The following is a 63,858-nucleotide window of genomic DNA, read 5'->3' as shown; positions in this document are numbered from 1 at the left end:
GATTTTTTGTTGTACTATTTTGTAAGATGTAGAACCGCAAACTCAAACGACAATTATATATATTTCCACCGTTTTTGAAAAACACTCATGGACACATGGATTTTATTTTATTCAATGTCACTAAATTTGACAAGAATGTAACCTGAGAGATCACCATTCTTTTACAATTACATACTCAAAACAAAAAATTTACCATTGGAAACAACATGTATCATAATTATTACATTAAATATACATACTTGTTGGTATTTTCGATCAAATTAAAAATATAAATATAAATTCTATATTTAATTCAAAACTTAGCTAATAGGATTATATCAATAAAAAAACAAGAATACATGCTATATACTTGAGATATTCGGAAAAAAAAATATATGACTTATATATTTGAGATGATGGTAGTAATACATATAAACATTCCGTAAATTAGTCGCCAAGATATAGATATGATGTACTTCACAATTTTAATGTTTCAAAAATTTAGATTAAAGTGTAGAGAGTTAGTCCAGTGGCTTGGTCCCATTCCAGAACAAGTTCAGATAATAATAATAATATGCTGCAAGTTGTTAAAAAGAAAAGGAACGAAAAAATTGTGTATTGCGTATTCTTTCTATTTTGAGAGGTAATTATTCGGTATTTAAAATTAAATGGAGAGGGATTCCTCGTTAAAGAAATAAACGATTCACCCAAAAAAAAACATTGAATTCAGTCTACTAACAACAGGAATATATAATAATATTGATTAAAATGAAATATATGTACTTCCGATTAGCATATCTTATTTATTAATTCCTCAATAAATGTTTTTTGCTCCTGGCAAATTATATATATGGTCATGTAATTTTCATATTTTCCTATTTATAGTCTGGTTATTGGTCAATTTATGGTCTTGGTACATACAATTATATACTTACCAATTTTAGTCTTATTTTACCTGAGTACTAAATGCAGGGTCGGAAAATAACGACATGCATAGAATTAGACAATGTTGGCGTGTCGGATATCATATCGACGCTCCAGTTAAAAAAATAATAAAATTGAAAAATAAGTACAAGTTAGTGAACTAAGACCATAAATTGACCGACAATTTTACTAAAAATGAAATATGTATAAGTTACATGATCAAAAATATAATTTCTCCTTTTCGCATCACTAATTTGAGATCAATTTTCTTCAACATGATCAATACAAGAAAACTGCAATTTTGGTCATAATAATTTGTTTCTTTATGATTTTTTCTCACTATGTTTTCAAATTTCAGTTTTAGTTCGAAGTTTTTCATTTTTAAATCAATTTTTAATCATGTTTCATCGGATGTCCTACTTGCACTGCACATGTCGGCATGACGTCCATGCTGCATTGGTGTCATGTATGCACCTTGTACGAAAAAACTCCAATCAATAATATAAAATATCAAAATCATAAATCTAAAAAAACAAAAATTACAACATAGGATCAGCTATTAACTCTGTTCGAAGAGAATATTCGAAAAAAAATGTCGAGCACATAGAAGTTAGAATCTTTATCTTTGGTGGCGTGTGAAGGTTTATTTTCCTGCAGGGAAAACTTTTTATGGTAGTAAATAAAAGAAAAAGGAGCTATTTATTTATTTATTGAGTGAAGGAGCTAATTAATTTGACGACAAACATGAGGGTTCCTTCGTTCTGTATGGCCAACCGAACCTTCGCTAGCTGTGATATTCCTATTTATCCTATACGTACAGGACCCACCAGCTAAATTAGCATTACAAGAAAATGTGTTGCACCAGCACTTTGTGTCGGAAAAATTATTAAAATAAATAATCTTTATACTAAAATTACTATTGTATCATAATTATAATAAATAAAATTATCTAATTAACCAAGCTAATTTTCGAAAGAAAAACCCAGTAATTCAAAGATCTCTAATATTCATAATGAAACATCAAACTTTAATAGAATTTTCTTTTAGTCTTGGAACATGCACGAAAGTATAAGATTTTAAATTTGTCAGACGATATTCTTTATGTTAATTAACCACAAGAATATGGTTATAATTAAGATCAGCATATACATGATATATTAATTCTAACTTAATAAAGATTACAATTAGGTTAAACAAGCATTAATTTTGCAGATTCCATAAGATATATATCACAATCGGAGCATAGATTGAATCATATTATTTAACTGTTGAATATTGAATTGTATAGTTAAGCAATTGTCTTAATTAGTAACAAATCATAAATATAATTTAAAAATCGAATCCAGATTACATTTTCAAGATTCAAATTTCGTACTCATGATCTTCCAAGTTATGGATATGCATGCATGGTATGTTACATAATAAAATATGAAATTCTTATACCAATTAATTAAGATAAGAAATACAAGATTCTCTATTAATTAGTTTTGTATCATATCGTCACTTCCCATGATTTTAAATGTTCTAATTGTTTTCGTGACAGAGGGGCGTTGATTTTATATATATATATATATATATATATATATATATATATATATATATATATATATATATATATATATATATATATATATATATATATATATGTCGAATTGGGATCTCGAGATATATAGTACCTAAGTATGGAATCTAATTGCGTAAAATTGTAATTTTTATTCCTTTGTTTTTTCCCTTTTTGTTTTTGTGTTTAAAACAAATATATATGAAAAACTAAATAAATATCTACACCGTCTATCTATCTAAATTTAGCGCGCGGAGTGAAAAGACATTGCCTAAACTAAAAGTTGATAGCACCAAGCATATATATTGAGGGATCTCTTTTAAGGAAATTATTAATTTCTCAAATAAAATGCCTAAACAACCCCTTTTCGCCTCTTCGGTAGGTGAACAATGAATTCAGACAATATATATGATCTGATCATAAGATTTGAAATAAACCGAAGATGTCCCCGACCATCCGATCGGTACTAAATTCCAAGTGCTTTAATTTAGGTATAATGAAGCACAAACTCCTTGAAATTGATATATACTTTCCACTTATCGAATAAGTAGTACTCTAGTTCATTCTTTTATGTTGCTGGCCGGCGGCTCATGAAGCGTAGTCCAATAGCCATAATATACGTGAGAATAAGTAAGAATCGTTTCTTTAATTTCTTTCTTCTTCTTCTCCTTTTTTTTTTTTTTTTTTTTTGGTGTTGATCAAATCAATATGTTCACGAAATTACATTTAGAAATGATTGTATGTATAGGGTCGCATACCACAAAAAAAAAAAGTTGTTGCTTAATGGGAATAGGAATGACATATTCTTGAGATTTTCAGCACACACATTTTAAGATCTTTTCTTCATAACACGACTTATAGCTTTATGGAAATAATTTTTCCTTAATTCAAAATATGTATGCTTCCATGTAACTTCACATACTACCTGTCAATACCATGAAATAGAAACCTTTATATTTAATATTACATGGTTTGGTGTCCAAATACTCTTTTATTTTGTCAAGTACTCAACTGGCTGGAGAGTTGCAATTAATAAATTCGAGAAATCGACCGAGTCATAAATGGGACCCAATTAAGGAGACTGTAGAATTTCCTACAGGACATGGCATTGAATACCAAAATGCTGAAGGATTGATGCTGATACATCAATTGAAATGTCAAATCTTGTTGAATGGTTGTGATTAAAAAATAGGGCCGATAATATCTTAATTGTCACGTCAAATTCCCTAGAAATGGAATGTCATGTTAACCTCAAATAATTCTATTTCTTTTCTGAAAATATAATGCTCATTAGATCAAATCCCATGCCCCAGGCCTCACCAAACCGAACCTTAATTACTCATTAACGTAAACAATCGTTATTAGTACTACTACATAGTTTTAATTTCTAGTTTCTTTAACGAGAAATTAAATCTTTCTCATCCAAATCAATCTTGTGATAAATTAATCCATTGAGACGATGCCGTATGTTTGGGAGATTCCATGTTTATTAAAAGAAAAAAACATATAATTTAAAATCTCTATGTATACAATTAAATTTGGTTTATTTTCATTTACACATATGCCTAGCTACTGTGGATATGTGTTTGATTATGACCTTTCATGAAGGAATATATATAGTTGATTATAAAGCCACCCCAATTGTAAAAAAGATATTGTACCTAGGATAAGGTAAGTAACCAAATTTCACGAAAATACAGAACACCACTCAATTGTAGGCGTTGCGTTTTTTTGTAAAATGATAGCAAGCCTTTTTTTCTTCACCATCATTTGTGTGAGAGAGAGAAAGAGAGAATTAATATGTAGTAGGAAAAAAAGATTATATTACAAGGAGCCATCAAAATCACAAGGCAAGAAAAAGGGTACTCGATTGCCATCCTACTTTCGCTATTCCACGTGCTTCTATTTCTTTTTACCACGATGATTAATCTAGTTGTCATAATTTATTATTATTATTATTATTATTATTATTATTATTGATGATGATGATTTCGACGTAACTTTATTTTAATTATAATAATTATGAAAATTAACATATGTTTATGTTTTTTTTTTTTTTAAAAAAATATTATTCCAGTGTAGTGGGAATGACCGCTCATATTCATCCTTGTAGCAGTCAATCAAGGCATCGTGAAACGTCAATGTATCATTATTATTTATTAAAGAATATATATATATATATATATATATATATATATATATATATATATATATATATATATATTATATATTGTAAGGATTATTTTGTCCGACAGATATCAAAAATAATGAAAATATCAGAATATGATGTAAAAAAGTAAATTCGTGTTTTATCAGAATTAGATGTTGTGTCAGATGTTACAACATCTTAATGCAGCGGAATATTAAAGTTTGTAACACAAATTCGCTTGAAATAAATGCGATGGACAAGGTTAAATATGCACAAGTATAAATACTTGTGCGGTGCCTTATGGCAAAAATTAATCACTAGAAAAACCAATTGTTTACAAAAAATCTAACACTAGTGATTGTGACAAAAATCAATTTCCTCAACAAGTTGAGGAAATAAAGCTTTCTAAAAACAACCAACAATATTAAAACATGAATAAGAAAGCAAAAACGAGATCCCTAAAAACACGAGCAGCTAAACACGATCTTCAGCCAACATCGTTACGGATGTTGTCTGTAGATGTTGGCAACATTCAGGGCAACACGTAAACCAGCACAGCAACGTCTCTTGAATAAAGTTTTCTCTGAAATTCTGAACGTGCACATGTGAGTGAATATTTGTCCGAGAGAAAAGACCACCACGAAGAACTCCCACGAAAATCTTCTCACGTGAAAACTCTTCACGAAAACTTTCCACGAAAAACTTCTCCACTAAAACTCTATGAATTTCTCTTAGTCTCTCTCTCTACAATCTTCTCTCTATTCACCCTCTATCACTTCACGTTGATCACATCATATATATAGCTTTCATATCTCCTAGAGTTTATCTTCCATAAAGAAATCTACAAGATATGGTAAACAAGAATTCTATTAGAAACAAATCAATAATACCATATCATGTAAATCATTATCATAAATATTATATCTAGAAGATATTTATCACAAAGATAATATCTAGAAAGATAAAACCCAATATTCCACATAATCTTATCAATAGGAAATTAAATTCAAGTAAGAAATCATATCACAATAAAATTTTAACATAATTATCTAGAAAGACAAAACCATAATTAAATATTATACACAATCAAATCAACAAGGAAAACATAATATTAGGGAAATATATTCAACAAAATATATCAATTAAAATCGGAAATATTATTTCCCTTCAATCTCCCCCTTTTTGCCTTTCTGGACAAAATCAAATCAAACTCAGCTTCTCAGTTAAACTCCAATTAACTCCTCCTTAATATGAGAATTTTTCTCCCCCTGAATAAAATCAAGTTAGTTAGTACGGGTGTTGTTTGTCGTGTTGCCAACACCTGAGACAACACCTGCAAAAATCATTAACAGTTCATTAAAACAGAATCACATAAGGGAAGCAGAACTTTAACAGAGCAGAATATTAAAAATGAAATCAAGTAAAGATATCAGATAGATGGTATCATGTGATCCTTTCAATTCACAGTCCCTTGAGTTTGAGTCGCATCTTCTCCCCCTTTTTGTCCAGAATGGACATCCACCTCCATAGCCGGACAATAGTCAGAAACTAAGTTCTCATAAGAGACAAAATCAGCTTTAGCGAGTAATCACTATCCAAAATTACTGAATAATTGCGTCAAGAATCATTTCAAAAAAAAAATTCCAGAATTGAAACCCACATCGATTTTAACACCACTGAACCATCAAAAATCACAAATATTAGATTTCTAGCAAAATCTGGATTTTCAACGAATTTTTTCTGTAGAAATACTCATACCCTCTTGACACAACAATATTCACAATGTTATGTTTATGCATGACCTATTTATGCCTAATAACAGAATGTAACATAAATAGAAACATGAAAACAAATATGAGATATGTTCACAAATGAAGTGTTTTCACAAATGTTGGCAACATCTTCTGACAACACGCACAATTCCAGAAAAAAATTTTGATTTTTCTGCACATAGAAGTGGTAGCTCCCACACTAGAAGAACGGTCTTCTTTAGGACTCCTCTAGGTAGTTTTTTCCATTTTCTTCTATTTCTGTGTTAATTTCAAAAGGGGTAGCTCCCACACCAAAAGCACAGTCTTCATTGGGCTCTTTTAGGTAGCTTTTTCCTTCTTTCCTTTTGACACAAACCAATTTTTTTTTTTATATAAATATTTTCAGTCTACTCAAATCACCTTTCACATGGGACAGACTCATGATATACATGATTATCCTTCATAACTTAGTGAATCGATTAGAGTATTTTTCATGTCCAAGTGTGTTAAACAAGATCGAATAAGGAATTGTAAGTGTAACAGAAGATTAAACAACATCATTCCAACACATCATATCACAGAATGCATGAAAAATGCAGTATGTCTAAATCTTAGAAATGCACATGCATGTTAGGTGTTGGCCGAGATGTTGTAACATCTGGGACAACATCTATGAATGATCAAATAGAACACATGCTGAGAGATTTTCTAAGGTTGGAGAATCTCTCAAAATCTAATGCTTTGGTGAATATGTCAGCCAATTGGTTATTTGTACCAACAAAATCAATTCGAATCAATCTTTTTTCTACTAAATCTCGAATAAAGTGATGTCTAATGTCAATGTGTTTAGTTCGAGAGTGTTGTACTGGATTTTTGAAATGTCAATTGTAGTATAATTATCACAGTACACAACTAAGGTTTCCCTAATAAAACTTATCTAAAAAAATCGAGAAAATTCATCTACACACAAAAAAGAAAATATATTTTTTTTTTGTTTTTTTTTATTATTACCTCTGAAACTTTCAACTTCCATAGGACCCATAAGGTCCATGTGAAGTAAATCCAGACAGCGTGTTGTCCCAGATGTTGGCAACACTGGGTGTGACACGCGAGTCTGTTTTCCTTTTTAACAATATCCGCACACATATGGTATACCAGAAGAGAAATTAGGCATACCTCTTGCTGCATGGTACTTACTCAGGTTCTTCAAGGTTTTAAAGTTTGCATGTCCGAGTTTTTGATGCCAAAAGTCAAGTTCAGTAATTTGTACCTGCTTGCATGACAGTTCTTCACCAATTTGGTAGCAATTGTCAGATGACTTTGTACCTGTCATGATGCAAACGTTAGTTTCATCAAAAACTTCACAATTATGTTTATTAAACTTGACAAGCAAATTATCATCACACAATTGGCTTATGCTTATCAAATTTGAAGTTAATCCTTCAACATGAAGAACATTGTGGAGTTTTGGCAATCCTTCCACATTCAAAGTTCCCTTTCCAACAATTTTTCCTTTTGCTCCCCCTCCATAGGTTACTCTGCCGCCTTTTTGATCAACATAATCGATTAGATGTTCTTTTGAACCCGTCATATGGCGAGAGCTTCCACTATCAAAGTACCAATGACCTGCAGTGTTAGTTTTTAACGATGTATTGATAACATTACAGTGAGTTTTTACCTTTGGTACCCAAATTTGTCTTACTGTAGGTCGATGGCTGGAGGTGTTGCGGGAAATGTTGTGCAACATTTGAGGCAACATCTGACTTGTCTTTCGATTCATGCGATCATCCCTAAGTTTAAAGCAATATGGCCTGATATGACCAGGCTTAAAGCAGTAATGACAAACATACCTTCTTTTTCTCTTCTTAGAAGCCGGTGCAGTGGATTGTCTTTTCGGAGTAAAGCCTTTCATTGAAGGCATAGGCTGTGATGGTGTGAGTGTTTTAGTCTTTCCCCTCACAAAAACAGTGGTTTTTGAGGATTCACCTGTTTCATACACACTGTCTTTGAAACCTAAGCCCTTTTTGTCATCTCTTCCCATCAAAAGTATAGAATCAAGCTTGGATGTGCTTGAGTTAAACTTGAACAAGGTTTCAGTTGTCTTTTGAAGTTCTTCTTTAATCTTTCCAAGTTCCAAATCTTTTTTGCTCAAAATTACTTCAAGTTTGGCAACTACGACTTTTAGTTCAACGTTCTCCTTCATGAGACTTGAGTTCAACTTGTTTCTCTTGGTCCAATCTTCAAACAGCTCTTCATATAGCTTTTCCACACTCTCAAGAGTGAGTTCTTCATAATCAGCCTCTGATCCATCATCTCCACTCAAATTTCCAGAAGTTGTGGAGTTCAAACATACTGAATTTTTGCAGATGTTGCGGTCAGGTGTGGCAACACCTAGGGCAACACCTAAAAGATTCACTTGCAACCAGCGTTTTTCTTCATTCTTTGGTCGAAACTGTTGTTGGACAGGAGGTTTAGGAGCTGGTGGTCAAAGTGCTCCGTTTGCAAGTGATGTGTCCATTAAATATTTCTGTCAAAACAAAATAAAAACCAGAATCAGCACTTAGTATATCAAGAGTTGGCTCTGATACCACTTGTAAGGATTATTTTGTCCGACAAATATCAAAAATAATGAAAATATCAGAATATGATGTAAAAGAGTAAATTCGTGTTTTATCAGAATTAGATGTTGTGTCAGATGTTACAACATCTCAGACAACATCTTAATGCAGCGGAATATTAAAGTTTGTAACACAAATTCGCTTGAAATAAATGCGATGGACAAGGTTAAATATGCACAAGTATAAATACTTGTGCGGTGCCTTATGGCAAAAATTAATCACTAGAAAAACCAATTGTTTACAAAAAATCTAACACTAGTGATTGTGACAAAAATCAATTTCCTCAACAAGTTGAGGAAATAAAGCTTTCTAAAAACAACCAACAATATTAAAACATGAATAAGAAAGCAAAAACGAGATCCCTAAAAACACGAGCAGCTAAACACGATCTTCAGCCAACATCGTTACGGATGTTGTCTGTAGATGTTGGCAACATTCAGGGCAACACGTAAACCAGCACAGCAACGTCTCTTGAATAAAGTTTTCTCTGAAATTCTGAACGTGCACATGTGAGTGAATATTTGTCCGAGAGAAAAGACCACCACGAAGAACTCCCACGAAAATCTTCTCACGTGAAAACTCTTCACGAAAACTTTCCACGAAAAACTCCTCCACTAAAACTCTATGAATTTCTCTTAGTCTCTCTCTCTACAATCTTCTCTCTATTCACCCTCTATCACTTCACGTTGATCACATCATATATATAGCTTTCATATCTCCAAGAGTTTATCTTCCATAAAGAAATCTACAAGATATGGTAAACAAGAATTCTATTAGAAACAAATCAATAATACCATATCATGTAAATCATTATCATAAATATTATATCTAGAAGATATTTATCCCAAAGATAATATCTAGAAAGATAAAACCCAATATTCCACATAATCTTATCAATAGGAAATTAAATTCAAGTAAGAAATCATATCACAATAAAATCTTAACATAATTATCTAGAAAGGCAAAACCATAATTAAATATTATACACAATCAAATCAACAAGAAAAACATAATATTAGGGAAATATATTCAACAAAATATATCAATTAAAATCAGAAATATTATTTCCCTTCATATATATATATATATATATATATATATATATATATATATATATATATATATATATATATATATATATATATATATATATATATAGAGAGAGAGAGAGAGAGAGAAAGGGGACTATATAAAATCATTGTAAAAAGAGAAGCTTGTAAGATTATTTTGGTCCATACATTGCCTATTTTACGGGCACTTAGAGGAATTAATGTTAATTTGTTCCTATTTTTCATTTTAAACCTAAAATACATATCAGAATACACAAGTTTGTGACGATTTTTTTGTTGATCAAGAAAGATGGGTCAGCATTCAGCAAGACGTCTTTTTACATAAAGTTTTTTTAGAGAGGAAAAAAACATTTATTTATAATTTCATCATTTTTAATTATAATTTTTACAATATTGATTTCATTCGGTTTTTTTACTGTGTTTGTTGAATTCTTTCTAAAAACATATTAAGCCATGTGAATTTAAATTGCTTAGTGTTAAATTGATGATCAAGAAAATTAAATAAGTTTGTCTACATATATATCTTTTTTTTTAAAATAATATTTCGGTTGTGAAATCATAAACCAAATTAATAGAACGAGTGCATAATAATTATTTACAATATATATGTTGTAAAAGCTCAAATCATGTGATAAAAGGTTTGAAATGTCACGTGTTTTATTATATACATATTATTTACAATATATATGCTGATTACTCAATATAATAATCGTGTCCATATTTAATTTGTACCTGTCGGTAAAATGTTTTAAAAGTAACGCATTCAAAATTACAGGCATAAGTTGAAGTTTATGATGGATTATAAAAATTAATAATTAGTCAACGAATTAGTTGCGTATAAATTTTTATTATTTAATTATCAATCACTGATGATTATACTAATTCATCTCGCCGCCATTTTTCCTTTAAACCCTATAACCAAATTTAAGAGTGAACATTTCAGTAGATATGTTTGCTATTAATTAAGCACTAGTTGGTTAGAAAAACTCAATTTGGTCATTTTAACGAGTTTCTAAAAATTATCCAGCATTTAAACTGGAATTTTTTATTCTTATCTAACGTTTACAAATTTGAATTTAAAGAACCAAAATAAAAGGTCGTAATAGTTTGTATTTGTTTTAATCAAATTTCTCATTGTTCTCACTTCCGACATGTTTAATTTATATTTTTATGTTATTTTTGTTGTCGAATGAAGTTTTATAGTCTTGGAGATAATTTGGGCTACAAAATTGATTTTTATTATATTTTAAGTTTGACAAGATGATGAAGCTCTGAAATAAGGACAAAAACGAAAAAAGTCCTAAACAACATGATCTGGCTTTTGTCTGTTTCGCGACTACCTTGTGACTGTATATAGAGCTCAAAAATTATGAAGAAAATGTCATATTTTAAGACTCAAGCTTGTGGTATTTAATGCATTAAAAACTTTTGGAGAGAAAAATATATTGAGTAGGTCTCTTGTGAGACGGTCTCACGAATATTTATCTGTGAGACGAGTCGATCGTACCGATATTTAAATTAAAAAGTAATTTAGCATAAAAAGTAATACTATTTCATAATTGATTACCCAAATAAGAGACTCGTCTCACAAAATACGACGCATAAGATTATCTCACATACGTTTTTGCCAAATATATTATTGAGATAAGAAACATTTGATAGAGTTTTATTTAATAAAAATTCTAGTTTTCTTATTGATAGACTCAAGCTCTTAGTATATATTATTAAGTTTATTCTAGTTTTTTTTTTAAAAAAAAATCTTTAGACTTCTATGTTTTTCTTCTTCTATCTTCAACGTAAAAAACAAAAAGGCGCGAGAATTTTTCATTTTTTTCTCAAGAACTTTAGGTTAAGTTTTATTTCTAATTCAAATGATATTTCTATTATTTTAATTTTATTACTGCGAGATTTTGCGCTTTAATTTAATATTTCTTGTTTGTTCAAGCATTTGTTGGTTTATATTTAAATATATGAAAGTTATATGTTAATTAATCTAGCAATTTAATTCGATATATAATTTTATACTGATATATTTGAATTTATTGATCTGTAATTGTCACGAACGATTGGTACATGAGTAACGATATATTAGGTGTGTTGTGCTATCATAGCATATTTAATTGAAATAAATCAACGAAACTGGATCTTTCAATTGCGTGCAACTATTTCGGTTATTAGATTTTAGGATTATCTGTTTTCACGAAATGAAAATGCTAATTTTAATTTGAAGAAACAAAGAGTGAGTGAAAATTCAAGTCACAGTATTATGAACTGAATAATAAAGAATACAAAGAATGATGTTTATATAGTTAGAGTAAACACAAAAAGAGTAAAATGACTAATCTACTTTTGAAAGCTAAATGCTAATAATAATATATTCTAACATAATTAATATGGAATGCTATCATTTCTAGTGGATTATTGATAAGTTTTGAGTGGATGATGAGTTTGGTCAATTAAATTAGGAGAACACAAGGATTTTAGCGGCTATCATATAATTCTAAGATTAATTGTTGGTAACTACTTGAATAAATAATATGTTAGCCGATGACCGTCGATAAAATTGAACAGTGGAACCCCTTTGAATTATAATTTGGTAAGAATCATTTTCTTTTTTGGTATATTCATTTTGGTTATTTGATTCTCTTTAAATTCATTATTTTTCATTGCTTGCTAATTTTAGTATTAATATTTTATTTAGTTAGTCATTATTCAAGAAATCACCCTTTAATTTGTTTTTCGTCGTATGAAATCATTTCTTGTTCTTTATGGATTCGACTTTATTCATCGTTACACATGATTTTTTTTGGAGAGTAGGAATTTAAGTTTTGTCCATATAAATTGTTAGGTATCAAAATTATTTTAAGGGTAATATATATATATATATATATATATATATATATATATATATATATATATATATATATATAAAATTCGAAATTGATGTAACCAAATCAGACCAAACACAGTTTTTATACATGCTAAAACTTTATAGGCAAAAACTTGTGTGAGACGGTTTCACAGGTCGTATTTGTGAGACGGGTCTTTTATTTGGGTCACCCATGAAAAATTATTATTTTTTATGCTAAAAGTATTACTTTTTATTGTGAATATGGGTAGGGTTGACCCGTCTCACAGATTATGATCCGTGAGACGGTCTCACATGAGACTTACTCAACTTTATATTATATATATACACAAAACGAAATAGGACTTAATTTTTATTTGTATACATTTTAGATAAGAGAAGATAATTCTTAAAGTATGGACCAGGAAAAATAATTTATATCCTTTTTTAAATGTGGTTATTAATCTTCGTACTCAATAGTAGAATAAAGAAATATTATCTTAATATTTATCATATTATACGTTAATTTTATCATTTAACTCAGTAATTGATCAGTCAAAAATTATAAAATTTAAACATGTGAATTTATTAAAAAAAATGCAAGTGTTAATGCTTTGAATATGAATAAAGATGACAGGGAAAACATATAAAGCAAAGGCCGTAATCACTTTATGTAAAGAGATTTTCATGACTTAATGTCCCATCGCTTTCCTTGCATGTAGGAATTTCTTTTGTGCATCTGTCTTTTCTCATGCAATATATCTATCAGTCGATCGGTCTTATTTAATTTTGTACAATTAAGTTGGCCCAATGCTACATGGTACACCGTATGATAAAAAGGGATTATGCGGTCGACACACACACACACACACTATATATATATATATATATATATATATATACACATGGCCAAAGCATGCTCTCTCTATGCATGTATGTGTGTTGTCAGAGAGAGGCATACAGCGTAGGGCCTAATGAAAGGAACAAAGGCTCTGTTGTATTTCATTCAATATCGACGGAATATATATAATTTCACCTCAGACAAAATTTAAATATTTATTATTAATTTCAACAATTTGTAAATAATAATAAAACCATCTTGCGTGGGTTCGACTGGATGGGTACTGGGGATTAGTAGATGTATTGAAAATAAAATGCATATGTTTAATGTAATAATCGAGGGACTGATGGATCTGATTAGGCCATGCATGACCGATATCTATCTATCTATCGACAAACTGCTACCCATTTAATAAATAAGTAATGCGTGGACACTGGGAACAAAGGCGTAAGCATAAGAAGTTGACAAGAGTGGGGGCAGGGAGGGTTTGTCTCATTTCCTCCAAATTAAAGTGAGTACGTAATAAATATATATATTACAGAGTAGAGAAAAGATTTATTAATTAATTAATTAATTATGTGAGTGGTGAATCATTTTGTAATCGATTGCTTTATGATTGAGCTATTATATATATTATAACATCGAACATGTACAAGTACGTACTGAATACGACTTTCAACAAGGAGAAAATAGCAGTAACCTTTTTGGGACCTCTCGTATATATTATTATATAATAATAATACTAATTGGGTTATATTTTTAAATACGTTAGGTAGGTAAATTTTGTTGTTATTTACAGCTCTATAATTTTTCTAGTATTAATTAAGTGTTTCTGATTGAGGAAGAGCAATCAATCATGATGAAAGGATAGAACTGCACTTGTATTTATTGTCTCTCCCACTGCCCTAGGTAATTTAAATCAAGGACCCCCAACAATAATAATCCACATATATATTTGATGTATTAATTAAGTTTGAGCTAATATATATAAATATATATATATATATATGTTCATTTAATTAATATTGGGGGTGAAAGGGGGCCTATGCGAGTAGAGACTGATGTTATCCTTCACGAAATTAAAGTCGCTGATCGTATTGTCTACCCCGCCATTCAAAGCTAGCTCGCCATTGTGCTTCCAACCCCGGCCACTATTATTATATATATTAATTAAATGCAATTTTTTCATATTAAATACTTTCGTCCTGATATAAGATTAAATTGATTGAATATTTGAATTTGTAAATTTTTTGTTAAAATATTTTAATTAGAGGGTTAATTGTGAAATGGCGACTTTTGGACATGTAATTTATGAACGTACCGTACAGCGTTGTTGATGAGAGTCATAAATAGTAACTTAAATGGACAGTAACCACACCAAATGCTACAATGGGGTTACCTCTATTTATTGATTAAAAGTAGTCTTTATTTCCAACTTTATTCTTACTAATTTTGTGGACCCAAAATTCAAATTGTAGAGATTTATTTAATTAAATGGCATTCAAAGTCACTATTATTTATTTATATGTTCATCATAAAAGAGCAAGGGATGCTTCTCTTTGTATATGTATATATTATTTTATACTTTTGGCCAAATAATTTATATATGATGGATTTTGCCGAATGAATTGCACACTCTTAAACTTTCATACATCATTGTTTGGCTGCTTCTGTTCTCCTGGTTTTGAAATGTAATCAGCCCCATATTGGAAACACATGGGTCCTAGGTAATCATTAATATTTTTCGGGCCGGTCATTCACAGTCAAGGCCCAAGCTAGCACCATTATTACCTAGCTAGGGCGTCCAAGAACGACTTTTTAAAATTATATATTTTCATAAAGTTGATAAATTTGTATAGACTTTCATAGAATCTCACGTAATGGTAAAAACATCTATTCTTGTAAAAGTTTTTACAAGATTTTTACCAATCTATGAAATTCTACAGATTTTAGAACTTGAACAATGTTGAAGATGACGACGATCAATTACAAAAAATTGAATATTATAGTATATCGACCAAAATGATATCATATATCTTTACCCTAATATGCTATGTTAAACACAAAATAGCAACATTTTTTAAAAATAAAATCATAAAAAAATTAACGTATTCATTTATTTATTTAATTTATTTCACCAACTAAATAAGCGATAAATTTTTTTTATCATTATGATCCAATATTTTAATAAATTAATTTTAATAATGTGTAAATTGTGAATTTTTTTTAAAAAAAAGTAAACATTAAAATAATTTTAAATGCGGGAATCAAAATGGTGGAGAGAACCCCGTCTCCCAACCCAAAGGGCCAAACCCCGTCTCCACTCCACCAACCGAACAAAGATTAAAAAAAAAAAGTATATATAAAAATAACTATTTTAAATTTTATGAAATTCTATTTTAATATCACTATATTTTTATAAAATATATAAAAATTTAGAGTAAATATCTCTAAACTTTTATACTTTATGAAAGTCATTGAATCTCGTAGATTTAATACATCTTTATTAGTGGAAGATGTTCTTCAGTTTGGATTTTGTTCTATTAAACAATATTGGGATATTACCCAATTGAATAGCTCGTTTATGCTACGTTTCCGATTTAGTTTTCCATTTTCCAATTGTCCCGAATCGGTCATCCATTTTTTGGCTCGATCGTGTTTCGGATTTTGTCACTCTGTCATTTTGAGGTTAAAATGGATGGAATTCCCCTTGTCATGATCATGTGCTGAAATGTTTACTCGAAGTCTCTCTTTCTTTCTTCCCCTAAAATCGATTTTTATTTGAAAGCCCTAATTAACTTTTTAGTTTTTTCAGTCAGTGTTGAACAACTCTTAATGGTCTAGTACTAAGCTTTTCTTTCTATGGCATCAAGATCCACCCACAGTTGATATATCATCATTTTGTGGAACACCCCAGTTTCTAGAAAATATAAACATCATCTACATTTAAGACATGTTTGAACTATTGGATCACATTATGTAAACTAGCTGACACTGCTGTTGGGATTATTGGTGAACCAAGAGCGAACCATATATATATATATATATATATATATATATATATATATATATATATATATATATATATATATATATATATATATATATATCACAGACTGAGGAGGAATGAAACGCAACTCTTTTCTAGTGAAAAGATTGTCATCCATCTCTTGAATAAACATGAGGTTTCTTTATAGAAATTTGGTACATGTCTATCAATTGAACAACATGAGCTGGAGATTTTGGTTATAATCCGGCATGATGACCCAATGGACCATATATATTTACCCATCTTCATTTTCATGTATATATAGACTCTCTGAAAATCAACTGTGCTTATGAGGACCATATAATTCTTACGTATGAGTACTTTGAAATTATTGTGATTATATTGTCCCCATATTCAAATTGTCCGAAACTACGAAACGCCTTGTTTTTAAATGAAACTAAATGCCATAGCCCAAAAGCGTGACAATTTGTGGCCGTTTTGATGCTATTATGATCGGGCCATAAATTTAAGAAATTTCGATTTTAAATTGTAATAAAAAATGGAAATTTCAAATATGATTGTATTTTATTGACATTGTACGTTGTCAAGAAAATGAAGCTTTAGTTCCTGTCAATATGCACGAGTTTTGACGCAGCTGGGATTTAATTTGTCGTCGTTTACTATCGGCGGCTTCTGTGTTATATATATTACCTTCGTGTTTGTGTTTCTAGAAAAATGGATGAACTTTGGTAAACACATGATAGGTACTAATTACTTGCATACACATTTTCATATCAAATTTTCTTTCTTCATACATACAATGACAGCCTACATATATGTGTTGTCCATACTAACTAACAGTATCCATGTTACTAGTCTACATTAGGGGTGTAGATGCTGGACTCAAGCTCTGTCAAAATTCGAGCATGGGTTTGAGTCGAGTTTGACCGGTCTTGAGTCGAGTTTCGATAGTTCGATAGTCAAACTCAAGTATATACATGATTAATTGTACGTCAAGTTATGTGGAATGGACTTTTAAACTGTTTATTAAACAAATTGTATGTGAACCCGTGACATATATATGAAGTACTATAGCTGAGCATACTTTTTCTAGAGCTGCTCGTTTTTACGTCTTGTTTGATTGAAATTTTGGAAGATTAATTATTGTAATTCTTTGAATAATTAATGAAATTGCATTTTTTTATTAAAAAAAATTTCGAGTTGGAAATTCAATTGATTATAACAAACTATTCCAGGAAAAAGAACCAGCATGCTCTTCCTCATTGATCACGGCATGCAAAAGAAATGTTAGAAAAAGTAAGGTTATGATCTGTCAAATATAATAATTAATTAACCATAGACCAGCTAACTGATTCATATATACAAGATAGCTCTAATATTTTATGTGATATTATTGATTCTTTTCTGTTTCCAATTTGGTGTCCTAATTATCTTTCGAAACTCCATGTCATTTCGTAGATAGAATCACTTAGCTTATAAATAACTCAACTGTAGATGTACTCCGAAATGCATGTGACTGCAGGCCAGCTCTAGACATCAACTTTTAATTTGGCCATTGGCATCCGCCGACAGAAGAAGACTTGTGAGAAACTAACTAAATTCTTCCCCGGCATCACACTGACCTCAAAAAGTTTAATTATTTATAAAATAAATCATATTACTGTACATAAAGTAAAGCTATTGGAGTTATATATATCATAACGCTTTTTATATATTTCTCAGTAGCTCTTCATCTTTTAACACCATTCATTTTATATATATATATCGACATTCATGTCAATAACCTTGGATCTCTCTTTTGATTTTTCGAAATATACACGCTGTTACTATTTTTTGATATATATATGTTTTGTCCTACACACACACACACATATCTAATTTTTATTTTAATATGTTGGTCGGTTTTCTATGTTTGAAAGATCCAATATATAGAAGAATACTAAGGATGCACGCGCTTGGATAAAATAATTTGATTCAAAAAGAAAATCGATCCATGGATTTCAAATGAAATATATCTATAACATACTATTGTTGCATCTTATAAATGGATTACATGGGATGAATTCGAAATACATTCAACAAAAATTCCTTCAAACAATCAAATAAGTTTAAATCCATTTCATTCAATTACAACCTCGATATTATAATTAAATTACTTTCATAATTTATCCGGATGAATAGGGTTGTACTCTTAGTCAAAAAAATCTCTTGCTCTGCTCTGTGGCTACAAAATTCAAGAGGGATACATTTTTATTTTTATATTATATTATATTATTTTTGAAAATCAAGAAAGCCTAGGTCTACGAAATAGGCAAATATATATAATTATATCAAAAGATGTACTAAAGTGGGTCCCTTTCTTAATAAAGATGATAGGGTGGCGTCCGCCGACGGAAGAGGACAAGACAGGGTCAAGGTCTTGACTTTATATCTCCACAGGGGTGACGTTTAATTTATTATTTTTATTAAATAAAATATGAGGTTATAATATTTTAAAAACACATTAGGTTAAACATCTATTAATATTTCATGGGGTTTTACACAACGTTTGATTTCCCCAGTTCTCACACTAACTAAAAGTAAAAGTAAAACTAAAACTAAAACTAAAAAATAAATAAAATAAAATCGATATGCTGATTTAATTTATTTAACTTAAAAATGAAAAAAATGTTGAAGACCAAATTTAACCGATCCAGGGAAAGGTTAGAGTTTGGTCCATGTTCGCCATTAAACATAAGACTTGCTAATAAATAAATGTTTGGCTCTTTCTATTAATTAATTTGCCTCCCTTCTCCTGAAAGAAGTCAAATTATTTTGTTTCCTCTTAAAATGTTACAATATAATTAATATGCCAATTTGACATTTATTCAAATAAATTTCGAAAGCTCTAGAATTTTAACTCTCTAATAAGAAACAAAATTAAGTGGGAAATTCTAATTGAAAGATTTTGTAGCAAGAATGTAAGAATACTCGACATAGATCACCTTATGAATTCAGAAGATTTGAAAAAGAATATTTTGTATCTATACTTCTTATACTTGCAATATATATATATTATTATATGTGGGACGACTCTTCCCAAAAACAGATCGATCAGCTGGCCTGAAAATATAATCTTCATAGTCTTAGTTGCAGTTTTTTTTTTTTTTTATTAATAATTACAATTCATTCCTTTGAGCGACAGACAGATAAATAGATTCGAAGGAAAAGAAATGAAATTTCTACTGCAAATGTTTGAGTTTAATTTGATGTGGCAACTATTTGTTTAGAGAAACTGTACGTTTACCGAAAATTATCAGTACCCATTCTTTCAATATAAGTGTCTTTTTTTTTCCCTGAAAATCATACGAATGTAAATGTAAAAAGCCTTGATATTTAATTTTAATTTTATAACCATCTAGAAGTTCAACATAAAATATTTACAAGTTCGCTCTTTCAAAAAAATGGAAATAGGATAACTATTTACGAATGTAGACGGCACAAATTTTTTTGGATAGAGAATAATATGTTCATTCCAAACAAGGATCGATGTGCATTATTGTCCCGCCACAAGATATAGTGGAAGATTTCTACCTTAAAAAAAACCCAATTTTGCAAAGACGGAAGCCCACAAATAATAGTTGTCTGATAGAATCTTGGATTCTTTATACTATAAATTCCAAACCCTTTGATCACTCTCGTCTCTTCCCCCACCATTCCACACCTATGTCTCTATCTTTTTGGGCCAAAAAATGGATCCTTCACCATTCAGACAAGAAGGTATCTATAAAGAGATTGAGTCGTTCAGTATTTTCAACCTACCTGAAACTTCCCCATCAGACACAGCTGAGAAATCAGAAATTAAAACTGAAAAACGATATCTCGGTGTTCGAAAACGGCCATGGGGAAGGTACGCAGCAGAGATTCGGGATTCCACTAGGAATGGAGCTAGGGTTTGGCTCGGAACATTCAGTACAGCAGAGGAAGCCGCATTGGCTTACGATCAAGCCGCGTATGCCATGCGTGGATCCACGGTCCCTCTCAACTTCCCTTTAGAACAAGTAATGGAATCACTTGAGAAGATGAATTACAGTTGCAAAGAGGGCTCGTCACCAGCTAAAACCTTGAAGGAATCACACAAAGTACTAAGCGCGACCACGAAAACACAAAGGAGTGGTAAAAAGAAACGAGTCAGTCAAGAAGAAATGGTTATTCTTGAAGACTTGGGATCTGACTTGTTGGAGGAGCTTTTATCCGAGAGTTCAACTACCAGTAAGTGAAATACGTACACAAGATTGATGGTTTCTTTCTTTGTTGTTGTTGTTTTTTTTTTTTTTTTAAAAGATGTTGAAATGACAATATTTGAAAAGGAAAAGTAATCTGACTTTGTGTCTTTGTGGGATTTGATACTGTTTAATTTCTTGGTTGAACCCTACTGGAATACAAGTTATACTATTATTTGTCCAATTCATTGGCAGATTTACGCGACACGGCAATTTATGCAGTTAACTTCTCAGGAAAATTTTTTATAAGATTTTTAATTAATAGATGTGATTATTTATTATATTATCAATACGTATATATTAGAGACACTGCATTCTCATGATTTTGCTACTATTTCCAACAGTACTAACTAATATTTTGCTTTTCAGGTTTATGACAAAAATGTGAAATTCTTATATTCTTTTCTTATTTGTGTGTGCGTACGTACATATTAGTCTCTTGAATCAGTATTATGATCACTCTTAAGCATTAGTGACCTACATGAGATTCAAGTATATCTTTTGGAACAAATGAATTTGGGTATCAAGAGAGTAAAATGTAACTAATATATCAGGTCTCTTTCTACCTTGATGCTTGAATATTTTTAGGCAATCATGACTTTGGTTTCACATGTATATGTTTACTCAATTGCATCACGCAAACACAAACTAAACGTTATCTTGTTTCTACTAATTTATTCAATATATTTTTTAGTTCATTATAGCTTAAGTTTACTAGTGAACTTTTCGATTTCGGTGAAAAAGATCTTCGATATAAACTTCTCTTTGCGCGTGAATTTTCATGAGAAACAACTCTATCATTCTTGGCAGATTAGAAATGGTCATTCTTCTGGTATGAAAATTATAAAAATGTAATAACTAATGATGACAGAATAGTAGTGATGGATATATATCTCAGTTTGTTCATAGCAAAATTGTTTTGCTGTGGCAATATTGTCAAAAATTTCATGGCCGGGTATAGCAGTTTCAGTGACTAGCCCTCAATAAATCATGGAGAAAATTAAATCTTGCATATTGGTTGATGTATGTGTTGCCATATATATGCATTGTTTTTGGTCTCTCAACTTGTCTAATTTTAGGTTTTTGTTCATTAAACTTTTCAAGTTTTATTTTGGTATATTATCGTTTATTTTAGCCTGAATATTGTTGACTTGCGTTGACATGTCATTAGACAATTGAGTAATTTCCAATGTCACGTCAGAATTTTATGATGTTATGTTAGCATTTTCGATGCTACATCAACATTTCCGATTCATCAGTATTATGACAAAATGAATTGAAAGCACAAAACATAAAAGCTAGCAAATAAAAATCAAAAATTGAAAATTTAATAAACCAAAACATAAAGTAGGAAAAGTTAGTGGATAAAAAAAATATTTGCGCATTTTTTTACCCCTACATAAGTCATCATGTTATTATTCACCCGTATTGTACGTTGTGTCTTATATGATTCCTAATTTGGGATTGTTTACCAAACGTTATTTAATGATGTGATAATTTGTTTTATTAGGATGTTTTTATAGGATAAAGATTAAAAAAATATATAACTTCGTTGGTCATGGTTTAAAAAATTCAAGATATATACTCGTAAGATATTTTCACGAAGATCTTATTAATTAAGTTTACAAAGCTTGATGTCATATATATTTGAACATAATGAGTTGTGTTGTTTGTGTGTGCCAGATAAATCTTTTGGGTTGAATATGAATGTATTAAAATTAATATAAGCACATTTTTTATTCCTAAATAATTAATGCAAATTTATAAAACTGGACCGAGTGAGAAAAACAATCACATCAACTTGTTATATATGCTTGTAGAAATAGAAACAAAGAAAAAAGAACAGCAAAAGATCAAGCTTAATTCCACCCGTTTCTTCTCAAACAAAAAATAACTTCTTTTTTTTTAAAAAAAAATCTCTCAGGGTTTTTCTGATCATGTTAAGCCTTTAAAGCTTCTCCATTTTTGTGAAGAGAGCACTTCTTGCTGGGTATAAACCACTCCATAAATTTTTGCAGAACCCTCTTCCAGGTAAGAAGTGGCAATTTAATCAACCCTGTCACGTCCCGAGCCCGGACCCGCGGCTGCGTGACTGCATAATGGGATCCTATAGCAACTACTTCGTATTCGTCCTCTGTTGCGTATTTTCACTACCGCAAGTATACGGTGTCAAGTTTTAGTACTGGTTAGAGTACGGATATCGATCCCACGAAGAGTAAATATTTAAAACTGTATATTAATTACCATAATTGACATAGCTCAACTTTATTTAAATAATCAAATAGTTGGTTTGGAATCAATTCAAATTAAAATAACAATTCCTGTAATTCTAGCACACAGCAGAAAATTCACTGAGAAAATAAATCTAGAGATATGATTTCGTCGAGTCTCCCCTATGCTAAATTAACATTGATCAACATTTAATTGAATTGCACCATGTGTATTAACCAAGAACTCACAATATTTTTTATTCCCTATATCGAGTGATAAATAGAAATGTACCACCTATTACTGATTTTAATATGTATATTAAAAATCACGTAACACGTAATAAATCTACACAAGGTTCTTTTATGGATTCGTCAGAGTTATACGTCTTTTGCACGTTATAAATATCTAACGATGTGATTTCTTCTGTCCTAATTTCAATCCCCTCTGTCGAGTGTTAGATTTCAATTATGTAATCAATCGAATTATGGTCAGTAATTCAAAAGCATTAAAAACAAGAGATCACAAATAAACACGATGAAATAATTCAATGAAAATTCAAATCGTCGTTCACATAGGTTCAACCACGACTACATCAATCTCTAGAAAATAAAATTAGTTCATGCTCGAATTTAAATCACCACAAAACTTGTTTGTAATCATTAAAAACGTAAAAACAAAGAACCGAATTAGAAACGTGTTGAAAGGAGATAAAAGTGCGTCTCCGTGTCCGGATTTAGCGTCTCCGGTCTCCGTTCTTCGCGTTCCGTCGTTGGCTCTTGTGTTTCCTTCGCACTCTCTGATGGCGGCTGCTTCTAAAATATTTCGGGATCCCCTAAAAAGAACACGCCGAAACGTATTTATGTCTGAAAGCTCGCGCCGCGCGCATATGCGCGGCTCAGACTCGCGCATATGCGCGTGGCTCCTGTGCTTTGCCTTTCGTCTTGCGCGGCGCATATGCGCTCTCGGGTTGTCGCTGTTGTCTCTCGCGCATATGCGCGGCTTGAGTGGCGCATATGCGCTGAACTCTCTGTATGGGTCGCGCATGTGCGCGTCTTTTGGGACGCAGATGCGCCAATCTTTCTGCAATTCTGCCAGTTGCGCGCACTGTGCGCGGGAATAAGTCGCGCATGTGCGCTAGACTTGCTGCATTCCACCCTTCGAGGCATTGCTCCCACTTCTTCTCCTAGGCGCCATTTTGGCTCGTTTTTACGCACGTGTTGTATCCGCACCTAGATTCCTGCAATCACACCAAAAACAACACAGACGCATAATTCTGCCCAAAAAGACTAACAATCTGTATGAATTATAAAGATAATTTAAGTGCATAAAATGCACTTATCATCATCGCTTTACGAAAATGATTAACCCAAGTTGTTATAGAAGTCCATTGTAAGCCATTATAAACTCATTTTAAATATTTGTTTTTTTCGATGTGGGACAAGGGTATCACAATCACCCCTCCTTCAAAACGCGACGTCCTCGTCGCGGCCTGACCTCTCGATCCACCAGCACCGAGAATCTAGAGGTGGCTCCTACATGTTCAAGAGGTGGCTCCCGTCATGTAGCATTTTGCCCCGCAGGTTCAAGAGGTGGCTCCCATGCACGTAGCACTTTGTCCCGCATAGCACTTATTTCCCGGTGTTTCATGCCGGTGACCGGCTCTGATACCATTCTGTCACGTCCCGAGCCCGGGCCCGCGGCTGCGTGACTGCACAATGGGATCCTATAGCAACTACTAGTATTCGTCCTCGCTTTACGAAAATGATTAACCCAAGTTGCTATAGAAGTCCATTGTAAGCCATTATAAACTCATTTTAAATCTTTGTTTTTTTCGATGTGGGACAAGGGTATCACAAACCCTCTCAATTGAAAGAGCTTCATGAATGAATATTCGAGTGCGCATACAAAAGTAGCTAAAACGGTTACCAAAGGGTGTCTGAAATCTCATCTCTTATAGAATAACAACTACAATATATTTATATTATGTAGTGAAAAGAATGATAGGGAGTTCTTTAATATATCATATTGTTTGGTTCGAGCAATGAGATCGATGATCAAACAAGTATTAAATCTATATATATAAATAATTCTAATCTCTAACCAAACGATTAAGTGAAATAATAAAGTATAATAATTTAATGTTTTATTCGCACGTAATATTGTACACAGATTATACCTCATGCCATAATATAATATATGTGGGGCGAAAGAAAATAATGTTGATCGTATACACATGACCAATAACAACAATTCTCTACTTCCATTATGGAATGGTGGTGTCATTTTGGAGTCGTGTCTAGCTCTCAAATGGAGTACACACGTGGTTGAGCATTTCAAAGCTTGTCAACCAAGAAAAGTTGAAACGCTAAAGTCTCTATTTATTGAACATTTTCTACTCCAAATCTACCCAATATTAATCCACATTCAACTTCCCTTGTCAAAATTACTCTCATGTTTTGATTAAAAAAAAAGAGGATAAAAAGAATCATATATTCCAGAACTTTTTCCGCTGGTGTGACATATTAATTCTATCTACTTAAGGCATGGATAGAAAGGAAAAAAAGCTTCGAATTTCTTCTATCCCCCTGTTAGGTTGTGTTATGGAAGCTATTTTGGTTATAATTTACGGAGGAAATGATGAAATTATGTTGAAGGACGATTGTAATGCTCCAGCAGCTTGTAATGTGGCAGCTCAAAAGCATTTTAGGCAAAGTCAGCAGGTCTGGCGTGGTTGATAATTAATTTGTTTGGTTTCTTGTAAGTCAATATATAGCTTGGTGCCAATAAATGGAAAAAAATATATCAATAAATTAGTTGAGCTGCATGTGGGATGATTTAGTATTGAAACGATAATCAATAATATGTTATGAATTTGTAAGTGATTGTGGAGCCCGACAAAGAGGATGATAATCTCTCAATCGGTTTGGTTTGTAAAATATTGCGTCAAATATAATGACTACGAATTCTAAGGTTTAAAAAAAATCTATTATTATTAAAGATCAAAGGTTTGGATAACTCTAAAATTCAAATAAGCTAATATAACTTTTTGGCTAAAACTTTGGAAAGAAGGAAATTGGAGAGAAGAACCATGGGGTTTTGAAGGAAGGAAATTGGCCCTTAAATATCTTTATTATAAACTTTTATCATCACGGGTCACACAACCAACAGGCTAGAGCTTCAGTAAAGGGCCGATTGCGATTAAACTCGACGGAATAGTTTTGTAGTCTGTGCAACCGACAATATTTGACTGAGAAGTAGCACAAATGATCAATTTGATACTTGTGAATCTTCAGTTTGGATTCCATGGCCTAGGGATTTCAAGTTTCAATCTTCCAGTCATTTTTCTTACCGTTAACTGAACGCTACGTCATGGACTCGAAGCTCCCGTTACTCTTCTTCGTCGCTCATTTCCACCACTCTTTATCAGGTTCATTTTTTTCTTTTTTGACTCGACTTTAATTCCTAAATGAGAGGGCCGTTATCAATATTTGATTTTTATTAAGGGTTTCGGTCATCCGTTGGCTCATTGTACGTTTTGACGGGAATTGTGTGCAGATTGAATGGTTGAGCTTCGATTGGGAAATTATAGAATGAAACTAAGGAGCTGTTATTATTATTTTTATCAGCAGCTGTGTGTGGAACATTAATCTGTTTTCAAATAAGAAAATTTGAATACCACTCCATTTGTTAAACCATTATAATTTAGTTCAAGTGAAATGCTTAGATCAGCTTCTACATCTGAGCTATATTGATTTTGGACAATTTTGGCATAGCCAATCTCATTCAAGTGGACAGCTTCAGAGAAATCAAATTCATTTGAGTTGTTTTCTGATAATGTAAATGCTCTGTTATTTGAAATCCCCTTCTCGGTTTTATCGCGTTTGCAATTTGTTTTGATTTAATATTAGTTTGATCTGGGTTTGAGCTTATTGACTTTGAACAGCTTCAGGGAAGACAAATTTCTTTTGAGTCAGTTCCTGCTCTTGAAAAGTCTATGTACACACAAATTGACGGATATCCATGTGTACGACTGCTCAACATTTATGGGGAAATTGGTTGTTCAAGTGGGTACTGGCTGTTATTATAAGGTTCAGTTAGTCGGACGATGAGGTATAATCAGCTAATTATTAATTTGGATTTTAGATCCTGGTCGAGGGAAAGTTGTTACTCCAATTGTACAATTCAAGAATGCAGATGTGTTGGTCAGATCAACTGCAATATTGGTTTCTGCGGATGAATTTGAAAGCTTACTTTCAAGGCATGCAGTTTTTGTTTCTAATATAGCTGCCAAAAATTAACAGTTTCATTCCTCATCGAGTTTTCTTCCTTGCACGTTTTACTAATTCGACAATTTTATTAGGTTTTTCTGATGCTTTATCCTCTATGCTTATTAATATGGTATGTTCAAATTATTGTTTTCTTTAAACATTTATCTTTTGAACTTTTTTTATAATTAATTTTGTTCTGTAACTACTGGGGTTTATGCTGTTAACTCCAATCAATTGAGGAATATTCTCTTTTATTATTTTGCACTATTTGTTGTGTGTATCTTAGAGTATCAAAAGATCCAATTTTAAGGAGTTTTGTAAGGTAAACTGCTTTTCCGAAGCTTAATATTTCAAGGACCTGATGCTGATATCCAATCAGTTTCCTGAAAGAAATCCTTCGTAAAATGAGTGGGTATTGGGTATTTGAGTTGTTATTCCCCGACTCTTTTGTGGTTTAAGTTATTCCATGCAGCTGCCCTTGTTTCATGATTAATGAATACATAAAAATAGTATTGAGAACAAAGGTTTTGTTTCATACAAAATTCGCCAATAGTGATTTGACTTAACAAAATACTATGATTTCGACATCTACAAGATTGTGAGCATTAGAGTCATCTCATGTTAGATCATGGAAATCAAATTTTGGAAAGGTCGTGTGTGCTTCATTTTTATTTGATCGAACTTATCTCTGATGCTCAATGTATATATATGCATAATTTCTTAAATAGATACGATTCCTGTATAAGTTAGACTTTATTGATGAGCTTCTACCTGTATGTTAGCAGTAGTCCGTTGCCAAGGAACCTCCTTGGCATACCTCAATTGACAGCTTTTTGTGTTGTGTTTTATATCTGTAGGATGATTACAAAATTTTGTTTTGATTACAAAGTTTTTGCTGAACCTTCTATATTTTCAAATTTAAAATTTGTTCGGCAGAACCATCAGACTTCTGGCCTTGTTTTGGAAGATTTTCACTCTGCTTTTGCCAACAAGTTCTATCACAGCCATCTCGACGACCTATGTTAGTGCATCCAAATTTCTCTATTTTTTCCACCTTGTGTAGCATTGTATAATGAGCATTGGATTTGTGAAATTTTTTTATGTTGCTTTAATGCAGCTAACGTCAACTCTTCGGCGATTGTGGCTGCTACTGCACTCGTCTCTCGAACGTTATACATAGCTGCTGGTGGCGATAATGATTCAGTTTTTAGTTCTATCAACGTCACTGCCTCTATGTTCGAAGAAGTTCTCGGTTGTCTGTTAAATTGTGAACCTGGTTTATCATGTCATCTGGTGAAGCATTATATTTCTCCCTCATCAACTTGCCCAAGCCACTACGTAGGTGGCATTTTGGGAGAACCTTCTTCTGCGCCTAATCCTGTTTATTTTGGGGATGTTTCAAGGTTTGTGTGGAATTTTTTGGCGGATAAAACTTCGACTCCGTCTAAAAATATGAGCTCTGCTTGTCCAAAAGACTGCAATGATGTTGGTGAATTGTGCATAAAAACTGAGACTGACGGAAAAAGTGTCTGTGTGTTATCAACTACCAGGTAGTTTACGGTTCTTTGACTCTGCTTGATACCACTTCTGTGACAGGTTGGCACATTGCTACGGCAAATTTGATTTATGACGTCTTGATAGATTTATTACTATTTTATGCACAACATTTTCTCTGTCTCATCATTTGCCTTTCAATGTTCTGTAGATTAAGGTCCGATTACATTAGTTGGAATTTTTTCAAATTTAAGATGAGCATTACTGCATAAGGATGGTGGCTATAGTCTCACAATTTGCTTTTTCGGACCAAGAAATTTGGATTTTCATGTTATAACAATATATATTTTACTTCATGTCTCTGCTTGTATATCAGCTCAAGTTTTTATGTGAGACAGTTTCTATGTGATAGCTTGAACGCTAGAGGGGGGAAATACCCTAGAGAATAATTATTAGATGTTAGGCATCTGTGATAATTTAAGCTTTTATACGAAGCGAGCATATGATTTGTGCATATGAACCAGAGGCCTAACTTTGCTTGGAAGCATATTCGAGGACTCTTATCACCCGTTGCTAGAATGTTAAAGTTTTTTGAAGTTCCATGTTCTAAAGCTTCGTGGTCATCCCAGGTATGTCCCTGCATATTCAACCCGATTGAAATACGAATCAGGTGGCTGGTCATTGCTACCCTACAACTCTTCAGATATCATGAGCATGGAGGATCCAGTTTGGACTGAAAGTAATTGGGATACAATTGGTATCAGACTGTATACAGTCCAAGAGGCTACTTATGACCGTCTAATTTTGGTGTTGGGCATCGTTATAACTCTCTTGACTTACCTTTTTATAGCGTTAGTCAGAACTCTAATCCGAAAGGCGTTGAAGCAAGACTGAAACGCTGCTTTTTTGCATCTTTTTTTGGACCTCTAGTTCAGTTATATTTGTCGCCAGGAAAAGCAACTGGACTTTTACAGATGTGTGGCGACTGTTGTATATATCGTTCTAAGTTTTACTAATTATAACAATTGGTTACTCTAGAACGGTACACGACATGTTTAGTATGATTATTTGTTCTATCTTGAGCCTAATTTAAGACTCTAGTCAAATAAGTTAAGCATTGATTCATTTCAGGGGTCACAAAAAGGAACTCATAAATCTTAAAAGTTTATACTCAGCTCCCTTGGAACCAACTTTCATAGCCATCCAAATCATTACATACATGGCTTGAGCCACCATTATACGCATAATTTATTCCAAATAACTTTTTAAAATGCAGACATCCGACATCTAATCTATAGTATACATATTATTTCGCGAAGAGCATTACAACACGCAAAATTCAAGTTCGAAAATTTATAAGCGGCTGATATTATTATTCCTTTGATTATTTTTTTTAGAAGAAAACCCCACATTCATATATCTATTATATACATATATATAATATGTACATGTGATTAATGTGGCTCTTAAAGTTCACTAAATAAATAATCGTTGGAGAGAATGGAAATTAAGTCGGCTTTGGCTGACATTGATGACGTCCAATATAGAGGGTTACACTCTACTATTATTGCTTCTTTCTCTGTTTGACATCTTTATTAGCGTTCTAATTTTTTGTTCACTTTGTTTTGAATGTATATTCAATGGATTTATGCTCTATATATAGCTGGTTTAATTTCCACATAATCACTCACTAAGTAATATTTTAATTGTTTTTGAATGTTGGGGTTTTGAGTTAGAAGGGTTGCCCAGAATCATGATTGAACCGACCTTGTTTAAATTTATAAATAATAAAGAAATATATCTTAAGAACAGCTGTGATTTAAAAGAGCTTTAGGATAGTTTTGTGATTTACAATAGTGAATAGGCTATTTTCCATTTCTAATATAGGTCTATATTTCTCTTAAAAAACGATAAGAAAAATATTTCATTAACTTCTCGATTTCGATTTATTAAGATTTCTTTTAAAAAATAATTCGATGTGCAATGAAATTCAAAGAAAAAATTGTGCTAACACTCGCATACAATATGCAAGAACCTGGAGACATAAACGTGTATTGGAATCTCCAGTGGTACTCCCGCAGCGCAGAGAATACACAAAATTCAAAACTCTCTGCAACTAGTCAGTTTCGGACACAAGAAGAATAGTTTTGGTTGAGTGATGTTATCAATTGAAAACGAGAATTTAATATTTGACATTTCACTTACAGCAATGGCATTGACAAGTGGTGGTTTTTCCGGCATTTTGGAGACCTACAAGCGAAATTTCCATTTCCTGTTTGAAGAACAAACTGAAAGGGAATTTTAATAAAATCCTAAGCCTGTAAGGTATGATTCTCGATTCGTCGTCAAGATTTTTCAACTAAATTCTTCGTACAAAAGTTCAAAAGCATAATGTTTCTGAAAATAACTTCGATACATGGGAGCACACATACCTATTGCAACACATGACAAAAAACGAACTTCTGTCGGTAAAAAGCCAGTAAATAAATTGCTGTCAAACATATGAAGGTAATATTTTTTGGCCTACATTAAAAATCTGCTCATGGATGCAGATTTCTATCATCCGAATTCATACTTGCTTTACTTTGAAATGGTTTTATTGCTAGGCATAGCTAAAATTTATGCTGACATTTTTTGGAGCTAAAAGATTAAAAAAATCAGAATGTCTCAAACATTGGGTAGAATACTTCGTTGACACAAATATTGAGTTCAGAAATGACTCCTAAACAGCTAAGTAACTCATACTAGACATACAAGGTTCTCGTACTCATCAACTTCTAGAGATTTCATCTTGAACACGCTGAATCTCATTTTCTATTTCTTTCCCCATTGCAATCTCACTTGCCTTGCTTTTGCTGATTAAATCGTTTAGACACTGTAAACAGGAGAGATACTCGGCTTTTACTTCAGAAGACTCCAACAATGACTTCTCATTGCCAAACTGCACGAAATTAAGAAAGGAAGCATTTGGACAAAAATAACTACGCATAAATAACATAATACACATTCACATCCACTAACTCATCAAATAAAAATATATACCTATTGTCTATACGAGAAATTCAGTGTAGAACAAAAATAATAAAACAATCGAACGTCACATTAAATACTATCAAACCACGTAGAATACAGAAAAAATTCGAACTAAATTTGCATGTACCTCCTTCAAAATAGACATGCATTGAAGAAGTGAAGCATCAGCCTCAGAGGGAATGCACTCCTGTTTTATCAAGGAAACAATGATTATCTTCTAGTATAGAAAGGTAGACTCACAATGACAGATGGTGAAATTAGACAAGATGAATGCGACACAAGCTACTGGGATAGAAATAAAATCGATGCTTCATAGACTGTCACTAAAAGTCACGAAGTTCAAAAAAGGAAAAAAATCTTGGCAAACCCCGTGCTTCTTTCGATACTCTAGAGGTTAAGATTGAAACAGATATACTTCACTCTGCATTTTCTCACAAATTTCTTTAAAATGATGTTTGTCATAGAACTCATGAGGGAGAAGAAACAGAGGAAAATAACGCTGCTCTGAATTTTCCAAATGCAATAACACATCAGCTAAAAGGCATACAAAATTATGGATATGTATAATAAGCAAGCAACAATATGTTTGGAACACGACAATTTCATCATGTAAAACAACTTATGGATGCAAACAAAAGGGTTGCAAAAATATTTCAGTCCACGGGGAATAAATTACTCAGATTTTGAAAATTATTTTGATACATTTCTGAATCATGCAATTTCAAATGGTATGATCCCAGTTCTATCATATATCGTAGACAGAATCAAGGATAGTAGAAGAAAATCAGCCTAAAAACATTTCAAGATCAATCATAATTTGACAGAATAAATTCCATTCAATTATCTCTATCAGGTTAATGCATACTGACCCTTGAATCCTGAAATTGCAGTTTTCTTATCTCCAATGATCCGAGAGCATTGAGTGATTGTAGCTACAAGAAGATTTACACAAAATGAGTTATCTTACAACACATAAAGTGGTATCAGCAAATAAAATACGAGCGAGTTTGAAAATGCAAATTACATAATCAAGTGAAATACATAATAGGTGAATGTTATATAGTTGGTCCGTTGTGCACTAGATTGCAAATTAACATAGTAAACGAACCAATATCAACATCATGGGATGCCCATCTTTTCCAGTTTTTGGGTACACCACAATGGGCTCTTTGTTCCCTCTCTCTTTCACAAATTGGAGAAGAATTTGTCGAGCTATTCTGTTGAAGATAGCCATTAAAAAATGTAAAACACAATTTATTTCAACAAAGCCAAATTTTGTTATTTAAATATAAAAAACCACTTTATACAAAGAAAGAAGACAGAGCATGTTCCAATTGGAAAAACAAAGCCAACAGATAATGGTTAAGAATATCTTCGACTATCCTGGCAGTTAATACCTCCTAAAATTACTGATATAGCAACTCTCGACATATTAATTGCTAGGGCCCGATCAATGCTGATATAAGAAAACACGAAAAATACTTTTAACTTTTTTCCAGGAATGTGTACCATTTGAAATTAAAATTAACATTTGACTAATGGAAGATATGTGTTATAAGTTGTTGTGACTTGTGAATGCACATAATTTTCCAAAAAAATGCCTTGAAAATGTATCTCAAGAATAGAAAAAAGGTGCTATTTTAGAATTTTTAAAAAATCAGGAAGCTCAATTGAAACTATCACAAGCAATACGACATTGTCAGTAAATATTCAGCCGCACTAACCTTATCGATCCCCTTAGTAGTATTTTGGCCTTATCAAGCTCAGTAATTGCTTGAGAACTATTTCTCTTCATTAGATCGTCGGAGATGAGCATTTTCACTCTAGCAATGTATAGCATGTTGGCCGCATTCTGTTCACCAAGAAATATGGTACTAAGTGTGTCACCTTAACGAAGGGACACGATAAGGGGAAAAACGCAACACAGAAAAAGAGAGCATCAAAGTTTAAATTGCAAGTATCTGAGTAGTGCTTGAAACTCGGCTGCTATCATTTAATCACATTAGCTGATTATAGTGGGACCCAAATGATAGGAAAAGGATTTTGTGAAAGATAACCCACGAGAAGGGAGCAAGTTATAGTAGTTTCAGTAAACGCATTTTAAACAATAGATCCACATGAGATGGAAAATAAGACGAGGCATAGAATCAATAAGGAGTCTGAAAACAGCAAAAATATTAAACCTGAATATGTTCTGCAGGAAGTAAGTGTGTCTGAGCTTCAAGACATCTGCTACAGAAGAACATCATGTCATTCTCGAGCAGAAACATCTGTGGTTTTGAATTCATGGGGTAGTGAAGTATGAAAGTACCTCTCCAGTAGCTCTTCAGCTTCACTAAGCTGCCCCAATGATTGGAGGGTTAAAGCAAGGCGTTCAGCTGCGACAACAGTGCCCAACGATTTCCACCCCTTTGACATGTAATAAGTATCTCATTTACGCTTACAAATGAAACCATGGAAAATCCAGAAAGATTGAAGGGTAATTAACAAATTAAGTAGGATCTCCAATTCACATTAGTTGCAATATTTTAGGGCCTATAGCAGAGTGTTCAATGGCAGGGTAATTCATAACCAACTGATGAAAACATGTTCATTTGCCTTGATAAGATCAGAGTGGTGGAGCTGGCAACATTAAAGGAAACAATACATGCCTAAGTTACTACTTCAATGCATGGTATATCTGAGGAACCGATGTCCGATGAATATAATAACTTTCCTGAGAGATATCCATAACAATAATATGAATGACACTTGATAAAAGTAAACGACTTATAAAAATGATAAACCTTTGATAATTCCAACATATGCAGAATCTTTCTCAAAAAGATCTCAGCTTCAGCAAATTGATTGGACTTGACGTACATCTATAGTTAATGGCGGAGAAAAAATCACGACACTATGATTAGATTATAAGAATAATTCAAAAACAGAAGACATACAAGCAAAAACATGCTCCAAGAAAAATATCACCCAGATAGCGTATATGATGGCTAAAGGACAATATTCATGTGATTAGGTGTGCTGATCATGTTCATAATTATTAAAGTAAATATCCTGCCAACTACAGTTCTCTCAAGTGATCTGTTCGAGTAAAAATCCATTTTGACCAAAGTTTTTGAAAGCATGGTATGAATTGAACCATTCATGGAAACTAGAAGTTGTGAACAAGAGGGGATATTATGATTTCATTGCACTTATCTTTCTTCCTCTTTTCCTCCTTGGAGGTGGGACAGCAGAGGGTACCATCAATGGAAATGGTCAACCACAAACCATCTAAGATAAGGGAGACACAACAAAAAACTTTCATTTGGCAAATGCATTATCTAACAACACCAAGCTTTATGAGATGAGATATGTACAGTGTTTTTGAATCTGCAATATGTGTGTGGATAACAGTAGAAACATAGGTAAGAGGCTGCCCATATGGGGAGATTTGAAGGTCGTCAAAATGTTTTTGCTGTGACATTCTTTTTGGGGAATTTTTTCACTATTAAGGGCATAAAATATTTTATTCAGGTTTTTGTGGTGTGTGTGCGCATAACATTGGAGTGTATGAGTGTGTTGGGACTTATTTTATCACATACTGTGGCAGTCTCAAATTGTTGTTTAATAAGGAATTACAACCTGAGCAAGATATTGCAATCTCCTAATACATATGATGGTCTCCCCTTGCCCACTTTCCTACAAGGTTAACAAGAAACAGTCAGGGAGAAAAACTTTTTATTTCATATAGAAAATCAGCACTCATCATGAAAGAATATTGGCAGACCTCCAGGATTCTAATCGAATTCAAAATTAAGTCTTCAGAATCCTTTACTTTCCCTTCGAGATACAAAACCTGTTCATTGATAACTTTTTTAGAAAATGACTCATAATTGATATTACATCTTCATGCCTTCACTGACAATTCCATAGGATCATTTTGTAGCAACCAGTTTAGTAATGACAGCAGAATAAGTAAAGGCAACAAACATCGAGGCATACTTACTTGAAGGTGAAATGGATTTCAATTCAATCCTTCCAAGATATATGACATAATTTTCTGTGCACAAAAAACCATTGAAACACAACCACCTTGGCCATAGGCTTACCATGACGACCGGTCACATCAAGTCATAACACTACCACGAAGCACGAGAAGGCTATAGGCACGAGTAGTAAGGAGGGGATAAATAAACAGGGGAGTTAGTTATATTTCAAGTTTTTACTGGGAATCTAGAAAGGGAAGAGGGAGAGTTTGCATGTGTGGGGGGACGGGATAAAAAACAGGGGAGTTAGTTTTTTTGGTAAATAATTTTTTCTGATTGAATGTTGCTAGGGTGGGAGAGGATTATATTCTGCTAAGAGCACTATTCCTCTCAAGGACCATATCTATTGGAAAGAGTGATTATTATCTTGTAAAAAACTTACCTGTTCAATGAATTTTTTTCTATTGTTATTGAGTTCCAATCCTTCTATATTCTCCCATAAATTGTTGGTTGAATTAGTGGTTGCAACAGCTTTCATATATCTTCAACCCCTTCGAAAAGATGAGTTAAACTTGACAGACTTGATTCTCACTTCTAATGTTTTTTTAGGGACACACATCAAGACTAGAGTGACAAATATACCAACATGCAGCTCCTTGCCCATAAAGTGCAATTGTCATGAACATATATTTCATATGTGTTCCATCAGATAAAAAGCAAAAGGAATTTCAAGGGTTAAAACCACAACAAAAAAACAACAAAGAACAATTGATTAGTTTTTCAAATTCCATGTCTGTAAAAATAGACAAAGAAGTGAGCTTACAGTCCCAAGATGATACATGGTATCAGCATAGTCTGTGTTTGTTTCTCCCAGAACACGTCGCTTTGTCTGATCAATAATAAAATGGTAACGAAAGTACAGAATATTTAGTTGAGAAAGAAAAAGGTTGGATGTACTGCTTGATATGTACCTTCAAAGCATGCTGCCAAAATTGTAAAAAAAAATTTAGAAAACGTTAGAAACAAAGAAAATTATGGCGAAAGTGAAGAATGATACAGCCATATCACATGCAAAAACTCAGGATAGACGAGCAATATTACACCTCTATCAACATTATCAGCAGTTAATGCTTCACGGCAAGTTGATGAAAGAATAGTATGGTACTTTTACACATCAGCCAACACAAATTACAACTTTCAAAATGCCAAAAAAAAAAAAATTAAAAATGTTCAAAAAAAAAAAAGAATTATAACAAATTGACATCTATAGTGTGAACATTACCTCATAGCAACCACGAGCCTTTTCCAATTCTCTCTGCACAAGGAAGAATTGGCCTAGATTATGAAAAGCAGCCCCAACTCTACAATATACAATAGGTAAAGGCTACATAAGATGTATTAAGGTGATTTTAAGCAATCAAGCTCCATTATAGATTCCAGAAAAGATGTGAGAATTGAGAAAGAGTAACAATGTCAAAATTTTCTAAGATGTGCCATATCTACAACTGATCATTCATTGTCTAAAACAGTTGTTGAGGTCGTTGAGGCCATTAGCCACATGCTTATGATTAAGATATGGTAGGGCTAGCCAACCCCCATCTTCTGACGGCACTTTTAACAAAAATTTCAAGCCTTCTCGCATACGAAAAAGATTATAACATAAGCAGCACATGTTGATGTACAGTTTGTTATACATTGAAAAACATTAAAACATGCAACTTTTGTACAAATACACCAAACATGAAGAAAATGTGGCTTTTATAAAGTCATTTTATTTGTTACACTGAGACTCTAACTCGAAGAAATTTTACACGAAGCAAAAGAAAACATTCAAAAAGTTAGTACATAAAAGTTAATTGAAAAGGTTCAAATTATACATGCCCACCTTACGTCATCGGGTCCAAAAGATTCTTCCAGTATATGTATGGCCTTCATGTACAATGGTTCTGCTTTGTCGAAGTCCTTTTCGATCCTATAGAGCTCTGCCTGCATATACCGTTACTGTTTCATCGACTTCAAAAGAATATCTTGTTGTCAGGAATTTTAGAAGGACAGATCACTACAAGTATCTCAAACAGGAAGAAGTTTCCACAATGGGCGTTCCTTAATAAGAGGTTTATGGTGTTCCAAGGAGATATGCCTGATGCTCTGACCCAAAATCAAAACCAGAATGAAAGTAGAAAATGAATCTAGCTCATGCCCTGATTAGAAAGTAATTTCTCATTTACCATTTGTGTTACTCCAGATAGGGATTCATCCATCATCGTGTATAGTTTATTTTGTGTTAAGAAACCGGCAGAGGCTCATAGAAGAAATGAGACATATCAAAGTTCAATTAAAAAAAACTCTAGAGCACAAGTTCATTGTGATACAACCATATTAGGCACAATAATAATTATCTTTACAGTGTTTTAAAGAGGACCCACCAGATTGTTACAAGCAGAGGCAACATGTGGATCACTTTCTCCAAAACCTTCAATAGCTTCTTGCAATGCTGATACAAAAAATTTCTCAGCTAGCTCAAACTTTCCCTAGATGATATTAAACGACAATCAGACGACTTGCTAAATTATATAGAGAAACTCAAAGATAATAATAGCTTATTTTGGAAAGCCCAAAGAAATGTAATCAAGAACGTTCACCTGCATAAAAAAACCTCTACCACTATCAGTAAAAACTCTCCATTTGGATGTATGCTCGTTCGATATCACAGAGACATCTTCAACTTTACTCAAGCCAGAAACATCAGCCAAACTTGTACCCTTTTTGGAAGTTGATTCAATAGAAATATCATCCGCCCTTGAAGGCATGGAATTCATCCCCAGAATTAATACTAAAGAGAAAATATGAACAGTTGTCATTTTTGAGACTCGGTTTCACAAAAAAAAAAAGTAATTGTTGGGAATGCAACCAAAGTCCCACATTGAAAGATCGAGAAGAAGATCATAGATTAATAAAATAAAATGATATCTCCATTGATATGATGTCTTTTAGGTAAAGTCCAAAAACAAAACCATGAGGGTTGATGTAAGGTCAAGAAAATTCGAGCTACGTCAGCTGACTGCATGCAATCTAAGGTTTTACTAAAATATGTGTTTAATTATTTTAATACATTAAATGCATGGTTTTTGTTGATTTACGTTTTTTAAGGATTGTACATGATGAGATCGAAGGCATCTAGGTTCTGAATTTGGGTTTGGAACTAGTCATGGTAGAGGACCGATCGGATTTCTTGGATGTTGGCTCGGTATGGACTAGATCGGGCTTTGGGAAGGGGACTGGCTGTAGGGGAGTCGAACCAAGCCACAGTGCAGACCCTAAGGGGTCTGAGTCATGGTTCAGGATGGCTCAACCACGGCTGGTCACGGCCTAGGAGTAGATCAAGGCGCAGGAGTCGAGTAGGGTAGGGTTTGGGATTGTTTTCGGGTTATTCACGTATGGTTGGGTTTATGGGCAGGCAGTAGGCGTGAGTAGGGCTGGTCCAGGAGGGGTTCCACGGCCTGGTCTTGGTCCTAGTAAGTGTTGGTTCGGGGCTGGTCCATGTCGGTTAGGCGTAGAGCCGAAGATTTGGCTCGGGGTGCAACTAGGGTAAGGGTTATACATACAGAATTTTTCCAGCAGGTTGCAGCCGAGATTAGGGGGCTCCAAATAGCCGGAATATGGTTGGTTAGGGGTTGGTAGGGTGTGATTAAGTTGTGATTTAAGTTGGGAAAAGTTTGACTGAGTTTCAAGTTGATTCGGGTTAAAACCGGGACCCCGGTCCAAGTTTTAAAACGAATCGTAAAAGTTATTGAACAGGCTCGAAGTTACGTCTAGGAAATGATTATAAATATGTTTTGAGGTGTTTTAAGGAGTTTGGTTGGCTTCTGGTTGAAATTTTGAGGTCCAGAGATAAAATGGTCAATTAGGGTTTTCAGGGGCAAAATGATCATTTTGCACCCGCGTCGAGTTAGCAGTTCTGGCAGCGCCCTGTGCATGTAATTACGAACATGACTTTTTATGGAAATACGAAAAATACGTTGCATGCTTGATTTTAAGGAAATTTATGTATATGCATAATTTTTATAAGTGATGAATATGATGATATGTTTTGAAGGATGAACACGAACACGAACATATAAGGCCAAGGCTCAGTGAATGGGTAATATTGTCCCTGATGTCCCCGCCGCCGGGTCCCGCGGTTATACGTAGATGGGTCCATCGACTAGAGCTGATACGAAAGTCACAACTAATAATCTGAATTCAAATAAAGAAAATGAACATGTATATGTTGATATGATTAATTATGTGATGGACACGTTATGCTTTTACATGCTATGTTTAAGTTCATACTTTTAAGATCATGAAATGTATGTTAATTACAGCACTTTTCACTGTTGCGCGTTATGTATATGTACTTGTTATAACGATTCAGGGGTGTTGAGTCTTCAGACTCACTAGGTGTGAATATTGCAGGTGGGCATGATGATGTGGAGACTGGAGGCGCCGAAAACTGAGTAGGCGGAGCTGAGTGCGTGCACGTTGACCTGAGGACCTTGCATTTTTCCGCACTTTATGTTTATGAGTCAGGGTTGATACATTATGTTTTACGTTCGTTTTCATGTGGAGGATTTGACAGGATTTTGAATATTGCATTGAAGTTCTTTTAAAACAGTAGTCTAGGGATTTGTTGATATTTAGATTTTATTTAACTGCAGTATTTTATTCAGTAGTTGAATGATTCTTTTTAAATGCGATTGTTTGAGTAATTTTCGAAAATAGCTTAAAAAAATAACAGTATTTTAGTAGTAGATGTTTCAGTTGATGCATAAAGTGGACAATATCATTCCAATATGGAGATATATAAGTTTCATTGCACTACAAGCCAAAATGTTAGCCATAGGCCAGCGAGGAAGGGACTAAACTATGGTAACATACAAGGAATGATTAACAACATCCACATGAAAGCATTTTACTGATTAAAAATATAACATTTGTACCTGAATATAATCAATTCTTTAGAAGAAAGAAATATAAGTGTAAAAGAGCAATATAAATACGAAAGACTTAAGCTGTGATGAAACACACAACTGACTCAAGTGTTGTAATCATGCAAATACACATATGCTCAGTACTTATTATTGCCTTTGAGAGAAACAGTTCCATTCAATCAAGCTCAATGGACACCAACCAGATAAGCCACATAATCTTCTGACATACCTTGAATCATTGTGAAGAGCTTGAGTTATGAGCCATTATAATATTTGTATGCTTTATTACCTTGCCTGTTTGGCGGTGATCTTTCATACCTTGATTTTCTATTTCTAGCAGAGATGGAGCCAAAAGGGGGGTGGGTGTGACCGCCTCCCCTCAATTCCTCCCATCATCTTCCTCTTACTCCTATTTCATTAAGAAATATTTATTTTTCTAAATAATTTTAGCACTCTTGCCCCCCTTTAATTTTGTCAATACCATTCATAGTCCTACTAGTTCTTAAATACAGGTTTCCAAACACAAAATTATTCGATAAAAATTCTTTTACCATTAATATTTATTTTAATAGTGTTTTGACATATAACAATAATGAAATTTCACACCACACACCCCCCCCCCCCCCCTAATGAAATTTTCTGGCTCCGTCATTTTCTAGGTTTGACAAGTCATTGAACCACCAACACTATTATTCACGTTGAAATCGACACCGGGGAAGCAAACTGAATACCGACAAATGAGTAAATGATAACCAGAGAGGACCATCGTGAATGAGTTGTATGTCTGGGGCTCTACAGCCTGACGTGGATACTTCCCAGATCTTATCAATTGTTACTACATTGAGATGTAATCAAAACATATATATTTTTGAGATGGTAACCCAAGACATCATGCATACCAGCTGACCCAGGCAAAAAAACCCATCGAAGTGCTTCCGTGTGGTGCCTCCAATCACAATAGCCAAAACCATGTTCCAAAGAAGTTTTCAGCTCTCCTGAAAATGACAACAAAAGTTGCTGATGAATACCAACATGAGATGAAAGGCACAATGAACAAAATATAATTCAGACTTTATTTATCCTGATGACTAAATTAGACATGGCAGTCTAGTCATAAATGAAAAGGCTAGGAGCATTTGTTAGCAGTTTAGTTCGACATCATTTTTATTTTCTGAAAAAGGAAAGCAGCTTATCAAAATCGCTTTGGTGCTCCAGACTTCAAATACTCATTTAAAGTTAAAAAAAGAAATAGCATCAAACAGCAAATAACTCAGAGTCTCACAGAGAATGATGGTGGTATTGTCCAGAAACTTCTTTACCAAATAGAGGAATGCTAGTATGATGGAAACTATGGTGTATATGTCAGGATTAGATTATGGTGGACATTGGTCGTACATTGCCGTATTGGATAACAAAGAAACCATACAATACTAATTCAATCCAATATAATGTGTGTGTCAACATGTGATAACATAGGCAAGATACAAAGAAAGAACCAATAGATAATAGTGATACGTATTTTTACCGAATGAATAAATGGCGCCAGTCATATTCATATGCACTCCATGCCACTTAACTCCCAACTAATTTACAAAAATAACTGATTCCAGAATAGACATTCCCTATTTCTCTGTATTGCACTTTAATTTTGCTAGCTGAATTCGAGTTTTGCTAGTACAGCCATAAATCTATTTTCTTGGTAACAAGTTACCTGTATTTTGCAGATAATTACAGGGTTTTGCCCGTAATGAATGACAAGACCGGATCCTACCACATAATTTAGCCACCGCTTGCCGATAATACATTTCTTCTTGCCTTCAAAATTTAAAACTCACTGAATTCGAAAATCACCAGCGGAATCGTTCCCCCTTTCGACTCAAAACCAACTTGGATGCCTAGCGGGCCGAATTGGTCCGGATCCGTACGAAAATTACGGGTAAAATAACCCGATCAAGTTGGCAGCTGGTTAAACATGTGCTCCGATAATTTTAAAAAAATAAAATAAGATATTTTAAAAAAACTTATATTATTTTGATCATCAAAATTTTAAAAAATAAATAAATATTTTTAAAACATCAAAACTTTGTCATTTATTAGTTTGATTTTAACGATCATGTGCTATCTTGATCTTGAATTTTTTTTGAGGTCTTCTCAAATAAATGAGACTTCTTCCATCAAGTTGGACCCTAGTCATGAGGGTCTCTTGTATGAGCCAAGAGTTTATGACAACATAGATTGATGAAGTGGGACAAAAAGTCAAAGATTAGATAGATGGATAGAGAAGAAAAAGCGAGTGCTGGCGGGTGAGAGGGGCCAGGAAAGCTTGAGCGAGCCCCTAGTCTCAGCCTCTCCTTAAGGGCGATGGTGGCATCTATGATTGTTTGAGGATGGCAAGCTCCGGAGGAGAAGTGTGTGAATCACACGAACTCGGTCTTCTGTAAATATCGAGTTTTCTCGTTTATTTGCAAATTATTACTTGTATATCTAGAGACGTCCAAGCTTTCTTTTTGTTTTTCGTTCACATATCTGACTTAGCGTTGGAGGGGTTACGTCGGACGTTCCGACCCCCTCTAACACTCTTTGCTTGGTTTCAAATCCACTTCAAACGTGAAGTTTTGGGCTCGAGTTACATTCGGATATATAATATATATATATATATATATATATATATATATATATATATATATATATATATAGTCCGACAGTGGCTATGGCTATGAAAGTGACATTGACAAGATAACGATCACATCGATAAATTTCATCACAAGAAAGAACGTTCCCCATTTATATGAAGGATTATACCATACATACAGTCGAGTCTAATTATCAAAGCACACACGAAACATCACCAAGTAGTCTAGCGTATCTCCGATTATTCATGGGTGTAATCAGACACACATTTCGAAACTCAGTTATAAAAAAAATCCTAAATTTGTCTGACACAAACAAGAGGAGCCGCATCTTCTGCGAATATCATCGAATGCGTCTGAAGCTGCTAATATTAAAACAACAAAAACAGGTGTCATTTATGATTTGAAAAACGGCTAGACTCATATAATCCGATAGCATATTTGTATATTTTAAATTAACTAATGTTTATAAATGCTTAAACAAATAGTGAACATTCGATTTTCTTTACAAATTTTTTTATATGAAACGACGTAATATTATACAAAACGTGACATATGTCCATCGAGCATTGTCGTATTTTCCAATTACATATTCAACGGGTTCTCAAATAGTTCAAAGTTTATTCCACGTTAAACTCGTTAATTTTTATATTTATTTTCTCAAGCCATAAAAATAATTAAAGGGTTCTTGGAATAGGCTGATGTTTGTTCTTGTTCGAATAAATAGTAACAATTTTTTTTATAAAATCAAAACAAATAATAGTTAATTTACTAACTTGAATTTATTAAACGCCTTTCAATGAATTCTAACACTAGCTAGTCCACATGTTTATAAGAAATTCATAAATGCACGAAATACAAATTTACGTCATAAAGATTAGAGAGTTCTAAATATATATCAAATATGGTTTTCTATCATACTCACAATGAGATCGTAATTTTCTCACTCAAATCATCAACGATAAAATTTCAACGGAGTGGATATGAATCTAACGACAAACTGTCAAAGAACTTAATACACAGAAAAAAGATAGCTAGGCTGGGAGAGCAGCAAATAAAATGGAAGCCAGCACAACCCATTACCACATATTTACTTACCACATCATCATTTTCAATATGAAATCCCATCAATCATTTTGCTGTTCTTGAGTGTTTTATGAGCCAATCGATCACGACGTCTATGTTCACCGACTCCTTGCAAGAGATCATGTAGCAGCAAACTTCCCTATCTGAAATCGAACTCAGACCCCTGGAAACATTACGAACAAGAATGAATATCGAATAGACATCTGGAAAATTCGAGTTTATGGGAGTGACACTTACAACTGATCAACGAGTGCTTGCCTTGAAAGAGCTTCAGACTTGTCAATTTTGTTTCCAAGGACAAGCAAAGGAATCCCGCCTAATGAAGGTTTCTTCAAGAGCTCATCTAATTCACTCCGAGTGATAGGGATGCTGTCTCGATCTGCAGCATCAACCACGTATCTGCCTCAAGAACACGATAATTATTTAGGACAGACAAACATGGGAGTGAACAACCATTTCCCAGACTCAGCAGGGAAGGGAGTATAATTATAGTCTCTCAAATGAATATTCCTTAATTTTCATGGGTAATATTTCTAAAATGGCCAATTTTGCCCCTCCTCGACACACTAAATTAATTCCAGTTTATTGAATTTTCCAAGTCCGTCAGGTACACTACATGAAAAGAGTCAACCAACTCTCTTCGTTTTTTTTTCCTTTTCCCCCCTGAACTAGTCAGCCAACTTCCATCTCAGTTTATAACAGAATACACTCACAATTCTTTTCACATCAGAATTAAATTAGCTTCAAGGATTTGAAGTTTGCGACTTACAGGATAGCTGAGACACCACGGCAGTAACGCTCCCACATGGAACGAAATCTCCGTTGTCCCCCCAAGTCCCACAATTTTATGGTAACGTTTCCTTTCGTAACTTTACGCATATTAAATCCAACCTGTTTTCAAACACAAGAAGAATAGTTTTGATTGAGTAACGTTATCAATTGAAAACGAGAATTTGGGGTAATTTGCATTAACAAAAAAACAAAACACGTACGGTTGGAATCATGTCTTCACTATAGCCTCCTGTCTGAAGAAAAACAGTATCGATAACGATTATAATATGAGATATTCCACAGGAATGGAGGTGAAGTTTGTGTTTTAGAATATAAAATGTGCTTTGTATGTGAGCGAGAGAAAGAAGAAATCTGCAAAAATTTGACATTTCGCTTACAGCAATGGCATTAACAAGTGATGTTTTTCCGGCATTTTGGAGACCTACAAGTGAAAGTTCCATTTCCTGTTTGAAGAACAAGCTGAAAAGGAATATAGTCGGAAACAAAGTAATTTTAGATGTATATATCAAACATATTCTCATGGTAATATTTTACAAATTTTAAGAAAATAATTCCGTAAGGTACAATACAGGTGATCCTCGATTTGTCATCAAGACTTTTCAACTAAGCTCTTCATACAAAAGTTGAATCATGCAAGTTCAAAAGCATCTCAAGACATCATTAATTGGAACAATGATTGTTTCACATTCAATGTTTTTTTTCTGACGATAACCTCAACACATGGGAACACATATAACTATTGCAACATAAGGACCATGGCAAAAAAACTAACTTATATCGATAAAAATCCAGTAAATAAGTTGCTATCAAACAAATGGATGTAATTTTTTTTGGCTTACATTAAAAATCTGCTCATGGCAAATATAAATTCGGATGATAGAAAATCTGCTCCGAATTCATACTTGCTTTGCTGTGAACTATTTTTATTGCTAGGCATAGCTAAGATTTATGCTGACATTTTTTGGAGCTAAAAGATTAAAAAAAAATCAGAATGACTCGAACATTGGGTAGAATACTTCGTTGACACAAATATTAAGTCCTGAATTGACTCCTAAACAGAAATACAACCTAAGGGGCAACTTTTCCCAAATGATAGTCGTGCAATGGGTAATTGTGGATCATAGACTCTACCGAGAAAACCATAGACGTAAAGTCCATAAAGAGTTTTTGATATAAGATGTAAAGAACTTAATTTTATTTATTTCATTCATTTTCATGATATTCAACACCATTAAAAATTACTCCTTATTTCCTTGAAGGAAAATTAATTGAAAATCTGTTCCATAAATTGATTTCGTTGTTTTTTTCCATTTCATCGAAATCCTGAATATTACGAGGGTTTCCTCAATTCAGAATTAATGCCAGAATACACAGCTACAGCCTCAACGTTCAATTTCTAAAACCAGGAAACCGGTTTCTAACTCATTTATAAACAAAATGTGATCAGGTTTGGTCGTGAATCTATTTCCATTAGCACAGCTGGGGCAGGCAGCTAAGTGGAAAGGAGAGAGCTGCACCATGTCCTTACAAACATGGATTTTGCAGGATTGCCAGTGTATTCAAATTTCAATTGAAATAACAACACAATCCGTATACGTCACATTTAAGCCTTTGTTTCTCATTACTCTCAACGCTAGTAGGCATAAAATATAATTAACTACTACCTCATACCAATTCCCTCCTTCTTAGTCACATAATAAAAACATTTTAAACAAATATTACGGCCAATGAATACTTTACCTGAACGGAACCAAACTCATAAATCAATATGCACGATGAAGAATTTTAGAATCTAAACAATAGCAAAAATAAAAACTTCATGCACAATATCTTGATCGAACAAGCACTATAAGTATGTACATCCAACTAATCGATAAGGCAAAAAGCCAATAGAAAATATGTGCTGTAAATCCATTTCAAATAAAGAGTTACATAAAGTTCACCTCCGGAGCCAGTTGAGAAAAGAATCCCACAAGCCCATAGTCACGACTCAAAAGATTAAAAAATGAGACTTTTTGGATGAAATCAGCAAAAAGAGAGGTTGGAAACTGAACCCTTTGGATATTTCGCAAGGTGAGTTCTTGAATTATCCGTGGGGAGCACAAAGGTTACAAAAGAGAGGAGGAGGTGGGTGGGACAGACAAATGGGAAACTTCACCGACTGAAACAAGAATCGCTTCTTACTATTAATTTTTTTATAATCAAAATCGCATTTCCACGACATATCATCTTTTTTCTTTTCCATGTATATGATAATTGTATTTTAAATACGTATTTTTATTATAAACTTTAAAATTAGATCATTATTACAAAATTATGTGAGATTAAAGTTAAATAATTCGTTGGGAAAAAATTAGATAATCCATAACCAACAATGGGAAATTTATTAGTTAAATAATTTATTATTATAGGTTTTTTCATGTTTTTAATTTCTACTTAATACGTAAAAAAATCAAATTTCATTATTTAACAAGAAAGTAGATACTAATAATGATTATTAAATTACAATTTATCTGACACAAAAGTCTCTAATTTGAAACTATATTTTGAATCTCAATTATATCGATATTCTCATCCAACTCAAAATAATAATAATAATAATAATAATAATAATAATAATAATGACAACAAACTATTAGTATGATGCTAAATACAAAAATAAAGTTTTCTTTGTCCTCGTTTTTAATTCGATGCATTTTAGGGTTCGAAATGAAATCATTTAATATTGTAGATTTTTGGAGATCTCTCAATAATACGCACATGGATTTGTGGCTTTGTTGAACTCATTTAAGTAATTATAGCATCGTAATTCTACCTTAACGTTTTAAAGAAATATTTCATCTAATTCACAACAACTATATATATATCAAAATAACTCGGGGGATTAAGATAATTTTAACAAATGCGCCAACCTAAAATTAATTAATTTTATATATATCTCGGTCCCAACTTTATGACTGACTAATTCTTTTGTGGTGTGTTTGAGGTTTACTTATTAATTGTAACCTAAACCAAGCAAGCTCTCAGTCAATTAAATTATTATGAAAAAGCTTTTTTAGAAAAAAAAAAAAAAACAAAAGAAAAGAAGCCATTTACATTTTGTCGTCCGTACACTAAACCCTAATCTCCTTGGTATAAATAAGGGCATTGAAACATACATACATACATACATAAACGGCGACAATCCCAGCCACTGCTTACATTTTTAGTTTTTTTTTTTAAAAAAAAGTTTCTCGTTTGAGACTGCCGCAATCGGTTTGCGTATTCGATTATCTCGTCTGTGTGGAAAAAATCACAGAAAATGGAAGCGATTGCCATAAAAACATATATTTAATGTGCTCATGGACACGCAGACTCCTGTTTTTCTCCATAGATTACTGCGTTTTCTCGTGAGTTCTACACTCTTCTTCGTAACTTTTTTCCAGATTTTTACTGCAAAAATGCTCAATGATGATGGATTTGCTTTAACCACACCGAAGAGAAGCTGATGGATCTGGAATCTCGATTAGATTTTACGCCGAAGGAAGATTTCGCCGTCTCGCTTCGGATCTGCTTAATGGTGGTTTTGTGAATCTTTTCTCCACCGAGTTAAGATGAGAGCTCTGTTAAGCTTTTCGAATGGGAATGGTGAATTTCTTATTTTGCTTTGAATCTTTGAGGGATTTGATCGATGTCAGTTTTCTGATGTGGAAGAATTTGGCCTTCTAATCTGAGAGCTCAAAAATGTATTCAAATTGTTCGCCAACTGATTTAAAATTTGCTCGGCACCGGGGCTGAAATCGCGATAAAATACCCGGGATTGCGCAGGAGCGGAATTGCAGGGACAATGAAAGATTCAAAATTAAATCCTCTCCTTATATTCTATATTTTGTTAAAATATGATGTTTATAAATTAGTTATATATAAAATTTACTACGATAGATTAATTTTTAGATAAATTAAAAATAATTTGAAGAAAAAAACAAAATGTATAAAATTTATTAATAAACTCAAACCAGTTTAATTAGCTAAAAAACAAACTATAAAAAACAGTGGAGAAGATAAATTCCGAACAAGCATCATTATAGAGCCAAAACCAAAAATCTAGCAGAACGTTAAACCTCGAATTTGTACAGCTAAAGATCTATCGGATATATAGTTTCCGTGTCTAAGTTCAGAAAAAGGTTGAAGTAAACCATCAACTCTGCATAGCTTCAGCGTGATAGTGGTCCAGCTCCTTGTCAAGTTCCTCTGCAGATTTCTCCCCAATCTTTCTCCCATGAGCTACACCACTGCCTCGGCTGCGACCACGGCCTCTTCCACCATCACCACGTCCACCTCCACGACCAAAATTTGAACCACCCAGACCCCTATGAATGTCAACATAATGAAAATAAGCTCCAGCTCTTGTAACACAAATCATTAAGAAAGTCCAAAAAATTGGGTTCAAGGGCAACTGACATGGGACCCCGGTTATTCTTATCCACCCTGGAGCCAACCTCGAAACGACCAGTTCCAGGCCTGTGTATTAGTGAAGATGTGGTTGTAATGATTAATCAATCACAAAATATTATGAAAACCTTTCCTAAAATTATAGCTACTCACACATCTATAAAACACAACGAAGCAAACAAGCCAAGAAGCCCTTCAAAGAAGGATCCAGGTGTAATAAGGCATTTTTAATCAATATGCACATACAGCAAGGGAAGATGCTAACATCTGATGTTAATAAGGATCCAAGCAGATCTCCCTTAGACAGATCAGTATTATCAGTTTCAGAAAACAGATCAAATGGACTGGATCATCGATCAGTAAACTGAATATAATCAATCCAACTAAAAAATCTTGGTATTTTCCAGGCTAATCTTGATATTAACTTGGAAAAATTTATAGACAAGTAGAACTTGCATAAAACCAATCAACACAAGAAGGCGAAAAAATACACTTCGATATGTTATTAACCTTATATTCAAATGACCATACACTGTAGGAGACAACACCCAAGTAAAAAAAAACACATTAAAAAGCTTAAAAATTAAAGCCATATACCCCATTACAACAGTTCTTTTTCCATTAGCTTTTCCAAAAATGTTCAAACGAGCAGAAACAGGGATCTCAGCATCATCACCAATTATCTCGACCTTCATGGGCTTCCCATCCAATTGGACATTGTTATATCGCTTAAGCGCTTGAAATGCATCACTCCTCCGGACAAAAATCACTTCAGCCGAACCCTGTTTAATAGGTAAAGAAATTATTAAAAGATGAAAACTAAACTAAAGCAATCAAGTATGGCAAGTACAAAATAACAGAGCATTCTTTTAGTTACATTCCTTCCCATTCAATCAAAGTAAAAACTATCAAAATCAAAAGTAAATCTGCAAGCTAGTCAAAATATACAGAGCAATCCTCCAACAGGGCAATAACATATAAATACATTTTCCATTTATTATTTTCTAAGACCAGCAGCCAAAATGTTGAAGAGGATAAAAAATTTAACTCATCATATAACGCTCCAACTTACACTTGGGCGTCCATTTTTGTCATAGTGAACTGCATAACGCATCAGCTCTCCAATATCAGAAAACAGATCCTGTCCCCACGCCCATCTTCAGAAAATATAGAAAAGTATACAAAGTCGTAAAATAGCAAAAGACACGGCTCAAAATTGGTACCCTTATATCTTCAATAGTGACTCCAAAGTCCAAGTTGGAAACGTACAACTTTGTACCATTTACTAATCCAGATAACCCAGCAGCTTTTAGACTATCCTCGAGAAGACCATTCCGCCACAGCAAATTCTTGGTTCTGCGGAAGGTCTGATGCAAGCAAACCAATTATCGAGATTGCGAAAAGCGTCAGAATTACACCACAAAAATTAATTGAGATTCTTTTATTGAAACATCAGGATATTTCCGGGACAAAGTCACATTGAAATGCTCTAAAGAGATCCATAGAAAAGAAGTGAATGCAATTAAGTCTACATGGTTGATGGTAGTTGAGATACAATCCACAGCATGCAAACTAGTGTCATGCCAGACGTGGAGCTCCAGTTCTGAAGTTCAGCGAAGGAAGCCACCTTTGCAAAACGCCATGAACTGAGATATGACAGAAAGTCTCACTCCCAGTCCCCAAGTAACTCCAGCATATACGGATGATATAGATCATAATATCATTCTTCATACATCAAACCAATCCATCATTAACTCCCAAATGACCCAGGTAACAATAAACAGAGAGCCAACGCTTAATAATTATTATCGATAAATAAGGAAACTCAGTTTCATGCTTTCAGTTCTTAATGGATGTTAATGGCAAAAGCTCTTAGCATCAGGATAATGAAGCTCCTCTAGATAGGGTGCAAAGTGTCATTAATGGGCTACGAAATCTTCCACTTTTGACATATAGCTCCATCGCAAGTTCAGAGACCAACATTTACTGAAAAACCTCCTCAAGAACAGAAAAACTGTCAGAAAACTCAGGAACTTTTGCTACAACATAACATTTTTCCAGGCTCAATACGGTCTTCCCCAAATGACGAATAATGCCGCAAATCTATCAGATTTCGATTTCAAAAGCAAGACAAGAAATCTTCATGTAACGTACTAAGGGCGTAGCAGATTTGTCTATGTAATGCATAAGACATCCACAATTTAATCTTGCCTTGGCAATCATTTGAGCTGACGGTCGAGTATTAAGTCCAAGTGGACCTCTGCGAGGAGGTCCATATGCTCTGCCGCCACCCCGGGATGATGACCCTCCTGGCCCTCGTCCCCTTCGTGAGCCTCTTGAGCTGGCTTGTCCTCTGTTACGCTCACTATTTTTGCGGCTTTTAATCATATCATCCAACGACATATCCAAGGAGGCCATTGACACCAAATACTGCAAATACCTGTTACAAGAGCACCGGTCACAGTACTAATTCAGTGCCAGCGGCAGAAAAGCGGGAATCCAGTTGCAACTTGAGAGATTAGAGCAGACGGCAAAAATGGAAATTCACATCAAAGCTACAGCATGATCCGAAGAAGAATCAAATCAGTTATTTCTTTCAAAGTAGAAAATGCAAATCAATTCACCATACCTAAAGTATTTAACCGCCAGAAAAATTCCAAAAAAGGCCCATTATTAGAACATGGTATTTGCACATCTATCAAGAATAACGAAGATAAAAAAAGAAGTAGATAAACATCTAATTAGCATCCACCAATCCATCGAACAAGATACGCAAAATCAGATTACAAAACAAAACGCGTCACAGGTCATCATTAAATTAAACGATTAAAACGGATTTTGATCCTTGATATATTAAAACGACATCGCAAAAAATCCTACAAAGACAAAAAATCGCACAATTATCACAAAAATATCACCAGAAAATTCATTCTACATAATCGCATCATTTTGTTCGTAGAAATAAATGAGAGAACTAACATATACATCGAAATACGTGCAGATAATATGAAAAACTCGTACCAGAATCAAATCCCGAACAGAGAAGACGGCGAACAACTGATTTCCGCGGATCGAAATGAATTATTAGGTAAATACGGAAAAGACGGAGAAGATTCGAGAGCTAGGGGAGGCTTAGGAGAGTCACAATTGAAATACCCCGGGTTTCTTGACGTACAAGACTATTGGAGAGGCGACGGCCCATATATAATATATTGGGTTTGTGGAGGATTTGGATCGAATTTACCCGACCCAACATCCTGGATTTGATTATTAGTTGCGATGCGGGATGGATAACCCGAAAATTAATTTAAAAAAAAAAAAAGAATTTCAAGTTTTTTAACGAGAGACCATCTCAGTTCAACCAGAAGTCATTGGACCGACAAATAACTTTTTCCATGTAAATAGCATCAAGCAAGTTTAATTTCTTGTTAATGTCAAATTGCAATAATCCATATTTCAAGATTCATTTCCGTAAATTTTTATTACCTAACTTAAAATAGACTAAAGTAATTAAATGAGAAAATGAAATAACAAATACAAGATCATCCTGAAATGGGCTTAGGGTTATATTGTGGTTTGATCCGGCCCAAAACATCTAAACATGTCTTCTGAAATTTGTTTCAAAATAAAAATAAAAATTGTGTAATATCAAAATATCTTTTAATTATGAAATAAAATGTTTTTTAAGCCTAGTTCAAATATTAAGCAAACCAAAGTTATTTGATCCAATTGGTTCGGAATTTTAATCGAGATTTAGATGACTCCTTGCAGTACCATTCGCTTCAAAATTATCATTTAGGTCCCCTACACTATATATATATATATATATATATATATATATATATATATATATATATATATATATATATATATATATATATCTTCCTTTCCAACTGTTCAAGATGAGTGCTTGCCAGAAAACAAATATGTACGTGGTTTATCACAAGAAACATAATCTTTACCTAGCTCCCATCCAAAGGGGAAGAGCTGGATATATTTCATAAATGATTTGTTTCATTTTATATCATTCTTTGCCATCCTTGCAGTTTGTACCATTCTTTTTCTTACAGAATTCGTTATTTAGTTTTCTGGATATTCCAAATATTTCCATGCCTGCCTTTAGAATTATAATAGTAATTAATAATATGCTATACCTCTAATTTTGTACAAGTATTTCAAGTGAAAATACTTCAGATGGTACTATATATGTCCCCTCCATTATTGTGGGACCCGGACGCTAATCCAGTTCTTAATCGTGCTTCAGACTAATTAATCAATTAGTATAAACAGGGTCTAAATTTTTTTTTTAAAATGCAAAGCGGAAACGTAATGTAATTAAATTCAAGTTACATATTAAACATAACATACAATTATTGTATGATCTACAATAATCCAACTAGGTTCAACTACAAGTCAGTGCTGAATCCTAAGTTGCTTCAAAGCCCGGATCTCCACGCTATCCTAGTCCAGCCTCGTTCTCTTCTTGACCTTCTTGACGCAATTTCTGATATTTCGAAAATTCTGCTATATTCAATATCGTTCTCAGCCTACTGATCACGGTCTCACAGTGCTACAATCAATCAGTATACTATCTTCAGATATCACAAACTCTGATCCCGATTCCTATCCGAACACTTCTGTATATAACAATCTCAGTTCCCAGAATATTACATACAAATATCAACTGTCCGATTCAATCAATCATACGCTGCGAATATATCAAAAGATCATAGATAAAACGAGCATAAAATCATCAGAACACTTCTGAATACAGGATTTATCAACCCATAAATGGAACTGAAGTACTTTACAGAGAAATATAATCAGATGTAACTCTAACTTTCAGGCAATAAATCTTTCAACTGATATCTCAATTCTCTCAATTCAATCAATATCAGTCTATAAGAAATTCTAAAATGAAACCAATACCTGGAATCACATCAAGGCCGAAATCATTCTCCCTGATACAGGACAAACCTGAAATCTCATCTGCAAGACTATAGCAAACTTCCTGCTATTAGTAAATCAATCCCTGATAGGCTCATCTTCAGAAATCAACTGTATATAAAGAAATAACTCCATTCCTTTCGATAATCATCGAATCATATATAATACGGATATCAAGGAATTCAAAATCAAGAATCCTTACCGTATATCATTCATTCTTTGGCCATTTCAGGTCCAAATCATACCATTTCCTGATAAGACTCTATAATAGCTCTGTACTTGCTCGATATATCAATATCAATCATGCAGTCATCATCAGAAAATACCAGTACAAGCTACTCTAATTCAATCTTATTCTCAACTTACTGCAGTATATGATATATCACAGAATATCACTGATATCAAATTCTTTCCCCAAAAGGTAAAGAATCAATACTACAGTAAATACAGATCCACCAGGTAAAACATATATCAATGCAAATCAATCAAGGATAATCATCAAGAATGCATTAGTATACATCAATACATATGCACATAATCATAACAGATCAGTACCTGTCACTGTATCATCAAGTGTGTCCTGGGTCTGTTTCTCGATCCCTCCCACCAGAGGATTCTGCTCCCTGAAATCTTCGGGCACCTTTCTGTGGACAGACTCTAGCAAAGTGTCCTTGCTGTTTACAGAAGTTGCACCGACCAGTCACTCTGTGGCATAGCTCCGGGGAATGTCTCCCACCGCAATTCCTGCAATAAACTCCAGTATAATTCGGACTAGAGCCACTGGAGCTAGATGAACCGCTCCCAAACTTCTTGAATTGCTTCTTTTGAACTTTCAACATCTCTTTCTTTCCACCACTGCTACTGCCAATCTCGATTCTGGAAGGCAGTTGTTGTGGTATCGGTGTTGAAAGAACATATGAAGCTTCATTTTGTCTCATTAGAACGGTTTCTGCTCTTCTGGCACGATTCAGAGTATCAGTAAAATTACTCGGTTGTTTCACAGTTACCAAGGTGCGTATTTCTGGATTCAAGCCCTTAATAAACTGATCAGCTACAGCTGTATCATTTCTAGCCACTTGCGGACCAAACTTTAACAAGGTGAAGAAATGGGCCAAATATTCATCAATCTTCAATGGACCCTGCCTCAAATTTGCAAATTCTGCACTTTTGTCCTCTCGATATGATAGAGGTACAAACCTTTGATAAAATTCCACTTTGAAAAGTTTCCACGTAATCGTGAAACCACGCTGTGTTATGGCTTCCCGGGTTATCAGCCACCAACTCCTAACGACTTCCCGTAGTTGATTCCCAACCAATTTAATTCTGCACTCATCTGTGAATCCCAGAAATTCAAACAGCATTTCAATCTCCTCCAGCCAAGTCTCACAATCAGCTGGTGCCTCAATACCCCTCAAAATCGGTGGTTGAAACGACTGAAACCTTATCATCTGTGTTTCCATCAGAGTTTCAGACACATCCATCTGATCATACGATGTATTACCCCTTTCTGGAATCCTTCTAGGAGGAATATCTGATAATCACAGATGTTAGTAGTAACAGGAGACAAATCCGTCTCAATCCCAATCCTGATCAGCTTACCTCTGATCAAGAATTGGTTCTGATCCAGTTTCAAATAATACATATTACCAAATCAACTCAGATATGCAGGTAACATGTAGCTTAATATCCAGTAAAAACATACTGAAATCATAGCATATACAATGTAGTTTCAATATTATATTCAATCATATTACCAAAGACTCCAGTTCTATCCACGTCGATATAGCATCGATAACCAGTAATAGAACAATCTCTGTTTCTATCCACATCAGTATAGTATCGATCACCAGTAATAGAAGGAACTCCAATTCTATCCACATCGATATAGCATCGATAACCAGTAATAGAACAATCTCTGTTTCTATCCACATCAGTATAGTATCGATCACCAGTAATAGAAGGAACTCCAATTCTATCCACATCGATATAACATCGATCAACAGTAATAGAAGAAGTTATGATTCTATCCACATCGATACAGTACTGATCACCAGTAATAGAAGGAGCTATAATTCTATCCACATCGATAGCCAATTATCCAGTGACAGACTATGACACTTCCGCCAATACAATATCTCATGACATCGTGCAATGTGTCTGTGGTGATCCCACCACTATCAGACACTTCTGTCATAAGACTATTCGTCTAATACCTGTTATCTATAATTCAAGAGAACAAGTATATCAATCAACTCAATGCAAATATCAATGCAATAAGTAAAGTATGTGATTTAGGGAAACTCGAGTCAAACCTCACTCGAGTTGTGCAATCCCAACTCAACATTAATTTATACCTTTATCTTCTCGCTCAGAAGAAGAAGAAGAATTCCCGACTCTATCTCGGTCCATTCTCAATCTGGTAATAACAATACCGAACAGATATAATATCAATAAACAACTCAATTCAATACCTGTTCTGATCAATGCTGAAATCAACACATAATCTGATCAATCTCAAGTCAAGACACAATCTAATCTATATCGACGATATCACGATATAATCGAAATCACTACTGAATCTGATCAATATCAATCAACTGATGTTTCGACGGTATAACAATACAGTCTCGATAACCCCGTCAATTCAAACATCACAGATATAATACCAGAATTCGTAATCAGTATCGATACCAGTCGTAATCTCAATAACAATACATATCTGATATAAAATCTCAGTCAAATCGACTCCAAAAATCATAACAATTACATAATCAATCTGTTCTTCAATCTGACTTCGATTCTATGATGTCTAACATGACAAGAGCATCATATATGAATCCTATTCAATTCTGACAACATCATAATTTCAAAGCATATCAAAACGTAGCAAAACTTACGTCCAGTTGTAGCCTACGTTGATAGGAACTCGGTACTGTACTCAGATTCAAAATCTGACGGACGGATTTCTCACAAAAGGCGTAAGGATTTTCTGGAGAATTTCTCGTGCTTCCTTTCTCGTTTCTCTTCTTTCTTACAATTCATGATTCACATTTGTATGTATATATGTATATATATATACATCTCACGCCTGTATACAAACGTGGCTTCTTTACGTTTTGCATGACTCGCGCTCGGGCGGTAAGAAACTACCGCTCGAGCGCGGCAGTTTCTGTCCAAGATTTTCAACTTGCACCCTTGGCGCTCGGGCGGTAATATTCTACCGCTCGGGCGCCACATCTTCTGCTCGAGACACATTTCTGTTGAACATTGGCGCTCGGGCGCCACTCTCTGCCCAACTTCCTCGAATTTCACATGTAGTCTTTGTTAGAGTAGGTGCCCGTCGAGCCAAGTGTTGGCCGAGTGTTCACAATGAAACTCTATGTATAAGCAATCTTTATTTTAATAATATTTGAAATTATTATTTTGGCGAATCTTTATCTGTATACCCATGCTAGCTGCATAGATAAAGCCCTTGAATATACAAATAGTAGAAAGAATATGATATGCTCATATGATGAGTATCATGAAACTCATATTTGTAATACTGTATATTCTAAACGGTTCCTAGTCGATTCAGCCGCCACTAAGAAGGATATAGGCCGCTCGAGTTAGAGACTAGTATCTGCGATGTGAGTACCATGTTTCATTGGTAGGGGACATTGTGATGTCCGAACATGCAGATAGGTGCTCCTGGTAGAGTGCACTGAACAACCCTCCATAAAAGGACTTTCCAAGTGGTTCTCACTTATCGAGTGGAAAAGTCCTGGTTTATGGTTGTACAGAATTAGTCCTTATGACCCGGGACAACATTGAGACTCTATGTGCTAGAATTACACTTTGACTTGTTTACCGACTCTCATGGGGTCATCAGGTGGCAAGGTTGGGTGTTCTGTCGAAACACATAGGAGTCAATGCATTGTAGTCGGGGATTCACCGCTTACCTTCGGGTATGGATATCCTATGTGTTATCATGTGTATGTAGATCGAAATCTCTGGCCAGAGTATGGTTGTAATTATGAAAGGTGTTTCATAGATTGCACCATCGATGCAACTACGACATGACACATAGTATCGATTCATTGACAACTCTCGATAAACCAATGGTTGTCGAATCGATCGGGATATATGAGTTGAAGGGACCGTACTGTACGCTAACCATAATTGAATGGTTCTTGCAGGCACTATCATGTGATACCTAGGGAATCACGTAAGCGATGCTGCTAGGCGTTTAACGTGATTGGTTGGGTACTATCAGACTTGAGTTCTGACGTTCTTACTATCAAGGAGTTGATAAGTAAGAATGGAGCAATTGGGGTATGCTCGAATAAGGACATGTTTAGTCCAAATCACATGGAGATGTGAACCCACGGCTAGTTGTATCAATGAACCATTGAGGGCCACACAAGTACTAGCTTTGTAAATCCCGATGAGAAGTAAAAATAGTTCAATGTGTTGAACGGCTTATAAAAGAGTTTATAAGCGTAGGGAAAATTAGAAGTATGACTTCTATAAAGGAGAAAATAGTTCAATGTGTTGAACGACTTATAAATGAGTTTATAAGTGCAAAGAAAAATAGAAGTATGACTTCTATGAGAGAAATGTAAATTTTGATTTATGGAAGTGTTCCTAAATTAAAATTTGGCCAAGAGAATAATGTATTTGAAAATTGTGATTTTCATAAACATTATAATGGACTAAATTAAATTAATTCAAGTGTTGAATTAATCAAACACTAGTGGGCCTTGTAGAGCCCAAATGATTAAATTAATTCAAGTGTTGGATTAATTAAATAATATTGAGTCTTGTAGAGCTCAATTAAAATAATTATTTAACTAGTGGGACTTGGGTAAATTCAAGTAATGTTTAATTAGTCTCAAATATGTTTGAGATAATTAAATTTAGTCCAAAGTTTTTAATTTGATTAAAAACTATATTGTATGCATGCATGGGAGGTGAAGGGTTGGAGATTACTTTTGAATAAAAAATTGCATGGCATGCAACTTTTTCACTTTTGCTTTTTGCAACACCAAGACATGCAATTAACTCATTCTCCTCCCTCCTCCAAGCTAGATGGCCGAAACTAGCATCCAAAATTCTCTCCATTTTCTCTTCTTTTGTGTTCTTCAATTTGTTGGAGAAAACACAACACTTCTCTTTGAAAAATCCTCAAATATTTCTAGTGCAATATTTGAGGGGATCTACCTAGTTGGTGGTGGGCCTAATTTGAAGGAAAGATTCAAGGATTTGGAGGAGGAGCTTGTAGATTCATCTTCCATTCAAGAGCTTTGTTGTTCAACAACAAAGTTGGAGCCACAATCAACTTTTTAAAGTTGATAGGTATACTTTCTTACACCCTATGAATGTCATTTTGTGTTTTTATTGTATTTGTTGCACAATGTATGGGGTGGCCGAAATTTTGAGCTAAAAATTTTAGATTTCAAACTTCCGTTGCGCTTCCGGCCACCGTAACCGGTCCGCTTTCAAGTGGTATCCGAGCTATGGTTACGTTTTTGTGTAGCAAATACAATATATATTATGTTGAGATCGATTTCTAACCGCATGAGTGTGTTTTTGCAACAAATCGAGGGCCGTTTTTGGGGAAAAATTCGGGCAGCAAGTTGCTGCCCGTGTCGGGCAGCTCGGGCTGCCCGAGGGGCTGCCCGTTTCGGGCAGCTAGGGCAGCCCGAGGGGCTGCCCGAGCAGCCCCATCATTTTAAATAAAAAAAAAAAATTTTTTTTGGTAAGTTGGCCGGAATCCGGCGACGGAGCTCCGGCGACGGCGATGACGACTAGGGTTTCCAAAAGCGTTTTGGATTATCAAAGTGTCATGGGCCTTGAGTTGTTGGGTCATTGGATGGCTAACATGTTTGTGAATTTTAAATGGGCCGAAAATGTTTTTGGTGAAAAATGATTTTTGGGCCCTTAAGTTTAAAATTACAAAAGTTGCAAATATTTTCTCATGAAATAAATAATTTAAGTTGGACTTTGATTATTTATAGTAAATTGTGATTTACAAGAAATTCGGTTATAAATAAATTAATTTGAAAGTAGACAAAGGTGTTTGTATACTTTGTTAATTTAGTTTATAATCGTGGCGGTTAGTGATTGGATCAAGATATATAATATTGGATCAATTAATTATTGTGATAATTAATTGATGGTGTATGATATGTGATATTATGCATGAAGGATGATCAAAACCCAAGCCCAATTTGCTAGGTGTATGCTAGGATATTTTGTGTTGAATGATTGTAATAATTATCAATTTATCAAGTGGGCTTGGTTTATGGCCCGTTCCCACCCCATGAGATGTATCCCTATGTGCCATGGATATTTATTTGTAAATATTAGAATAGGGGAAGATCAAGATTGGAAGATGGTGGCCTTGGTGATTATGAAGATCGAAGACATGTAATATTGGATGCTAATGTAATAATTTAGTTGCATTGCATCCCGTGCATTTACCCTAGGATTGGACCTAGGCCCGTGTTTGGCTCACACGGGCCATTAGTTTTGGGGCGATTGATCATCCTTGTATTGTTTTCTATTTATGATATATGCATGATATGTTATAAATAATGAGTATGTGCGTTATTATTATTATAATAACAAAGTTGCATGAATCCGGCAAACATACGATCAAACATGGCGAGCTTTTTAAAATAAAATTAATGATGAGACCTTTCAAAATTAAAAACCCTCATTTTGAATAAGATTCAAAATAAATATCAAGCCCGAAAAGGGGAATTATAAATTTGTTTATAATTTCCTTGTCTTCCATCGACAATGGGTGCATGATGAACGCTACCCGTACTCGGGGCTCGGCTCATATTATTGGGGAGCCTCGAGTGCCGGAAAGCTGTGACATCCATTGACATAGTGATGTGAACTACGTGGAACTCCCATGATTTCGGCTCATATTATTGAGGGAACTCATGGCGACCGTCCATTAAGGTTCAACATCGATGGGTAAGGCTTGACACGTGAAGATGAACGACGTCATATTATTGGGTCCTAATCAAACGTGAGACAAAATTTTACGTTAAGGGTTGCATTGTGATGCAATTGGAAACTACCTTTTAGGTTTTGTGATTGGCTGATATTATTCGGGATCATAATTCGCTAATTGGACCTTACGTACCTACTGAGGAAAGGAGTTTCCCGTTTTCACTAGAGGGTAGTGAAAGATGTCAAAACAGTGGGAGCAAATATTTATGAAGTATAAGTCCAAACTTCATATCTTACTAAATATTTAAAATAGTCATCAACATTTATCTGTTTTTACTTTTCAGTACAAATCGACAATGTCTTCGATGCGCAATTCGATATCTATAATACTCGACAAACACATATTAACTGGACCTAATTACCTCACTTGGCTAAGAAATTTGAAAATAGTCTTAAATTCGGAAAGGGTAACATATACACTAACTCAGTCGCCCCCTGTTGAGGCTCCGACTGACTGCAATCCTGAGGAATTGCAGGCTTACAAGGAATGGTGTGACCATGACTTGATAGCCAGGTGTTATATGCTGACTTCTATGAACGATGAGCTACAGAGGCGTTTTGAGGGTGCAAAGAGTGCTGCTGACATTCATTTGCATCTCAAACAGCTCTTTGGAGAGCAAACGCGTCCTCTTAGGCATGCTACCGTCAAGGAGCTGATCACTTTGCGCATGCGAGAGGGGACCTCGGTCCATGAGCATGGCCTAAAGGTGATCGGGCTCGTGGACAAGCTCGTTGGCATGGATCTGATCCTGCCTTCGGAGTTGACCACCGACATGTTGCTGTTATCGCTGCCTAGCTCATTTGATCCTTTTGTGGTGAACTTCAACATGAACAAGATGGAACCGACCCTTGAGGAGTTGGTGAACATGCTTGTTACGTTTGAATCCACCATCAAGAAAGAGAAGTTGGTTCTTTATGTGGGTTCTTCATCTGGTACGAAGATTGATCCACATGGGAATGGAAAGAAGCGTTCTTTCCAACGTCCCAAGAAGAACGTGCCCTTGTTGAGGCAATCTCCGAATCCCGTTGTGGCAGCCACACCAGTTAGGGCTGACAAGACTAGTGATGTTTGTCATCACTGCAAGAAGCCTGGACATTGGAAGCGTAATTGCAAAGAATATCTTGCCCAGAAGTGTTCTGGAAACGGTATGTTCTAAATTTAAGTAAACATTTTAATTAACTCTACTTCTTGGGTATTAGATACCGGTTGTGACTCACATCTCTGTAATGGGTTACAGGTGATGGGAAGAAGTAGGAAGCTTAAGGAAGGTGTGACCTTCTTGAGGATGGGCAATGGAGCAAGAGTTGCTGCCAAGGCTATTAAGGATGTTTACTTATTGTTGAACAATGTAGTGACCCGTTCCAGAATCACCTACTAATCAAAAACTAAGCATGCAATTAACCTAATTAATTATAATCAGAGATAACAGCGGAAAGCGGAAATATGGCCAACAACAATAGTTATACAACCCAATCGAAATCGAAGTCTAGACTAACTCAAAATGAAATATCCAGTACAACCATATCGAATCAAATGGAAAACACTGAAAACTAAACCAACCAGCTACTCAACGTCCTCCTCCTGCTCCTCCTGAGCCATCCAACCTGAGGCCTGCCCCGTGGGAATGGGGTGTCCAAGAATAAACAAAACCGAGGACGTGAGCGATAAGAACGCCCAGTACAAAAGTATGAGTATACAAACCTATATGAAATGCACATGCTATGATATGATACCAGGGTAGTCAAGAAACAGGAATCACAAAGGATCTCAAAATGCTCAGTCTAGAGGCGCCAAGTGGATAGTGCCGCGCGGTCCAACCTCTGGGTCACTGCATCCACTACAAGACAGACGTGGACCTAAAATGTCCCGGACCACCGAAGCCCTCCCGACCCGTCGGCCACTGTGTACTCTCGGTGTCCATGCGTCCACAAGACAGGGCTGAGCGGCCCCAAGATATAGCTTATCTCGAAAGAGATACAGCTCAACAGTAAAGGCTATCTCGAAGG

General features: G+C 34.1%; 5 protein-coding genes across 16 annotated transcripts; 2 read left to right on the top strand and 3 right to left on the bottom strand.

The window, feature by feature from the left end:
* The first annotated feature begins 20,482 nt into the window (after nucleotides 1-20,482).
* Nucleotides 20,483-21,010, top strand: LOC140822196 (ethylene-responsive transcription factor 1B-like). Its single transcript, XM_073182934.1, has one exon. It carries the CDS (start codon nucleotides 20,483-20,485, stop codon nucleotides 21,008-21,010), a length of 528 nt encoding a protein of 175 aa, XP_073039035.1.
* Nucleotides 21,011-28,422: 7,412 nt separating this feature from the next.
* LOC140822195 (nicastrin-like) lies at nucleotides 28,423-30,083 on the top strand (the record flags this gene model as incomplete). The annotated part of the gene is made up of 3 exons (XM_073182933.1): nucleotides 28,423-28,513; nucleotides 28,610-29,042; nucleotides 29,616-30,083. Coding segments are annotated over 3 exons (789 nt in total), but the record flags the coding sequence as incomplete, so codon positions are not given.
* Nucleotides 30,084-31,470: 1,387 nt separating this feature from the next.
* LOC140821871 (uncharacterized) lies at nucleotides 31,471-42,936 on the bottom strand. Of its 6 annotated transcripts, none has more exons than XM_073182524.1 (18): nucleotides 42,669-42,936; nucleotides 41,857-41,952; nucleotides 38,630-38,820; nucleotides 38,414-38,518; nucleotides 37,873-37,973; nucleotides 37,270-37,348; nucleotides 36,959-36,970; nucleotides 36,811-36,876; nucleotides 35,789-35,857; nucleotides 35,644-35,700; nucleotides 34,806-34,883; nucleotides 34,331-34,428; nucleotides 34,203-34,251; nucleotides 33,744-33,871; nucleotides 33,128-33,236; nucleotides 32,889-32,951; nucleotides 32,147-32,206; nucleotides 31,471-31,927 (listed from the first exon to the last, which is right to left on the bottom strand). In XM_073182524.1, the coding sequence occupies exons 1-18, from the start codon at nucleotides 42,760-42,762 to the stop codon at nucleotides 31,757-31,759; spliced, it is 1,626 nt and encodes a 541-aa protein (XP_073038625.1). In that variant the 5' UTR covers nucleotides 42,763-42,936; the 3' UTR covers nucleotides 31,471-31,756. The 6 variants fall into 6 exon arrangements, with proteins under 6 accessions (XP_073038625.1, XP_073038626.1, XP_073038629.1 ...); XM_073182525.1 differs by having other exon boundaries at nucleotides 34,203-34,248; nucleotides 42,669-42,935; XM_073182528.1 differs by lacking the exon at nucleotides 42,669-42,936 and adding an exon at nucleotides 42,483-42,522.
* LOC140821873 (ADP-ribosylation factor-like protein 8c) lies at nucleotides 41,857-47,633 on the bottom strand. 5 transcript variants are annotated; one of them, XM_073182533.1, is made up of 7 exons: nucleotides 47,409-47,633; nucleotides 45,843-45,924; nucleotides 45,666-45,698; nucleotides 45,443-45,564; nucleotides 44,911-45,072; nucleotides 44,686-44,836; nucleotides 41,857-41,952 (listed from the first exon to the last, which is right to left on the bottom strand). In XM_073182533.1, the coding sequence occupies exons 1-6, from the start codon at nucleotides 47,444-47,446 to the stop codon at nucleotides 44,719-44,721; spliced, it is 555 nt and encodes a 184-aa protein (XP_073038634.1). In that variant the 5' UTR covers nucleotides 47,447-47,633; the 3' UTR covers nucleotides 41,857-41,952; nucleotides 44,686-44,718. The 5 variants fall into 5 exon arrangements, with proteins under 5 accessions (XP_073038634.1, XP_073038635.1, XP_073038633.1 ...); XM_073182534.1 differs by lacking the exon at nucleotides 41,857-41,952 and adding an exon at nucleotides 43,686-43,952; XM_073182532.1 differs by lacking the exon at nucleotides 41,857-41,952 and adding an exon at nucleotides 43,686-43,949.
* Nucleotides 47,634-49,537: 1,904 nt separating this feature from the next.
* Nucleotides 49,538-53,082, bottom strand: LOC140821813 (THO complex subunit 4D-like). 3 transcript variants are annotated; one of them, XM_073182430.1, is made up of 7 exons: nucleotides 52,918-53,082; nucleotides 52,108-52,451; nucleotides 51,120-51,263; nucleotides 50,969-51,037; nucleotides 50,494-50,678; nucleotides 49,906-49,965; nucleotides 49,538-49,814 (listed from the first exon to the last, which is right to left on the bottom strand). In XM_073182430.1, exons 2-7 carry the CDS (start codon nucleotides 52,312-52,314, stop codon nucleotides 49,643-49,645), a joined length of 837 nt encoding a protein of 278 aa, XP_073038531.1. In that variant the 5' UTR covers nucleotides 52,315-52,451; nucleotides 52,918-53,082; the 3' UTR covers nucleotides 49,538-49,642. The 3 variants fall into 3 exon arrangements, with proteins under 3 accessions (XP_073038531.1, XP_073038530.1, XP_073038532.1); XM_073182429.1 differs by having other exon boundaries at nucleotides 52,108-52,336; XM_073182431.1 differs by lacking the exon at nucleotides 49,906-49,965 and having other exon boundaries at nucleotides 52,108-52,336.
* Between the last annotated feature and the right edge of the window lie 10,776 nt (nucleotides 53,083-63,858).

The sequence above is a fragment of the Primulina eburnea genome, unplaced genomic scaffold, assembly GCF_022965805.1.
Source record: "Primulina eburnea isolate SZY01 unplaced genomic scaffold, ASM2296580v1 ctg739_ERROPOS11973397, whole genome shotgun sequence".
NCBI lineage: Eukaryota > Viridiplantae > Streptophyta > Magnoliopsida > Lamiales > Gesneriaceae > Primulina > Primulina eburnea.
The sequence above is the reverse complement of the archived record's forward strand: the minus strand, read 5'-3'. Positions and strand labels throughout refer to the sequence as shown.

What these genes read in the sequence shown, in the direction of transcription:
- LOC140822196 (XM_073182934.1), top strand. Translation starts at nt 20,483, where the DNA reads ATGGATCCTTCACCATTCAGACAAGAAGGTATCTATAAAGAGATTGAG.
- LOC140821813 (XM_073182430.1), bottom strand. Translation starts at nt 52,314, where the DNA reads ATGGCCTCCTTGGATATGTCGTTGGATGATATGATTAAAAGCCGCAAA. An exon ending in ACAAAAATGGACGCCCAAGT is followed by an intron (nt 50,679 to 50,968) that starts GTAAGTTGGAGC and finishes CCTATTAAACAG; the next exon opens with GGTTCGGCTGAAGTGATTTT. An exon ending in AAAAGAACTGTTGTAATGGG is followed by an intron (nt 49,966 to 50,493) that starts GTATATGGCTTT and finishes ACTAATACACAG; the next exon opens with GCCTGGAACTGGTCGTTTCG.
- LOC140821871 (XM_073182524.1), bottom strand. Translation starts at nt 42,762, where the DNA reads ATGTATTATCGGCAAGCGGTGGCTAAATTATGTGGTAGGATCCGGTCT. An exon ending in CCTCTGCTTGTAACAATCTG is followed by an intron (nt 37,974 to 38,413) that starts GTGGGTCCTCTT and finishes CGGTATATGCAG; the next exon opens with GCAGAGCTCTATAGGATCGA. An exon ending in TTCCTGCAGAACATATTCAG is followed by an intron (nt 33,872 to 34,202) that starts GTTTAATATTTT and finishes CTTGGTGAACAG; the next exon opens with AATGCGGCCAACATGCTATA.
- LOC140821873 (XM_073182533.1), bottom strand. Translation starts at nt 47,446, where the DNA reads ATGGGCTTGTGGGATTCTTTTCTCAACTGGCTCCGGAG. An exon ending in CACTTGTTAATGCCATTGCT is followed by an intron (nt 45,699 to 45,842) that starts GTAAGCGAAATG and finishes GTTTTTCTTCAG; the next exon opens with ACAGGAGGCTATAGTGAAGA. An exon ending in CAAGCACTCGTTGATCAGTT is followed by an intron (nt 44,837 to 44,910) that starts GTAAGTGTCACT and finishes TAATGTTTCCAG; the next exon opens with GGGTCTGAGTTCGATTTCAG.